Here is a 72,089-nt window from a genome sequence, read left to right as displayed (position 1 = left end):
AGGAAAAAAAGGTATTTTTGAGATAATAGGTGAGATTTAGATCAAATGGAGCATTAGCTGACATTACAGAATTACTGTTAATATTGAAAAGTGTGATGATGACATTCTGAATTGATATGATATCTCTGATATACTTCAAAATACTTTAGCAAAAAACAAACAAAAAAAACCCACAGATTACAAGAGTCGCTGGTGGGAACACAAGAGTGTTGGGAACCTGTTCCGTCTTTAGAGAGGAATGAAACACCTAGATTTGGACGTGGGAATTGGGCTCCCGTAGGAGATCCTGGAGGCTATGTCGCAGAGGCAGCTGGATGTATGTTCGGGGGCCGGGGGCCGGGTGGGGTCCTCCCCGCACAGGCTGCGCTTGTGCAGAGGGTCGTCCGGGAAGGCAGAGCCAAGCGCTCAGGCTCTGGAGCCTCTGACCTGGGCTCAAACCCTGCTGCTTCCTCTTCCTGCTTGTAGGATTTTAGGCAAGTTGCTCCTCTCTGAGCCTCAGTTTCCACCCGTGTGAAATGGGGCTAATCCCCACCACGCTGTGCAAGGATGAAATGTGATGCAAACGCCTCCGGCGCGGTCGTCTCCACACGGCGGCGAGTACTCCCTGGAAGGGAACTCTCAGAATTGAAGAAGTTGAAACTATGTAAGCGAACAGAAGCCCCAAGGGGCAGGCTGAGCGGGAAGGGTAGGGAGCCACGGACAAGCCCCGAGAAACACCACTGCTTAGGGTACAGGCAAAAAGCAGGAGAACCTGGAGTGACCAGGTCAGGAGAAGAGCAGTGTCCGGAGCCCGGGAGGAAGGCCTGTGCCAAGGGACCTGCACTCTCCTCAGCTGGAGTCTGAACACATCACAGACTTTGTTACAAACCCACCCTAGGACGGAATCTGGTTGTTCTCACCCAGTCCCCCGGCTTCTGACATCGCAAGGAAAGAGCTTCATTCAATTCATTCTGCCCAGGTCCTCCTCACTCCCTCGGTGAGGCAGGGGTCCCCACCCCAGCACTGAGGAGCTGCCAAACACTCAACACCTGGCTCCGACAGTCTGGGCACCGACCCTTACAGCCTCGGGGGAAGGACGCCGTGGGTCACACAGGCTGCACACAGAGTTGGCTGGATGAAGGGGCACTCTGGGAGGGGGCACCCCGAGTCCCCACACGGGGAGTGACTGGCAGCTGACGGGGAACTGTGGTGGCCTCCCCGGCACAGGCAGGCTCTGTGCCCATCCCCGTGCTGAGGTGGTGGCTGTCTCCACAGTGGCAGGGCTGGGAGAGCAGCTCCAGGCAGGCCCTTCGAGACTGCTCCAGTCTCACTGGGCGTCCAGGCAGCACACAAGCCTGGGGTTCAGTTTTAGGTGTTTACAACACAAAATGCTGTTTATATTCAAAGCAGGAGAAACTTGGCTGACCTCATCTCTCATCTAGTGCCCACGGGGTGCAGGTCCCCCATGGTTCCCACTGTGTCCCTGGGAGGGACATTTGACCGGACGGTGGCATCTGTCTATCTGAGAAAGGACACGTCAAGCTGGGGCCAGAGGAAACACTCCCGGCCGACCTCCCTGTAGTCCATCTACCTGGGCTCACATTGACTGCTTGACAGCTTCAGTCACACAAAGTGTGACGCAGGCTGCAGTACGCATGCCCTGCTTGGCCAGGAGCTACGTACGTGGAGTTCTGTCTCCACTGACATTTTCATCTTTGCATATGGCCCAAATCCAAGGGGCACAGGGCTCGATCACAGGTCCCCTGCCGACCCACTCTCAGCCTTCAGCACCCTCTTGCTGGGGCAGCCAGTGTTTATGCCGGGACATTTGCACAAACACATTTGCTTCAATGACATAAGTACCGTGACGCCCCCACATCATAACTTCTACTCAAGCCCTCCCACCAGCCCACAGCCACTGAAGTGCACGTGGGGTTTATTGAGACACAGCCTGCGTGTGGCCCAGCTCGTGGGTGACGCACCCACAAAAGACCAGCCTGTCCCCGCCTGAGCACGCTGACAAGGAATCTCTTTCCATTTACTCCACCGACTACTTTCCTAGACTACCTGTTACCCGTCCTGAGTGACTGGCTGTCTGCTGCTCTGATGGAGGCACATTTGCAGGAGCTGCTGGAATTTCCATCCGTTTCTACAGGTCACGCTGGGTGCACCACAGCTCTGTGTACTGAAAACTGCAGCATGCTCCCACTGTATACCGACAGTGCACACACCACCATCTGTATTTTTATCTACTCTTATAAAATAATTAAAGCCGTTCACTGCTTAGAGAATCAAGGCTGCAAGCTGAGAACAACATGTGAAAAGGAAACTCTCTTTTAACAAGTGTTGGTGGCACTTGTAGCCTCTCACCAACCTGGCAGAGCTCGCCGCTGAAGAAGGGTCCAGTTAGGCCTGGGGAATCTAGAATTAAAGGCCCCACAAACATCAGAACATTTTGCAAAGCGCTCCCCATTCTCTTCTCTGTGTTTTTCTTTTGAATGTCCGTCCCCTCTCCTGTCAGTGTCCCCTGCTTCCCTCACTAGCGCCGCCACCTCCAGGAATGACCGCAGGTTCTGTCTCTGACCCTGCTCACTGCAGAGAAGGTTTTGTTAATGGTCTGATGTGAGGGGCAAGTGTAATGACATCGCTGGGATTTCAAAGTGCAGAGTGGAGAGGAGACACATGGATGAGTCAGACCCCAAGGCTACATCATGCTCAGATTCAGCAGCACCAGCTACGACACAAATGTTCCATGTTATCATTACTCAGTTTAGATAAGTGTCAGAAAGGTCAGGTGGTTTTGGAACAATCCGTGATGTTCACCTTTTCTGCAAGAGAGGATGAAAGAAGAGAGAGGAAGTGTATCTCCTCACCATTAATCCCCTCACAGCCGACACGTGACTGTGGGTGCACGGCTGTCCGCGTGCCTTGCCTGCTCCTGCCCACGCAGCGGGGACTCAAGGCTGCTCCTTGGGAGCCGACTCCTGGACCCCAGCAGTCCCCTCCACGCAACATGCTCTGGCAGCGCGGGGGGGTGGGGGGGTGGGGGCGGGTTTCGGAGCCATTTCCCGCCACTGGCCACTGTCTAAGGCTTCCACCACTGCACGAAAGAGCCCCTCGGAAGGGGGTGAGCCCAGCACCCACCTCCCACCGGCCTCCCCACACCCCAGGGACCTGCAGGGCTGGGCTTCTCCATGTTTTGAGAGCAGAGAATCTGGAGAAGTGTAATAACAAAAACGAAATTACAATAATTGTAAGTCCTTATTTTGAAATAATTTGAAAAACTGTCATCTCTCGTAAACCTTTCATGGCAGCCCTTGGTGCCCTCACCCCAGTCCCTGCGATGTGACCTTGTGTGGAAACTGAGTCACAGATGACCGACACAGATGAGGTTATTGGGATCGCCTTACTCTGTGTGACTGCTGTCCTTACGGAATAGGGAACCGGGGCACAGACACACGGGGAGAGCGGCACGTGAAGGTGGAGGCAGAGACCGGGGTGCGTCTACAAGCCGGGGAGCACACGAAGATGTCCTCATTCTGTGCCAACTGCCTGGGCTTGATTCCGACAAAGGCGGGACGAGGGAAGACAAAGGAGGAGCCCTGCGTGTGTGTGCGGGACGTGTCGGGTCTGTGACAAGCGATGTGGGGGAGGCTGGCTGGGCCACGCCAGGAGCGTGTGCGTGGAAGACGACCCCACTGGGTGCCACAGTGGCGGGAGCTGAGAAATTGTGACGGAGAGAAATGCTAACCCTGTTTCTCAGGCTAGCCGTGCCGTGGTGAGCGTTCGTTCGGACTGAGGCATCATAAGGACAGACACTGTGGACAGTCCACAGCCACACGCTGCCTCGTTGTCCCGCGTCCTAGGCCCTGCCTTCCTGCTTCAACACCCACTTGGGCGTCTTCAGCAGTTCCCAAGGAGGAGGCAGGGCAGGGCTGTGCGGCCGGGCCCCCAGCTCAGGCGGGCGGTGGGGGGAGCAGGAGGGAGAGGCGCGAGAGCCTGCAAAGAACGGGCGTCCTGGCACCCCCAGGCTGCAGCAGGTCACTGCTAAGTGCCACTGGTTTCATGAAGCAAGGGCCCCTCGAGCCTCCCGGCTGCGTTCGCCCTCCTGGCGGTGTTCCCGGGGAGGGGCTGCGGGAGTCGTGCGTCTCTGCTTCTGGGAAAAATGACGAATATGAGCAGAACTGGAGCACTCGCTGGGCTGAGGAATTCAACCACCCCGATGGGTCTTCAGAGCTGAACACAGCCGGGCCAGGTTACAACAGACGCCAGGCACAGAGTCCTCCTACTTTGTTCGGCATCTTCATGGCCCCTCTGCTTAGAGCCTCTGCACGTTAGCACAGAACTAAGGATTCCTTCGGGAGCTGGGAAACCACGGAGCCTGAGACGGCGCTGAGGACCCTGACACAGACACCCAGCATTTCTGGCCAGGGCTGCCCCTGTGACAAAGCCCTTGGTGTGTACCTGAGCCTGCCACCTGGCTCCTGCAGGGCTCTGTCCGTGGGCTCCTTTCTGAACCAGCGGCTGGACCACGGAGGGCAGCAGAAAAGTCTGGTCCATCCGTGGACTCAGACGTCCCCTTTCAGTGGTCCTGACCCCAGTGGAGGCCCCTGCTGTTGCGAGGAGAAGCGGAGGGTCCCCCTGAGAGACAGTGGCACTCTCCACGTCTTCAGAAAGGACCTCGCCATTGCCTGGGGCCCGCTGGAGAGCTCAGAAAGACAAGAAGGTAAAACGTGGGCTGCATCTCCCAGGGGGCCTCCACGCATGGCAGCGTGTGCAGAAAATTGGCTGGCACCTCACAGACCAATCTTTCCTGTACAGGTGCCCATGATGAGGAAGGGCTAGCGACCCACCTGAGGAACGCTGGGTTAGGAAACCAGAAGGCTTCTCTTGTTTCTCTTATTTTGTCCGAGTTCATCTTTATGCACGTGATCTATGGGAAATGTTCTGGGTCATTTTCTTCATTTTACACATCTAGTGGCCGGCATTGATGCTGGTATTTTCTTTTTCCAGGAAGCAAAGAATGCTCTTCATAGAACATGCCAACATGCTTAGCTGTTTCACTTTTTTCATGGGTTCATCAGCGCGTCCCTCTCGATACTGAATTGCTGTCTTAGTGCTTCCTCAAGAAGGAGGTAGGACAGGTCCGTGGGAGACGTGGCCAGCCAGTGGCACCAGGGACTAGCTGAGATGCCTCTGACGGACAAGGGTCAGGTGTGGCTGGCGGGTCTGAGGACAGCGGGCAGGGCCGGCAGGAAGGAAGCCGAGGAAAGTAAGTGGGGGTGCTGCAAGTGTGGCCCTGGGGCCAGTTTGCTGCAGGCTGTGCCCCGTAGAGCTGGGGTTAAGCCAGTGGTCACAGGCAGCTGGTTAGCAGGTGCATGCGGCTGTCAGAGGCTGAACCAGAAACCACATTTTAGTTCTAGACTTTGTCAACACCGGCATCTTCTGAGGCTCTCATTCTTCTTTCCTACTTAGCTGTCAGAGATAAGTGAACATCCCCTGTGGTCTCGGAGCCAGGTTCCTTCCTGCAAGGCCTTGCTTCGCTTGCTCTGACACAGCTGGGTGCTGTGTGTCCCCTCCCCTGGACAGGAAGCTGCTCGAGAGAAGGGGCCTTCCCTGTGTCTGGTCAACGGCTGTGTCCCAGCACCTAGCAAGGTGCACCCAATAAATATGTGTCAATCAGTTCATCAATTACACTAATGTATTCACCAGACTCAGGGCATCCCTCTGAACGTCGGTGCTGCTGGAAAATACAGCAGGCAAGGATGTATAGACAGGCTGAATAGCATTGCACTCAGGGCATCCTTGGGCTGTTGCTAGTTTTGATTTGTTCACTTTTCAAATCCCTGATGCCATTGTGGGGAGTGTCCACCCCTTATGCGTTAATGGATACTGACAGAGCTCCACCGTCAGCACCTGGGAGCTGGAGGGAAACAGAAAACAAAACAGACGGCTCACCCTCCAGTGGGGAAGAGCTAAACACACAATAAACGCATACCAGGCAGGACAGGGTCTGCACCAAGAAGGAAACCAGAGCAGGGTGAGGGGACCAGGTGCCAGGGAGGGCAGGAGGGGACAGGGTGCATCATGGCAGGGGACAGGGCCTCCAGAAGACGCCTGCAGCCACTGCCGGGGGTTGTTAGCTCTTTGTGGTGCTTTTCTGTGTTTTTGGCTCTTTCTCCAAAAGTCAAGAGGGGAAAAAAATATTCACTTAATTATAGTTTCCAGGCACAGGAGCTCCAGCGTTGGGGGCTGATGTGTGTGTCTTGCATTCTCCCGGGGGTGAGGGGGCTGTCCTGGAGGTCTGGAAGCAGAGTCACAGCTGGGGAGTGAGACTTTGCAGCCCTGTGGCCACCCTGAGTGGCCAGTCACGGGTGTGGAAGGAAGTCACAAACGAAGGAGAAGACGGGCTTGGCCCACCCAGGTGAGCAGCACGCGGCCCCCGCCCCACGTGGCAGGCATCCGCCACCCTGTCCAGGTCAGCCAAGGGCCTGGAAGCATCTACAGCTTACCTGTGTCTGTGTCCAATTCTCTCCAAATAATACAAATGCTCTTACAGAAGCAATTAGAAAATAACTTGTTAACGGAACAGGTGACTAACATCCAGACAATTTGATGGTATTGCATCTGGCTCCATGAGGGTCAATGCAGGCACTAACTTTTGTCATCCTGCGTTAGCCGTGCGGGTTCTCTGGTTCTTTTTTCCTCTTTCCCACTAAGGTGGAAATGACTGATGGGCCCGTGTGCACACCCTCTTGGTTCTGCATATTCCTGGGGGTCCAAACCTCAGGAAGGAAGCTCCCGTGGCAGAACACTCCCTAGCCATCAGTGGATGGGGGGTTGGGAGGGAAGGTCCTGGAAGTCTGTGCCTATCCTGGATGTTGCCCAGTGTCTGTGGCTCACTAACATGGGGGGAGGCCCTGTCGTGGCATTAGGAGCAGACACCTGGGGTAGTTCTGCTTCCTTCACTTACCAGCTTTGAGCAAGTGCCCCGACCTCGGGGCCTTTGTACCTGCTCCCTCTGCCAATAATACTCCTCCCAAGCACCCACACAGCAGCTTCACCCCAGCCCAGCACCGTCTTCTCAGCGGGCCTCCCTGAGCGCCCTCTGTTAAACTGGGACCACCTTCATGCTTCCCTCCTCACCAGCTGACCAAACCACATCCTTATTTGCTCAACACTCTCCCTCCAGCAAAACATAAACCCTATGAGTGCCAGGACTTGCTTGTTTGTTCTGAGAGCATCCGAGGGCTGAGTTACAGGTGTTTGCCACCAGGGACAGCCAGGACCGAGCAGCCAGAGCAGATGCCACAGGGAGCATCCGTGCAGCCCTGCCCCGGGCTCCTGGCCTGTTGGCTTTCAGTACACACCTGGCGAGGACTGGGCCTGGGGGCCCTTGACGTGCAGAGCCAGCCGCAGCCTGCTCCTCCTCCAGGGCCCGCAGGGTGTGCATCGGCCCAGGCGTGCGGAACATCTGCAGGCTCGTCCTGGGCCAGCGGCCTACACACAGCCCCCAAGATGTCAAAACAAGCCCCACATCCCACAGTTTCCTTTAACAATGAACATATCAAGTATGGAAAAGTAGAATTTCAGATCCAAGCAATCCTACAACTCTGAGACTGCAAGGTCTGGCCCTTGTCTGTGGAGTGCTGGAGGCTTTTCTAAGAGAAAGTAGTAGAGAACTATTTTCCCTTCTCAAACATGCACTGCAGAAAGTTAAGAATCAGTTTCCTTCTTTTATTATGGTAAAATACACATAAAATTTCCCGTCTTACCCGGGTTCAAGTGCGCAGCTCAGTGGAGTAAGTACGTGCACACTGTCATGCGGCACCACCACCGTCCAACCCAGAACTCTTTCCATCTTGTAAACTGAAACTGTCCCCGCAAACACTGACTCCCCATCCCCTCCCCCAACCCCCGCCACCCACCATTCTACTCTCTGTCTCTGTCTCCATGAACTTGACACTCTCAGTCCCTCAGATGAGTGAATCACACAGCATTTGTCCTTGTGTGACTGGCCTGTTCCACTGAGTGTGACGTCCTCAAGGTGAGTCCCTGCCAGGGCAGATGTGACAGTCTCCTTCCTCTTCCAGGCTGAAGGTTATTCCATCCACCTGCAGGTGGACACTGGGTTGTCTCTGTCTTTTTTGTCTGCTGTGAACAGCACTTCTGTGAACCTGGTTTGCAAATATGCACCAATTCCCTTTGAAACTCATGCACTGGTGCAGCGGCGTGAGTTATTACACTTCTCACCATCATGATAGGGGTGTCTAACTCCCGAGCAAGCTGTCTCTCCAGCCCCAGTTGTTCACTGGTGTGTTGTTGCATGAAGTCCCGTTATTTTTATAAATAACAGAGAGGTCTGCGTGGGGGTGGGTGGAGGGAGAGTGGGCCCACGGCCACGTGTTTGCCGAGCCAGCCCCGCGGAAGACATGGTGGTTCCCGAGGCTGCCCTGGCTCAGGCAATGTCTTCTAGTTCTTGGTCTTAAACAGGCGGGGTGGGGCCCGAGACTTCAGCAGGTGCCAGCACACATGTGGGCCAAGGAGGTGGAAGCCCACCTGCTGCAGGGGAGAGAAGACCCCGTGGGCCGGGCAGGCAGAGCTGGGACAGGGGTAGGTGGGGGGTAGCTTTGTTTTCTTGGGGCTTCTACCTCTTCATTCCTCTTTGCCTGAAGCCATCAAGGTCAGACTGCCCCTCCTGTAAAGGCGGCCTCGCCTGTGCCTGTGGAATCCATAGTCCCCTGTCACACCCCAGGCTGCGCCCCACGGACGTTATTTTGTCTTCTCTCATCCTGGCTGGGCTGTGCTCTTAGGCTGGAAGCCGCATATTCAGCTTTCCGATGATGCTATCCATTACACTGTCAGCAAAGCAGGGTGCCGCGCACGGGCCAAGTGTCAACAGAAGGTGAGGGAGAAAATCAGCCACAATCTAAAGCTAATTACCCTGCCTGGAAGTTAATTAAATACTTGTTAGGAGCAGCAGGGTAGATCCTAATTAAACTTGTCTAATAACAGTGCCCTGACATTTCCTGACACTGGGAATTCCTACCGGGCTTAAATAATTCTACAGAGGGCAATAATACCTGTCATGTCGCCATGTGCGGGAGGACTCGGAGATGCACAGGCCACAGCACTTCCTGCACTGATTTGCCACACATTGAGCCTTCACATGTGTTTAATTTACACATGTGTTTATTTGGGGGAGCCTGGGTTGCTCCTAATGATTTTGTCGTTTTTCCCCTTTTCCAAGAGAAAAAGAAAAGGAACAAAAAATAACCAATGCTCTGCGGAAGCGGTCAGCAGCATTATTTTGTATGATTTGGTGTAATGATCATGATTAATGCTTGTTTATTGTTATATCTCTTGTGTTATGTAAATAAAGCTGTGGCCTTCTCCTTCCCATTTCTGGGTGGTGGGAGCCAGCAGAGGGAGGGCCGGGGGACCTGCCAGCCTGCCGCGTGCACTCTGGGAACACGGGCACGGCTGGCCTCACTGGGCAGTGCCCACCCCGGAGTCACAGGCCGAGGGCAACAGCCCTGCAGGTGGCAGGCACCCCCCTCTGCTCCCTTCTCATCTGCACCTGGGCCATGCAGAGGGGTGCAGGGAGCAGAAGCCCCACCCAGAGTACCCCTAAACACCAGCTGGTGGGAAGGTGGGGAGGCCGCTGCCCACAACGACTAGTCAAGGGGCTGCTTCTGCTCTTTAAGTGCGAGATGAAAGAAGTGGGGGTCGTGGAACAAGACGCTGGGGACCATGTGTGTCGGAGGTTTGGGAGCTGAGAATAGCAGGTGCACCTCATCGTGCCAGAGACAGGCCACGTGGCCACAAGGAGCTTCAGATAAACCCAGGAACCCAGGGCCTTCCTCTTGCTAGAAAGCACTGGGCTTCTTTTTGTCTTTTTGGAAAACATATTAATACCTACACAATTTCAATGCCTATTTTTTTAAAATCCTGACTTTCGAGCAGGTTCTACTGTTCAGCTGATGGGCTGTGGCACCATTTTGCGTGAGGGGTGACGCCCCCTTGTCCTGGCCGTGCCCCTGAAGAGAATGATGCCCGTGGCAGTTAGGTGATTGTCAGTAGCTGCCACTAGCCTGTGTCCACCGCAGAGGAGCGCCGGATGTCAGGCTGCGCTCAGAAGGGCATGAACGCCTGCCCCAGACTCCTATACTGGAGCACATGAGGATGAGGGACTAATTCATTTTGTTTCTGCACAAGTGGCTGCGTTTTGACCAGCACTGGTGAGCTGCAGATCTGTCTCCATCTGCCCTTAGGAGCTGGGACACGAAAGGGTTAAATCAAGCAGCACTTTCTTATTTTTCGCCTTCTCACCAAACAGTGTGAATTAATGAAAAGATGTAAGCACTCAGATCTTTTCTGGCAAGAATGCTTGTTGAAATAATCAATTAACCTTGGAAGATCAAATTGACAGGGCTTAAGTGCAAAGTTATTTAAGATGCCAGATTATCTAGCCAGATGATTGCATTTGTTGCAATGCAAGAAAGCAGCAAGAATGCTTTTGAGAAATTTCAAGGCTTCAGAAAGATTTAATGTTATTTCCCCACAGAATTAATCTGCCCATTAGAACATACTTTAACCTCTTACAAGTAATATCCTGGGATAACTTTAATTTACCTCTTTCCTTTATTCATACAGCGAAAATGATCCAAAGACAGCAAACATATAAATGAGTTTCAAGCTTTTGCTTACATTTATTGTTATTTTAAAAAAATTAAATCAACTTTCAATTTGAATCACATTTTTATTTTAATTCAGATATTCTAAATTCACCAAACTGCCACTTGGATATCCTTTATTTTGCAGTAGACTATACTTGCTGTTGTATAATCAAGATGAGAACATTTTATTCTGGCAATGCCTCTGTGATGAAAGCTATCATTTTAATAACTCCTGGGCCAGTCTGATCGTTTTTGCAGAAAATAACTGTACACTGCCCAGGGAAAAAACAACCCCTGAGAAATGCTGTCTGTGGGCACAGCCTGGGTCAAGCGATGCTACTCAGGAAACGAGAGGTGCCATGGGTGTTAGCTCTCGGTTAGACGCGAGGCAAACGCTGCTTTCTTTTGGATTCGTGCTTATAAAATGATGTTAGGAGCAGTCCGTTTTTACGTGGTGCTTTAGCTTACCCCCCTTTAAAAAGGCATTCACAAGAGGTAAGTATTGCTATAATTTGGAGCAGTAATTCTGTAGAAGAGAGTATAATTCAGACTCCACGTACTCCGACCCTGGCTAGCTCCATGACAGTTTTTGTTTCTTATGAAGGCAGCCTGCTTGTTGGTAATTCCTTTAAATAAAGGAATTATTTTCCTAAGCAATTTGTTTTGATTGTGTTACGTTCTAGCTCGTCCTCCTCCGCTGTGATGGAAGAAAAGCTAATCTGCTGGTTTACTATCTTGCCTCACATAAAAGACAAGTGGAAAATGAAATTTTCGAAAAGCTAAACTCCTAATTTTTGTGACAAAATGTGAATGAAAATGATGAACTTATTCATAAGAGATGAGAATTTTGAAATGAATGATTTATGGGTATAAGCATTAAAATATATTAATTTAGCACAGAGGCAGCAGATTTAAATGTTATTTGGTAGCTGAGCAAAAAGGACGTGCACAATTACGTTGAGGTATAAACAATGTGCTTAGCAGTCGTGCTGTTGGAGGGAGGGTGAATCTAGCAGCTTTAGGGTGAGTGAGCCAGTTGGCTGTGGGGACCAGTGGAATGTGGCCAGAGGCCCACGTCTCGATGGAGGCTGCAGTTGCCAATGCACCCCATAAACTCCGTTTTGAGTGGTACAGGTTGAGTTCGTTGGTCAGTGGTTTGGCATTCTGTACGAGCACATCTCCAGCTGTGACTCAGGGCTTCTCAATATCGGCACTCTTGACGTTGGGCTGGGTAATTCTTTGTTCTGGGGTCTGCTGTGTGCATTATAGAATGTTCGGCAGCATCCCTGGCTCCACCCACTCGATGCCAGTAGCACCCCTTTCGTCCCCCAGTTGGGACAATTGAAACTGTCTTCAGACACTTCCAAATGTCCCCTGGGGAACAAACAGCCTCTGAACTGAGAGACACTGCTGGAACCTACAGCAGCCTGGGCGTACACTGTGCTAAGGAAACATCGGGTCAGGTCTACTCCTAAGGCTCGCAGCATAACTTGTATTTATAGTTTAATTTCATAAGTTGTATTAAAGGGGACACCCAAAATTCTAAAATTTCAGGCCCCATAAAATCTGGTCCTACACCTAGATCTCAACACAGTTGCTATTAATCAAGTTATTTTTCAGAGCCAGAATCTGTCCAAAGTGCCTCCTACGCTTCCTTGTGTCAGTCCATTTGCTTTGCATTCAGCTAAAGTGTGTTGCACGGCTGTCCCTCTTGGAGCCCAGGAGGTTGTGAGAAGAATCCAGTCCGTCCCCGCCCCGCCCCCACACCCCCACCCCCACCCCGGCTACCGCCAACACCAACGTCACCTCCTGTGCTCAGAGAACTCCTTGGAAGGATAAACCCTTTGCAGTCCAGGAAATGGCAGGATCCTGTTTTCACACACTTTAGGATTTCACCAAATATAGGTTGCAAACAAAAAGTTCCACTTATTTTTTTTATAAAGCTACCTTTAGATTAAAAATTCTTTGAGAAATAATCAGTCCCTGCCAACATGTTCTTAACTCTTAAAACATAATGAGGAGAGTTAGGAGTATATACTCATACATTCTGCTGGATAGATGGATGGATGATGGATGGATGATGGATGGAGGGAGGGAGAGATAAACGGATAGATGGGTGGATGGATGGATGAATAGACAGATGGATGTGTGGATGGGTGGATGTAGAGATGGAAGGATGGGTGGGTAGATGGATGGATGAATGGACAGATGGATGGGTGGATGGGTGGATGTAGAGATGGAAGGATGAGTGGGTGGCATGATGGATGAATGGACAGATGGATGGGTGGGTGGGTAGATGGATGGAGAGATAGAAGGATGGGTGGATGGATGGATGAATGGACAGATGGATGTGTGGATGGGTGGATGAAGAGATGGAAGGATGGGTGGGTGGCATGATGGATGAATGGACAGATGGATGGTTTGGTGGGTGGACGGATGGATGACTGGACAGATGGGTGGGGAATAATGGATGGATATATGGATGAAAGGATGGATAGATAAAAAATAGGTAAAGATTTTGTCTTTTAATTTTTTCTTAAAAGAGAACACACACACAACCAAACTGTCATCGGTGGTTAGCTATTGTCAGAGGAACTGGGAATTTGTGGAGTATTAGCATGGCTTTGAGAGATTTTTCAGTTTTCATTCTGTACTTTTCTGTCATGTTTGCATTTCCTTTTATGAGTGTGAATTTTTTTTTAGAGTTGGAATTACCTGATTGACATGATAATGGGCTGTTTGTTTTCTTCTTTATGAGAAGAATATTTTTAATGACTAAACTTTGAGAAATGGGCCCCTTAGGAGCTTCCTGTTGTGTAATATGATTTATGCACTTGAGTCATTTTTGATGAACCTGATGAACACATCTCTGTCCTTATCTGGTGCTTACCTACGCCCCAGTCATGGGTTTCTCTGAGACATTGGGTTTTCCTCCTCGTCTCTGGCTGTGCCTTGTCACTCTCCCTGTGCTTGTCGTGCTGTGTCCAAGCCTGCCCTTCTCCTCGACCTCCGCCCTCTGCCCACCTTCTTCCTCCACGCCATGGTGTTAGCTACGTGGTCTGTGCCAGTGACCCCCAAGCCTCGCCCTCAGCCCTGATCTTCCTCCCGAGCTGGGAATCCCCGGACGCAGAACATATGGAGCTGTCATGAGAAATGCAAAGTGGAGCCACTGTCCAGCCACCTCGATGACTGCACATGCACCCCACCTTCACCTCAATTTCCTCATGCCCCAAATAGAAGTCACCATTGCCTGCACTGTTCCTGCCTCTCAGGACAGGCGCTTCCACACGTCCACTCACTCAAGCCAGAAAACACCAGCACTCACAGCTGAATATGCTTCAGCCTCGAAGGGCAGAGAACTGCGGACAGAACTTTGAGAAATTATCCTCTGCTCACCTAAATTTAGATTCAGATTTACTTACCCTTCCTTGGGTATTGAGGGCTAGGGTTAGAGGTAGGGTGACACATAAATATTATAGGACATAATTATTACCATCTCCCTTACATGGAGCTAGCACAAAGAAGGACCCTGGGTTTTTATGTTTTTAAACAAATGACAGCCCCCTGTGACATGCTTCACAAGGTTGGGTGGGAGCATGTCTATGTGCCAAGCCTACCCTGCCTCTCTGACTTCCCCTCACTCTGGCTCCTCAATCGCTGTTTAATCTTCTTGCATTTGGGGTCATTTAAAGCTGCCTCAGTCCTCTGGTGAGGGAAGCAATAAGGAAGTAGCGTCCACGTGGTGAAATCGGGTGCTGGCCCCCGCACAGCGCAGAAGGGAGCGTGTTCGTGCACCCCAGGTGCCTGAGCAGCACCAAGCCAGCTCCTGTCCCTGCACCAGGGGCTCCTCACGAGAACCCACCATGGACCAGCCATTCCCTGTTTCTCTGGGGCATCCCCACCTGTGAGCAGGAATCTCTGCCCCGTGTAGAACCCCGACTTCTGCCCTCTGACCTCCTGCCCTTCCCTGCCCTGGGCTTGCCCCTCAGGCGCGAGGCTCCACTCCTAGCAGTGGCTCCTTTGGGACATTCTGTCCTTCCACTAAGTTGTCCAGAGCCGCTTCCTGCCATGGCCGAGGCAGCTGCTGCCTCCTATCTGGAACACATGGCTTCTCAATTTGACAAGTCCCTTGGAAGAGCCATGCTACATTTCCTTTGCACATACATCTTTGTGACAAAATAGTGTGTGTGACAAAGCTGAGTGATCCACCTGCCTGTGCAATTAGCAACTATGGGCACATGTTGTTGACTTTAGCATCAATGTGCTGTGACTGCCTTGGTCCCCTCCAGCCCTCCCCAGGTATCCCCGGTTATTCCTGGGGGTCTCATGTGTGCCCAGGGCTCGCCCTCTGCAGCCTCTGGTCTGGCTCTCTGGTTGCTGTTCGCAGCCTGAGGAGCCACAGAAGGCGGCGCTGTCCGACCAACCCTCAGCACTACCAGTACTGGGCTGGGGGTCTAGCGGGTCCACACCTGGCAGCAGGCATAGTGGAGGGTCGGTGCTGGCCCTGGAGCCTGACCTTCTGGGGTCCAGCTGCCTCAGGCACTGCCATGGGCTCTCCCAGGTCATGCCTATAACCTCCAGGGGCTAGGAACCACGTGAGACCAGCGTACCCCAAGAACGCCATGCAGCCTGCAGGGGCAGCACCACATAATGGGCAGAGGCTGTCTTGGCACTCTGTGCTAGGATGGAACTCTCAGCACCTGCGGCCTGTGCTGTGTGACCTTGGCAAGTTGCATGGCCTCTCTGAGCCTCCGCGTCCACCTCTGTTTGGTGGGCACAGTATGTCCCCTTGGGTCATTCAGACAAGTAAGCAACATACCAAAGTAGAGCACCTGGCATCCCACTTGCACCTACACCGACTCTGTCGATGGTGGCTGTATTTCAACAAACACAGGTGAGCAACTGCCTTCTCAGCCGGTGGCTGCTTCTGCGTTTGTGCATGGATCCAAGCGATTGGAGACGGTGACCGTGCACCAGCTACCAACCCCAGGTCTGCTGTCCCAGGATCCTCCCTGGATAGAGCCCAGAATCTTCCACACTCTGCAAGGCCCCAGGCAGCTCCTGTACATGCTGCTAAGCTTGGGTGCACGTTCTTAGACTGGATACTTATTGATTTTGTTCATTATGTGTATCTCCTACCAAAACATCCACATTTACCAATTTGAAAGCACCACGGGTCAGTTAGTGCAATTCCCTGAATCAACCTTTTACCAAATAATTTCTCTCTCTTGTGGCTTTTTAAATTCTTTAACCCCACTCTCTAACCACAGGCACAAGCTTAAGGGTTGCTTAAGCCTAGGAATTTGAGGTTGCTGTGAGCTAGGCTGACGCCACGGCACTCACTCTAGCCCGGGCAACAAAGTGAGACTCTGTTTCAAAAAAAAAAAAAAAAACATCAGGCATATGTATAAGCCACTGCCAATAACAAAGTAAGGTACCTCAGGCCCCACTATCCCCTGGGGGTGTCCAGCAGCAAGTTGAGGACACAGCATTGCCGTGCCAAGGACAGGATCGCGTTGGCTTGTTGCTGGTCACGGAAAGTGTTTCTGAGTGGTAGGAACAGGCCTGAGTGTGGAGCCCCTGCCTGCCGAGCCTAACCAGACAGCAGCCACCACAGCTAGATCTTCCTTTCTGAATGCTGGGTCTGCACTGGCAGAGAGTTGCACACTCCACTCCTGGTAATTACACCAAAGACATCGTTTTTATGCTTTCAATGTACCCCTGAGCAGGAAGCCACAGAAGCGCACAGAGGAGCCAGGAAGTCACAGCCGCGGAACCAGACGTGACACGGGCTCCTGAGTCCCGACGTGGGTGATGATTTCAATCCTCGCCCACTACAGCCGCCCTGCATCAGCTCCGTCCAGCAGAGCAAATCACAGCTTCTCAGCTCCTTGTCACTTCGGCTGTGACTGCATGACCTTAAGTATCTGCCTGAAAAGCAAAAACTTCTGCTAATATTCACAGGCTTGGGCACACGATGCCAAATAAGGCCTTTCAACCGAAGAGGTGTGTTTTGTTGCTGTTTTGCACATATCATTCTGATCCCTGCAAGAGAGCTCAAAGAATGTCTTTTATACTCTGTTAGGAACACAGGCAACCATTGGAAATGGGAGACTCACAGAAAACCGTCACAGAAAAATGTCCCTGAAGATTGCAATGTGCCAGGCAGGCCACGCACACGGGCACGGCCTTGTTCGGGGGATGCTGGGAGAGGCTGTCTGCTCGCCAGCGCGGCCCACGTGGGCTCTGGGGGTCTCGGCCGCGGTGGGCCCTGGGCCCGGGTCCATCTGACTTGCTGAAGACAGCACGAATGGAGAGTTTCCCCAACACTTTGCCAGCACCATCCTCACGTCTTTACATGTCTTTATGTGGGTTGGTTCCGTGGGCTCTGGAGCACCCTGCACAGTAGGGTTCACCTCTGTGACCACACCTGGTACAGAGGAGGAAACTGAGGCAACAGATGTTGAGTGGCTTGGCCAGGGTCACGCAGCTGTTAAGGAGCAGAGCAAAGGTTTGAAACGAAGGAGTCTGGCTCCTGAGTCCACCCTGGGGACCAGGTCAGTAAATGTCTAATCCAACACAGTGTTTCCTAAACGGCTCGCCCAGATGCACCCACCGTCTACACGTGCGCACAGTGCACAGTGTGTTCCCCGTAGGAAGCTGGTGACGCCCTGGGACAGCCGGGCTGAAGACCCACCAAGTCCATCTGTGCAGGACCTGCCTGGATTCTGTTTTATTTGGCGGCTTCAGTGTGTCTCCTTTCTGAGCCTTGTTCACGATGACTGGCCATTAGCCACTTGGTCTGGTCCACTGGAAATAGCACAGCAGAAACGAAGTTGTACCAGGGGCAGAATTTGGCACTCAGCAGTGTCACCAGCCGGCGTTCTGGAGATCTGAGTCTTTGTCCCATGTGCTCCGGCAAAGGCCCCCGGGAGTCTGCGGATATGGCGAAACATTCCGGAGAATAGCAGGGACGGTGGCCTGCTCTGCTGCCTGTGGGTGAGGACAGCACTGTTCTTGACCACACCGAGCTCATGTGTCGTGGGGACTGTTCCTGAGTCACATGCTGCCACAGACATGTCCCCCTGAAGGAACAGCACAGAAAACCAGCTGTACGAAGAGGAGGAGGGAAAAATCTGACCTTAACACGTCCAGGCCTGGATGTATTAGAGAAGCAGCCTTCATCAGCAAGCTCAAATGTGCAAGATTTATCAAGGCCTTATTGTATTTTATCTAACTCATTGATTTCCAGCCCCCAACCTTGTTGCCCAGTTGAAGAAAACTTGAACCTGAGTCTTCTTGGGCGGTTCCAGAATGTGTACAGTTTTATAAGGTTTTCCTTTGTTTTTGTGGGGGGAGGTTGCGGGGGACAGGGGCTGTGAGTCTGGGGCTCTGTCCCAGGCACCTTCCTCAGGGGCCACCTGGGGCTGCCAGACCACAGCTATCAGGCAGAGATATGATGTGAGCCACATACGTGAGTTTGAATTTTCTAGTACCCACATCTTTAAAAAGTAAAAAGAAATAAGTAAAAGTGATTTTAATCATATATTTTGTTTAACACAATGTATTAAAAAATGCAGCCTTTTCAATCCAGCCATCACATACCTTGGTATTGCCCAAATGAGTTGAAAACTTATGTCCACACAAAAACCTGCACAAAATGTTTACAACAGCTTTATTCATAATTCTCCAAACTTGGAAGTAACCAAGGTGTCCTCGGGTAGGTGAATGGGTAGACAAACTGCTACATCCGGACAGCAGAAGCGGTTCGGCACTGTAAAGAAATGAGCTCTCCAGCCATGAGAGGATACGGAGAGGCGTGAACGTATGTTACTAAGTGAAATAAGCCATTTGAAGAGGCTTCGTGCTATACGGTTTTAAATGCAGTCAGCCCCCTGCATCTGTGGGTCCCCCAGCTGTGAATTTGAACAACCACAGATCAAAATTATTCTTTAAAAAGGAAATTTTGCCTGTACTAAACACGTACAGACCTTTTTTCTTTGTCATTATTCCCTAAACAAATACAGTATAAAAACTATTTACATAGCATTCATATTGTAGTTGGTATGATAAATGATGTAGAGATGATTTACAGTATAAGGGATGATATGCACAGGTTGTATGTGAATTCTAGGCCATTTTATATCAGGGACTTGAGTATCTACCAATCTTGGTATCTGAGGGGGGACCTGGAACCAATCCCCCGTGGATACCGAGGGATGACTGTGTGTGACATCCTGGAAAACACAAAACTATGAAAACAGTACAAAGACCAGAGGTTGCCAAGGGCTGGGGGAAGGGAGGTATATGTAGGCAGAGCACAGAGGATTTTTAGGAGACTGAAACTATTCTGTAAGATACTGTAACAGTAGATACATGTCATTTTTCATTTGTCAAAACCCACAGACTGTAGCACACCAGGAGTGAATCCTCATGTGGACTGTGGACTCAGTGACAATGACGTGCCAGTGTAGGTTTAACCACTGTAGCCACAGACCATCACGGGGGGGGGGGGCAAGGGGGGGCGGGATGTGGATAGTGGGGAACGCACCTGTGTGGGTGGAAAAGGGGCATATGAGATAGCTCTACATTGCTGACTAAGGAAAAAGAATCAACTTTTGAAGAATTAAAGTTAGTTTTATTCAGAAGCCTTGCTGAGGACTGTATACCTAGAGGTCCTGTCAGGCTGCTCTCAGTGTACACACCGGGGGCGGGTTCAGTGCGTGCAGGGATCTGGGCTTGGGTGTAAGAGCCCATCTGGTTGGAGATAACATAGGAGTAACCACGATCCCCATCAAACATTATCTATGTGTAGGAAAAAGCCAGGATAGGGTCATTTATCTCTTAAGGACCACGGTGACTCAGGCAAGACACGTGGGGCTGTGCGAATGTTCTGTTTTGTTTGTAAAACGTCTTTGGAGAACTGCAGGTCCTCACGGAGCCGGGGTTGGAGAAATTACGCTGGTGAGCAGAAATGAGCAAATGGGGCTTCTTTTTGCTGAGAACCTAAAACTGCTTTACAAAATAAAGTTTTTAAAATCACATTCTTTTTTAATAATAAATCTTCAAGATCCAGCGTGTACTTACACACACTCGACTCAGAGGAGCCCCAGGGTCGCTGCTGGCTCCCACCCTGCCCGGCTGCTCCAAGGCCACACCTGCACTGGCCCAGTTATCTATCAGCTGGAAAGGAAGCCACAGGGTAGGGACACTCAAGGGAAAGGGGAGAGAGCTTGAGGCCTAAAACACGGAGTCTTTGTCATGTAGCAACCTCCTGGCAGAGGGGAACCCCTCAGTTATTCCAGCGTCTTGTCTCTATACGCCAAATGCACAATGGCTATAAGATCACAGCCTCCGATGGATGAGCTGTGCATGTTTCAGCTCACTGCTGGGCACAAGCACTTCAGCAAAGCAAGGGCCTTTTCCTGACTTCACTTTGTCTTTTCTAAACACACCAGTGGGCAACGCTTTATGTTTGAGTGTTCGAAGTTTACGGTCTGCAACATCTAGAGTCTTTTCCTCAGTTTTATTTCACAATAGAGTCCCGCTAGAGGAGTGGTGCCTTGCAGATGTTTGGTGCATAGGCGCTGAATTGAGCGGATAACTATTACCTTAGAAAAGGCCTGTGTTTTAGGGCAATTAAATAAACAGGTAATAGAATTTCTCTTACTTTGCTATATACCGTGGGAAGTTAGTGTTAAAACAGAGCTTTAGAAAAAAACACAAATCATAAAACATAAATTATTTCATGTTAGAATAGGCTGCTTTACATCTAAAAGCCATTTATGGAGCATTTTAATGATCAACTGCTCCACTGAAAATGAAGGTTGTTACTAATGAATAAATCTGATGTGTATCAAAATAGTCGCTCTGTGGATGATGTGAGCCATAGCAATAATGACCCAAAGCTCACATTCCACAAGTCCTTTATGGGTGTGAGTTACTCCCTCCCCCTGCAGCCTGGTGAGCCCTCGTGCCCATCCCAGGTGGCAGGTGGAGCTGTCCATGCCCCAGAAGAGCCAGACCACCTCAGGTTCTGACCCCAGCTCGGTCGTTTGCTAGCACGGCCAAAGTCGCTTTTCCTCCTACATAGCATGTGGCGAGCAACCACCTTTCTTCATAGAGTTCTGGAGGCTTCTGGAAGAAAGTTCACAGAGACGAATGCAGCACCAGGCCCACAGTGAATGCTCAGTAAGTGCTAGAAACAGCTATTCCTACCTACTAATAAGAGCTCCTCCTCGGGGAAGGCACCAAAGAAGAAAGAGTTGATTTTTAGGAGGCTGAGAGAAAGAAAATGAAAATTAAATGGAGAATTGGAAAAAAAAAAAAAAGTGGAGAAAGGAAATGAGAAGGCCCAAGCATAAGAAGGAGGAGATGTCGAGGGAGAGGAGAAACCCTGGCTCCGAGGAGGCCAAGGACAGGGAGTGCTCGCTGGCGCGGGAGAGGGCGAGCCGCCAAGTTCTGTAATAAAGAAGTGATTAATTGAGGCAGCCCGGGAGAGGATTAGAACAGAGAGCTTTTGATATTGTGCAGCTAGGAAGGAAGACAGCAAAGAATTTTAAAGCATATAAAAAAAAAAAAGGAGAAAGATGAGCTGAAAAAAAAGACTGGAGAACTGATTTTTTTAATGGGTTTGCTGTTTAATTCAGTGAAGCAGGCAGTACTTTGCTAACAGTCTCCTGCTAACAGTACTCTGCTAACATGTCTCCTTCTGCTTTAGTTACTTTTCCTAGGGAAACATAAATCCTTGTTTGAAAATCTAAACATACCAGGACCCAATAATGTGAAATAAAATTCAAGAAATGCAGCTTGAAACAACCATGCTACTTAAGCTCTTGAAGGACTTTCAAAATCCAAATCTAAAAAAATAAAATCTAAATTTTATTTCCCAGGCATTCATTGTAGAAATTCAGATTCTTGTATGACATAGGTGCAAAATTCAGAGTGAAATGGTTAGACTCCTAACATTCTCTGCCTCTCTGGGCCTCTAAGGTGAAGTTGTTGAACAAGAGACTCTGAATGCTTACGACGATAGGGGTCAGGTGGGGTGGAAGGCTGAGCATAATGAAGCTTCCACCTTCAGATGTGGACTAGAATTACCTAGAATTGATGCAATACCTTTCTTCCTGAGAACCTGAAATGAGTATATACTTCTAATTGTCTTCATCAAGGTTTCTGTTGATTAAATGATTGTCGGAACATTTTTTATCTCTAGGAAATACATGGATTTGAGGGTGTGTAAGAGGATATTCATAAATCACCACCATTATTTCAAAGTTGGTGAATTGAGAGACCAAGAGGTAAAATAACTTCCTGAAGATCCCCAAAAACCTGAAGTGAAATCGAGACTCATTTCCTTCCCCGTCCAATGCTCCATCCTTGGAATCCTGGACTGACCATTTATCAAGTAATCAAAAAAAAATGAAACTATGCATTTTTCTGGATTATGGCAGTCTGGTATTTTTCCAATGGCTTAGAAAATAAATCTCTTTTTATGTTCTAAGAACCACTAAGGATTACTTTGGAGAAAGTTATTCAGTAGCTGAGCTCATCTTCCTGCCTGCAATTAGCCCAGAAGCCTACACCACCCACAGCCCAGGGAGGACTAACCAGGAGGACTTGGTGGGAGGAGGTGGAGACGTGTTGAGCACGTGACCAGGAGCACACGTCACTCAGCAAACGGTCCTTGTTACTTCATTATCAAGCAGAAAGGAATTCATGGAAGGGAGAGGTTCCCCACACTAGGCAGTCTCTGAGTCCTCACCGACTGGATAAAGCCATGTCCACCCAAGGTCCGAGAATCTCATGTACAAAAGGGAAAACTCATATGCACAATAATGGGTGCTTATTGGATGGTCTATGTACCCAAAGTAATTATGCTAATGTATTTAGCTACTGCTTTGCACAGACCACTACATTTAAAAATTTTTATAGTACCTGAGTAACTTAAGAGATCTGAGATCTAACTCCAGTTTATCTACTAACTAATCTTGAGCAAGTCAGATTTCTTTGGATCTCCGTTTTTCCCTCTATGAAATGGGAATATTAGATCAATTGATTTCTAAGACTCTTGCCAGGTTGTATTGTTGCCTAAGCTCCTGTGGTCTACACTCTCCTGGGCCTCAGTTTCCCTCCCTGTAAAGTGCTGGAGTTCAACCAGATGGCCCCTGAGGCCTTCAGCCCCCCAGATAAAGCCAATACTGTGGATTTAATCCACTAGGCATTCTAGTCATATAGACACCATTGCAGTAATTTTTACAAAAACTGAAAGTGTCCAAGCTTCAGTAAGTGCCAAGAATATGCATCCCCTTGGTGTTGTAGCCTGGGTCTGGTGTGCCTTGGGTCACCAGTGCTCAGAGGTGGCCAGGTGCAGGAGGTCTGAATAAATGCCAATTAAGTGAAGATGAGAGGGACGGTTTGTTTGTCTCCTTTACAAGTGAAAGACCTGGAATGGCTCACACAATGGGGAAGTGATGTGGCCCTGATCCGAGCTCTGGCTCAGCAACCCCACCTTCTCCCCTCTACCATGGTGTTTCCTTGTTCCAAATAAGGAAACAACTCTCATCATTTATAAAGGAGAAGAGACCAAAGCTCCGAGAGGCTGAACACGAGGTCCCAGCACAGCCAGGGCTGGGGTCGGGGCTCACCACGCCTGGTCTGGCCTTCGGCTGTATTTCATTGTCTACTTTCACTGCATCAACAAATTGTATGACTTTCTCACTTTTTCCGGAGTAGAAGTTTAGAGTATTTCACTAAAACTTCGGTCTCGTAACCTTTGTATACGGAGAATCTCCAGAATTTGTCAAAATATCAGCTTTCAAGCCTTTCAAAAAATCCTGATTTTAAAATCTGTGCATTGGTATCAGTTTCTATTTTTATCATGCGAGGTTAAAAAAATTTAAAGGAGACCTTTACAAATCCCCCATGGTGAAATCTAAATCACAGAAACTTGGCAGCAGGTGACTATGTCAGTCTTTTACAAAATTCACATGGTTTTTTGTTGCTACAGAGGGAAGGTCCTCGGGGATAAAGAGTGTGAGGAAAGGCCCAAGCTGGGGACACCCTGGGGGCGACACTCCTGACTCAGACAAGCAGGGAGGTGGGGCGCACAGACAGGGGCCAAGGGCCCACGGGTCCCTGAAGCATTCAAGCTGGGATGCGCCATGGCGTCAGCACAGCCAGAGGGGCACGCTGCTGGGCTTTTTCAGCCTAAGGGAAGGAACACCAATTGCTAGATTGGAATGGAAAGTTGAAACATGGTGCCAGCAACCTGGATAAATTAAACACAGATTGTCCTTGCCCCCTCCAGAGTCCTGGCTCCGTGGCCTTGGGAAGCCCATGCTTTGAAGCCATCGCTATTATTAGGTTCCTATCCCCCTTGGCACAGACACGGCCATGTACCGGTTGTGTTCTATTTCCCCATGACCAAAACCTCCATTCTGTGCAGTAAAACAGCAACGTACATCCCCCCAAAATGTATTCCTTCTTTGGTATATTTCCAAATATAGCCCAGTTCTAAGCAGGCAAACAGTTACATTTTAGGTGTGGTTCACCCCTCCACTGGGAACGGCTATTGTGGGGTAAGAGGGTGATGGCTCAGTCGGGAATATGGGAACTGTCTGAGATCTCCCTTCCAAATCCCAGGACCTGCCCCATTCAGGGTGAGACAATGGTCTCTGCTTTTTGCTATAGCAGGACGAGAAGCACAGTTAAAAGAACTAAACCATTTTCCCTGTTGGTATGAACTTCTAAAAATGTTCTACCAGAAGAAAACCAATATTCCAAATGGAGAAGTCTGCAGTTTATAAACAGCAGGGCCCTTTTTCCAGAAATGCAGTTGGAGTCATTTTATGGAAGCAATATTTTGCTGTTGAATATGACAGACTAAACAGAAAAGCACCTGCAGCCATAGGTGGCATGGCCACAGGGTGTCCACCGCAGGACTGGAGCGGCTCGGCCAGGCAGCCTGGCCCATGCCAGGCCATTGTTGTCAGCCCCAGAAGCAGCACAAGCAGTCTGCTCCCATGAGGGCCTGCCTGGGGGGCCGCAGAACCCACTCCCAGCCCCTGCACAGGGCACAGTGAGGCCGTCGTCGAGTTTGCTGAAGCTTGTGGAAACTTCTGAATGGAGGAGACTGGTGTCCTCTTTGTGGAAGATTCTGGAAATTGTTGGGTTAGGCCACACCTCCCCTGGGAGCACAGGAGGCAGGGTGCTTTCCTGGCCAGTGCTTCCAGAGAGAACCTTCTAGCAGTCCCTCCAGGCCCAAATCAGGTTTGAAGGGTGAAGAGGAGAAAGTGGGGGCACTCCTGGGCTGGGCCCCCCGCCAGTGGCCTCTGCCGGGGCCCTGGCTGGCTGACCTCGCGTCCGTCTCCAGAGCTAGGGACGGCCGGATCCCCACGGCCTTGCTGCCTGTCTGCCATTCAGCCCGTCTGCCTTTTTGTTTACACTGCGAGCACAATGGGAGCTCCAGTCCTCCCAATACATCATTTATAAGTGTATTCTACCTCTGAATGTACAGGCAGAACTGGCTGTGGGTGAATAAGCTCTGTGAATATTGCCAAGACACTGTGCTTTGTTCAGCATTATTCTTCACAATGGATACCACACTTTGGAAGTAATTTTAAAAAGGGAATCAAAATAGTGGTACTTTTAGCCTTTGTTTCTTTTATACCACACTGCATTCTCTGTCTCTCATTCAGCCGCTCCCATTATACTGACAAATTAAATAAACCACTCCATTGCAGAAAGGCTTGGGCAGGCAGGACTTCACTCCACTGCAGCCCCGGGAAGTCGAAATAAACATTGAGGTGGTTTCTGCTAGCAATTCGGCTAACTTTAGTCATGGAGAAAAAAAAAAAAATGGGGGGAGACTTCAGAACTTGAGTTGGTCAGTGGACCCGAGATCTGGCCTCTGCAGCGGGTCGCGGACCACCGCCTGGAGGGCCGCAGTCTCTAGCAGCGCTGAAAGTTCCTTCCTGCTGCGTGGCCCTGGAGCGTGAATGGTAAGTTCCAGGAGGCTCTGGGCACGAGGGGGCCGGCCAGCCGGGGGCAGGCGGTGGACACCCGCAAAGCCGAGCAGCAGGCTGCCCTGGACGCTCAGGGGTCCCCTCTTGCCAGCAGCACAGCCTTCCTGTCCTTTCAAGGTGGCCTTGCACTCATCGGGCTGCTTCCTAGGGAGGCAGTGATTCCAGGAGAAGGAGAATCTCTCCGTTTCTCTCTCTCCGTTTCTCTCTCTCTTAAACTCTACTTTGACTTTGAGAAGTTTTTGACTTGTGAATTTCAGAATCTACTTTTGAAATTCAGGCAAGAAGCAAATAAAAGAGGAAAAGGAAAAACAGACGGATAGAATTTTTGAGTGTGGTAGTGTTTTTGGTTTCTTTAAGGTCCAAAGATGCACTGGAACCATGAACAAAAACTTATGGGTGATGCCCCTCGAGCTTTTGGCCTTAAAGCATCTTTATTTGTTCAAATGAAATTACAAAAAGTTTATATTTGGGAAGGAAGTTCTTTTGAACTAATAAGTAATTATTTTAAAAAGACAAATTATTTTTTTTGAAATAGAATAGAGATGGAAATCATTTTGGTTAAAAATCTGGGTTTGTAATTGGTGAGGTACAAGGTGTGGTGAAGCCCTTTCTCTGGAAGTAGCTCTGTCTCGATTTGCAGAAATTGTTATGTATGTTGTAAAAGTGATTTCTCAGCATCTGTGCTGGAACCCCATTCTGTCTCGCTCCCGCTCTTAAAAAAGCAAGTGGAATTTGTGGAAAAGACAGAGTGGAGAGCGCTCGTTGTCAGGGATCTATCACAGAGGCAGCCTGATTTCCTTATGAAAACCGAGCCCTGGTAAATGCCAGCTCCGAGGACGCTTTGAAGACTGCAGTCCCCAGCTAGGATGGCCTCATCTAAAATGCAGGCGTCTGAGGCGCGGAGGGGGCTCTGTGTTCCAACAGAGGCGTCCCCTGGCTGCGGAGTCGGAGGGCACCACAGGCCAAGGGAAATATTGAGCCAAAGTGGTTTGAACAGCGCCATCAGGGTTCATCTTTTATTACCAAAGAAAGACTTGAAAAAGCCCAGGTGAAATTTCCCTCCATTGTCTAGGAAAATTCTCTGCAATTTGCCCCCAGGGAAGTCCAAGTGCCTGTGTCCTGGGCCCCCACCCCACCTCCCCTCCGTCCATCTCTCCCCTCCTCTCTCTGCTAAATGTCTCCGGGGTCCCTGGAGAACCGAGAGGCCGAGCAGGGGACGCTGAAGGTCAGGGTTGCCCACTGTGGCCTGACTTTTAAGCTAAAGAGGTTTTTCTTTCTCTTGTTGCCGTGTCAGGTCTAATTTGGCGGCATTATGCTAAGGGGGGTGGCCTGCTCCTGACAGGAGGGGGTTAAATGAGATTACACGCTTTGGAGGCTGTCAGCGGCTGCTACTGCCTGGGGATGTTAAATTGCGATTTAATGGTCAGCTTTATCTGTATAGTATCAGTGGAAATCTGCTGTTTTCAGCAACTTAATTGGCACTGTGTTTGCAGGAGTTTTTCGGGGAAGTAGGGGAGCTGACCAGATTTTAGAACTGAATTATTCAGAGATCAAACTGGCAGAGTGTCAGTGGGAATCTGTGGCCTGTTTTGTTTTCCTGAAGCACAGAAGCTTATGAATGGGAAAGATGCTGAATTCTGCTGTGATACCCGAAACTTTCTAAAAATATTCATAGGGTCTGATGTAGCTCCGAGTTTATTTATAGACGGAATAAACAAAGAGTAACAGTTGCTATCACAACATATGTGCGGTGTCTGATTTGTGAGGGGGCAGTGAGAACACACAGAGAGGCAGCAGCTCCAAACAAACCCGTGTGCTGGTCTTTTCACAATTTTAACAGATGGACTCCGACAGTGGAGCTGCGCCGTTCCTGGAGTGAATTTCAGGTGACTAAGGCGGTTACGCCCAGCACCTCACTGACGGCAGGTTCGAGGGTGCATGCGTGTGTGTGTGTGTGTGTGTGTGTGTATGTGTGTGTGTGTGTGTGTGTGTAGGGGAGCACTTGTGTGTTTGAGGCATGCACGTGTCCACACGTGTTTGTGCACTTTGTGGGTGTGAACTCATGCACCTGTGTACGTGTGTGTGCATGTGTGGATGTGAGTGTGCATGTGTGTGTACACGTGTGGGGTATGTGTGTGTGCCTATGCAGGTGCTTTGGGGGTGTGCACATGTGTGTATGCATATGGGGTGTGCGTGTGGCTGGGTGCACGTGTTTGCGTGTGTGTTTGTGGGGCGTGCACGTGTGGGTGCGATCGTGTGTGCAGGGTGGAGTGTGAGCTGTGACAAGCATGCTGGCTTGTCTGTGTGGCAGAGCTGTGTGAGTCAAGGTTGAACCACGTGAAACTGTCAACCTTCTGTCAAGTTCACCCTACAAGCCCCGAAGTTAGGAAGGCTCTCATCCAGCCTGCCGGAACCGGTGGGCCGAGCGCCTGGGACGTGGACAGTGCGGGCTTCCAAAGTCACCTCCGCAGAGGGGCTGCCCTGCGCCCCTACCCCGGGGAGCGGGTGTCAGCGGGGTTGCACAGGGGTGCGGGGTGGCGGGACACCGGGTCGGGTGGCTGTGTTCCCACGAGGTCGCCAGGGGGACCGCGCGGGGGCCTGACCGGGTCGTTGGAGAAAAAAAGGAAGAAGGCAGAAAGAAAAGAGAAAGTGTGTCCCCGGCAGACATCAGCATTGTCTGTTCCCAGTTAGGGGTCAGTCCGGAAAGTTCAGGATTAGTAAATTTAATATCCTGTCAAAATTCTCATGATAATGAATCCCGCTGGCCGGCGGGGAGATAGCGCGGCTGATTTATGAGCGAGTCGCGGCGGCGGCGGACGCGCGCGGGCGGCGCTGCCTGGGCTGGTCCTCTGCGCCTCGGGCTTTTTAGAAGAATCGTGGAAATGGCTTGCAAAATATTCTAAACCTGGCATGATCTTTTCCCAGCCTGTTGGGCCGCCTTCTTAGCAGTGTTTTCCACCTAAATAAGAGAGCAGAGGATGGACCCGGCGGCCCACGGCAGGAAGAGAGGGAGGGTGTTGAGAAGGGGCCAGGAACCCCAGGAAGGAGGGTCTCGGAGGCCACAGCCCCCGCCTGGGTGCGCAGCTCGGGTGGGTTTCAGGCTGCAAGGGCAATGCAAAATATTATGTTCCTCGGCGAGGAACATAAAAACGAGAAAGTTCCTGTGCAATTTGTTCAAGGCTCTGCACCTCTCTAAGCAGCTGTCAGATCTGTACATTATGGTACATTGAATCTGAATGAGGCTCTCAACATCAAAACCTTGCATCCATTATGATATCATCTCCCGCTCTAAGCTGTAATGCTTATTAATTCTGCACCCATACTCTCCCGGCTTCGGCAAATGTATTCCATCAGCCTAGCATTTAATTTAATTAGTACAGCTGGGCTCTCATTCTCCTTTCTGTGTCAGAGGTATTGTCAGCACGTTCTGCTGTAACACAATTACTGATTGCTTTTAGATAGGCAGAAATATGATTAGGGTATTGGGTGACTGTATCATAAGCCTTATTAGATTCATTTGAAATCTGGAGATAAATAGGAAACTTTTATTTGCAGTGTAATGAGATTATGCTTATTAGGCCAAGGCCTCACAACCTTTTGCAAAGAACACAGTGTATCAGCCGGATTATACTCTGGAACCTTTTTGCACACTTTTTGCTCACAGCATCCGAGCCATTTCTCAGCGCCTTCGAGACTTAACTGTTGTTGCACTGTATACGTTTTAGGATTATGGCCACCTGAGTGTCTCCCTTATAATAAGAACGGGGGTATCCCTTGTCCTTCTCCAAGTCTGATGGAATATTTACATCTTGAAATGGGATTTTATTTTAAAAGAAATATTTTGAAGAAATCAGTGTGTAGGCTAAAAGAAATTATTCTTTTAAATATATTTATTTGCTTTTAAATATGTTTGCATTTATTAGATGTCGCTTACAGAGACTGGCTTATAATGAATGTCTTAAGAATTCCTAGTGCTCAATCTGCTGCAATGTTTAGTGATAAAACATTTATCACTGCTGTTATTGTTTTGATAATAGCTAGCACAAATCCAGAAGCATTTATCTTTTTATTGGCATTTATGTGATACTCTCAAATTCCTAATAGTTGTGGAGGGTTCATGCACGAACTTTCTCCCACCCAGAAAAACATCGGTTCTGAATAATGTGGAGTTGGCCTGAAGAGCTTGCATGATTTTGGGAGAGATCTGCTGAAATAGAATTTAGGATGGCAATATATTTAACTGAGCTGAGATTGGTCAAATACACTTACTGTCTATGAAATACACAAGGAAAATAATAACAATTTCTCCTGGGTATAAAAGTTTTAGAATCATACATGAATCTTGCTTTAGGAAATATCCAAGATGTAAAACATAAATTTGCAAAATACATGCAATTGTTTTAAACCACAAATTATCTCCTATATCACTCCCACCCCATTTTATCAGATCATTTATAAAATTATTTGATTTCAATAAATCTAGGTAGATTATTTTCATAAATTCATCTTGTATAATGCAAGTCCCACATACAAAGGGAATGTGTTTTAGTGTTAACTCACACAAAACAAGGGGCATTTATTTCTTAGTTAAAAGATATGTAAAAAGGCAAACTTATGTTGGCTCACCAAAACCCAAAGCAAAAAAGCAGATGGGGGGAGCTCTAGAGGGGTATTGCTTAATGGGTACAGAGTTTCCCTTTGGTGTAATGAAAAAGTTTTGGAAACAAATAGTGGTGACGTTTGTACAACATATGAATGTAATTAATGCTGCTGAATTGTACACTTAAAAATTCTTAAAATGGCAAGTTTCATGTTGTATATATTTTACCGCAATAAAATAAAAAGAAAGGAAAAGAAAAAGTCCGGGTTAGCATGAAGGCCATCAGCATGAGTTGCAGGTTTTAGGATGCATGTGGTCGGTGACTTCACACTTCAGCCGGTGGATTTGCCAGTGACAGTGAGAGCTCCTTCTACTTTGTTTCAAGTCTCAGTTTAGTGAGTTATTCACTCATTCCTGCACGTTCAATTTGATCATTTCCTACCACATAAAATGTATGAAACTCGGATTAGGATATCTGTTCTTTCCCCAAAATGGTACATGACAAAGATCTTGCTTGACCTTGGTAAGAATTCTTGGTGGCACACATTGCATCTGGAATTGAAATCAGCTGGCTCTGGCTGAGTGCTACTATTTATTGAAGGACAGGATAAATAAGAAGGGAATAAAACCAAGAAACATCCAAAATGCTCCAGTGGCTTTTTGTTTCTTTGATGGCACCGAAGAGAAGATAACCAAGAGCCCTGCAATCCACTGCCACCTTTGGATGGGACATTTTGAAAGGGAGACAGGAACCTATGGCACAGTGTAGACATGGCAGGCAAGGAGCAGGGGGTGGCCCAGGGACAATAACGTTGACAGCCAGTGAGAGCCTTCTCCACCGCCCCGAGGCACCCAACCCGCCAGAAACACCATCTTCGCTCCTTCTGTAAAGTGCACAAGCACACTCCTGCTCCTGTGAGATGTATTTGTTTGCCCCAATGCCTTTTCTATGCCATTTTCAGTTGCTGTCATAATTTTGTAATTTAACTAAATATTATGTGAACCACTGAAATATGAGTGCAAAAATAAAAAAAAAAGAGAAAGAATTGGCTTTTTCTATTAATATGAAAACTAAATCGAGTATTTTAAAAAGATTAGATCAAATCCAATGCTTTTAAAATATAGGATTACTCCAGTGTAAATTATTGGGGAAAATCATTGAAATGTAAGACTCTATATACATTCAAATTGCTTCACAAGTGGTTTTAGTTAATTGTTCTACTTTAAGGAAACTCAGAAGATTCATCATGTATAGAAGCTGTTTGTGCAAGAAAGAGGCCTTTCTGTGAGCCAGTCACAGCCCTAAACCCATGGAAAGATGTTGGCCCTGCATCAAAATATGTACATGTTCTACGTCAAAATGCTTCCAGTATAGGGCTGTATTTTTTTAATTTCCTACTCTAACACCTAGACCAGTTCCCAGCCCAGCATCTGGAGGATTCTGTGGCAGGGCAGTCAGAGAGGAGATGAGAAGGGGCTGGCTGTCCCTTGCCCTATGGACCCACAGTTCCCTCTCTGAGTTCTCTGAGGAATTCTCCGTCCCGTGGAGGTTGACAGGGTTGCTATAAGGTAGAGTCAGCAGGTATGCATAAATACATGCCCCACAGCAGTGTAAGAGGAGGGGCGCTAGATCCTGCTGCTATGAGGCTGAGAATGGGGACAGAGCAGGGATCGGATGGAACGGAGTGGGACAGGAGGGAGCAGAGAGAGGTGGCCACTCTCTGAGGAAGGTTTAGCCAGTTGTCCAAAAACCCTCATCTAGTGTCATGTGGATCAATATGCATTCTCTGTCTTCCCATCCAGTCTCAAAAGTGCCCAGAGCAGCAGGGACTTCCTCAGTAGCTCAGTGGGAGCCTGGGCAAGGGGCTGGCCTGCATCCAGAGCCCTCCCCGCCCTGGCACCCTCAGCTCTGCAGCCTCACTGAACTCATGATGGGGAGAAGAAATGAGCAAGTTTCTTCCTTACCTGGATTTCTACCATCACTTGATTCTGGGTTAAGTTACTTAATGTCTCTGCGTGTGTTTTGCTCCTTGGTAAAACGAGGTCATAGCAAGAGCTTTGTTACAGGGGTATTGTCAGGGTGTGACATGTGTGGAGTGACGTGCCGACTTACGTGCTATGCAGGATGTGCCACGTGTGAGGCCCGTGTGTGCATGTGGGTGCACACAGATACACAGAGTGTGTCTGAAACCGTGCGTCCTCGCACAGCGTCTGAGTCAGTCGGCTTCTCCACGGGCCACGCCGCTAGCACATGGCGATATGTACATTTACTCACCATAAATAAGTGGAAAGAAAACACGTTTTAAAACTAGTTATTTCTCTTCATATCCATTCCAAAAATAATCTTATTGGGCTGTTTTACTTTTAACTTAATCCAGTTGTTATGGAGCAATGGACACACTCCCGACACACACAGGAGCCAACACTATGGCCCTGGCTTTTAAGAAAAGAGAAAGTTTTGTGGCAAGTCAACTGGCAAGGAGACGACAATGACCCTCACATCTGTCTCCCGATCTGGGGACGAGTCCAGCTCTCATGGCACTCCCAGCTATCCCAGGTGACAGCACAGCAGCTGGTCCACCAGGCTGGGGGTGGTAACACTGAGGAGGCCGGAGCTTCTCCCACCGCCCGTGCCTGGGCTGCAGGACTTTCGGTTTTGGCTCTGCGCCATCTGTGACAATTTCCGTGACGGTTGATCGGTTTGGGCTGGTCCCGTGGTTACACAGTCAGATGGTACATGTGCATAGCTACAGCATCAGTCTTCCCTACACTTTTGTTTTGGCCAAACGGGAAAGATTTGAAAAAAAGAAAAAAGAAATAAAGATAGGCAGTGGGTGAGAGTCTGTGTTAGTTTTCTAGGGCTGCCATAACAAAGCGCCATACACAGATTGCCTTAAACAGCAGCCCTGGAGGCCGGAAGTCTGGCACGAGGGTGTGGGCAGGGTGGGCTCTCTCCGAGGCTCTGAGGGAGCCCCTGTCCCTCTCTCCCAGCCCCCAGTGGGTTGCTGTGCTCTTCGCTGTTCCTAGGCTCGTGGGTGCATCATTCCAGTTCCGGCCTGTACATCCTCATGGCCTTCTCCCTGCACAGTGTCTGGGTCCTAATTGTCTCTTTTTATAAGAACATGGTCATGTTGGATTGGGGTCCACTCTACTCCAGTGTGACTCATCTTAACTAATTAAATCTTTGAAGACCTATTCCCAAATAAGTTCACATTCTAAGGTGCCTGGGGTTAGGACTTCAACATACGGATTTTGGGGGACACAATTCAACCCATGAAACAATAGAAAATATTTTGCAAAGAAATGATGAATTTCTTAAGGAAACGTAACAGGGGAAATCACCTACATTACGATTTTTTGTAGCCTTCTAAACAATTCTACCAAAACTGGATGACAGTGAATGCTGTTCCAGCCTTCTGTTTGATCACAAAAATATTTGGGGGTTTGTCATCACTTTTTCGTAAAATAAGTTGGCAAACTCACTGTTTTTGACTAAGGAAATCAGCTTAGTGGGTGGGCTTGAAAGAAAAGGATGATTGGACAGAGTTCGGAAGGAGACATCAGTAGCCATATGGAACCCAGATCGCTCTGAGAACAGGGCAGAACTTGAGCACTTGGTCAGCAACTTTGAAGTTTGCATTTAGTATAGATGCCAGGGCTGGGGTTCTCCACCCGATGGAATCCCTGAGACAGCTTTCAAGCAATGTCAGATGCAGACCCGGAGCAGGCCCGTGAAGCCAGGCCCTTCCAGGTGGAGGCCAGGCCCAGGCGATGCTGACCCCCAGCCCGAGTGGATCACAGCTCAGGATATGTGAGGCATAAAGGCTCTGGGTGGTGATTGAGGTTTGTCCACAGCACTTCCTTTACTGGTAACCCCATTATCTGAAATTTTCCCAGCAAGTTTCCTTCACCAAAAGTTAGCCCAACCGAAGCATACCAAAACTTATGGGTGCAGCAAAAGCAGTGCTAAGATGGAAGTCTATGGCAATAAATGCCTACATCAACAAAGAAGAAAAATCACAAATAAACGATCTAACATTATGCCACAAGAAACCAGAAAAAGAACAAACTAAGACCAAAGTTAGCAGAAGGAAGGAAATAATAGAGATTAGAGCAAAAATAAATGAAATGGAAAATAGAAAAGCAGTAGAAAAAATTGACAAAACTAAGTTTCCTGTAATGATTATTTTACAACATACATGGATAGCAAAATGTCATGTTGTTCATTTTAAATGTATACAATTTTTATTTTTAAAAAATGTAATGAGATATCACCTCATGCTTGTTAGGTTGGCCAATATCAAAAAGCCGAAAGAGAAGTGTTGGTGAGGATGTGGAGAAAAGGGAACGCTTATACACCGTTGGAGGGCATGTCAGTTAGTAGAGCCATTATGGAAAACAGCATGGAAGTTCCTCAAAACATTAAAAATAGAACTATGGGTGTATACCTACATAATGAGTGCGATGCACACTGTCTGGGGAATGGACACGCTTGAAGCTGTGACTCGGGGCGGGGGGCATGGGCAATATACCTAGCCTAAACTTTTGTACCCCCATAATAAGCTGAAATAAAAAAATAGAACTATGATTCAGGAATTCCACTTCTGGGTTTATATTAAAAGGAATTGAAATGAGGATCTCAAAGAGATATCTGCACCGCCATGTTTATAACAGCATTATTCACAATAGCAAAGCCTACATGTCCATTGACAGGTGAATGGACAAAGAAAATGTGGTATACGCAATGGAATACTTACTAGTCGGTCTTAAAAAAGAAGTAAATCGTCATTTGCAAGAACCTAGATGAACCCGGAGGACATTATGCTAAATGAAATAAGCTAGACACAGAAGTAAAAATACTACACAATACCACTTATATGATAAATCTAAAATAGTCAAACTCATCAAAGCAAAGAGTAGCATGGTGGTTGCCAGGGGTTTCGGGTTGGGAGAAATGGGGAGAAATTAAAGGGTACAAAGTTTCAGTTATGCATGAAATATAAATCCTAGTGATCTACCATACAGCTTAGTGCTTATTGTTAACAGTGCTATACTGTATACTTCAAATTTTACCAAGAGAGTAGAATAGATCTTATGTCAAGTGTTTTTATCATCATCATAATAGTAATGATAAGAGCAGGGGGAAACTTTTGTGGGTGATGGAGAGGTTTATGGCATAAATGGTGATGATTTTTCAGGTCTATAACTTGTCTCCAAATTCATCAAGTTGTATGCATTAATTATGTAAAGCTTTTAATGTTAAAAAATTAAATAAAGACTACTGAAGCATTTCCCCTATGTTTTCTTCTTGTGATTTTATAATTTCGGGTCTTACATTTAAGTCTTTAATCCATTTTGAGTAGACTCTTACAGATATTGAGAGTTAAGAATGTAAAAAAAAAATACTGAAAAAAAATTTAGCCTAGCTTGCATTCACTCCTTCAGGGACATATCCCCCCAAGTAGATGAATAGAGGAATGCTTAGATTACCTACTTCCCACTCTGCAGTTAATGGGTGGGTACTAGTGGGCCAAGTGTATATTCATTTTAGTAGACTCCTGACTCTGTTAAGACCTTACTGTGGTGAGAACACTACTTCTCTTTTATAAGCTGGATCTAGAACTATTCTGTATTGCTTATTAAATATACAGGTTCTCACCCTTCCTACACTGTCTAAGACCTTCTAAATTAACATCCCTAGGGGAAGGACTAGAAAATGTTTATTTATGAAAAGCACCTTTGTTATTTGTAGCAATTTAGCAAGTTTGGTAAATACCACATTCCCTCCCTTAATTCTCACCCTGACTCTTTGAAGGAGGCATTATTATTATTACTCTTGGATACTGATGAAGGAACCTGGTTTAGGGAGTAACTTGCACAGAGTCATATAGATCATAAGCATTTTAGACACAGTTGCAGGATGAATGGAAGCAATATTTTGGGAGCAGAAGGAGGTTCAGGGTTTCTGATATTTTTTGGCTCACATTCATACACACATACATCCATCATTTTTTAGCCCTGGTGAAGAATAATAACCTTAAGCTATTTTCTAGAAGAAATCTCTGAAAGTCTGCCAGACCACAAGGCAGCTGTCATGACCTCATGGGTGGGGCAAAGGAGTATGAATTATGAGGCATTTCCCATCACTGTTACCTATGGGATCCAGGAGTTATATTATAAATGTCAAGGCAGATAGCATTATTATGGCTTTCAGAATATCAGAGCACAAAAATTATGTGTAAAAAGAAATTGCATTATTAAGGGCTAAATACATGTTTACCACTAAATAAAACAATTTATATCTCTGGCCTTGTTTTACAGGCAAAAATATACAAGAAGGAAATAATGATGATCAATTTTTCAAGAACTAGTGGATTACATTAAAGTGTAATAATCGCTATATGTTTGATGTAGATTCAAAGGTAGAATCACAACAGAAGTAATTAGAGTACTTATTAAAGTCTGTATTTAGTCCAAAAGCCTCAGGGAATATTATGTGTTCATTCATCTGAACCTGATGTGCTTCCCATTAAAAATATGTGTTGCCCCTGGAATCTTCTGCTTGTCTCTTCTTCAGTGAGCCCCAGTTTGGGATGACATCTTTGCCTCAGGTCATGTCTCACTGTGATGCTCTCTGTGAAGCTACTTGAGGGTACCATCCAAGGAAGCTAGAAATAATAAGAGAAAGCACTAATGCTTCTAGGATTATCTTCTCTGGTGTTAATGACAGCCATGCATTTTCTTGAATTTTGCACCAAGGTTAGAATCTGGAGGCTAAGCATTCTCAGTGAAAGAGTAGCCTGCTGACTGTTTCTATTTCAGATCTAGCAAAGCCGAATGTCCTTCAGGACGGAGTAATAAGTTTAGCCTATGGCTGACTTTTATAATTATCTCCTGGAACCCAGCTTACTTCTGGGTGATCCCACCTGAAAATAAGTGATAGAAAATAATACCCAAACCATGGAGGCCTCAATTTACTCTTAGCTTGTTGACTTTTAATTATTTTATATGCACCTACAGGCTCCAGTAAAAAGAGTAATTGTTTTCTCCATTGTGAATTGAAAAGCATGATGGAATTCACTCTCAATGGTCTGTAGATACTGAAGTATGCTGTGCAAAGTCATATGATCTCACATTCCTATGTTTATTCACACTACTACTCTGTGATGAAACTATATTTATGATCTTTAATTATATCTTTATGTACATAGGAAAGAAATGAATTCAGCAGCAGGTCAGATGGGGTCATTTGGGAGTTCATATAATTTGTTCATTAATTACAACACCCATGAAGTTTTTGAGGCCCAGATGGCAGAGTAGAGGCAGCCCGCACATGCTGCTCAAACAGAGAGGATCAAGAGTGGTGAGTGGATATTCACCTTCAGATTAACTGTCTAAGAGAGAGCACTGGGAGTCAATGGAGAGGCAACAGGAGGCACTCAGAGTGAAGGTGAGGGATGTGGGGCAACAGTCTGGGTAGTGCTGCCACTGATTGACCTGGACAGGGCGAGTGCCCATGCTGCTGCCTGGGCAGGTGAAGACTCATGTTGCATGCACCAACTGCCCACTGCACTCCCACAACTCTGAGCACCCATGACAACCACAAAGGAATGGGGAGATGCAGCAGAGCAGCAGTGTTAAAGGCTCTCAGTGCACCTGCCCCTCTCCTGCCTGGTCAGTCTTCCAGAGTAGGACTCAAGTGTGCCATTCATGGACCTCTACCTCTCTTCACTGAGCAAGAGTTCCCAGCAGAAGAAAACAGGTGCATCATAAAGCTGTCTATCTTGAGCTAAGAGAATAGACTCCAGATGAGAAGGAATCAGCATAAGAAATCTGGCAACATGAAAAAACAAGCTGTTTTGACACCCCCAAAGGATCACACTAGCTCTCAAGCGATAGTCTCCAACCAAAAGGAAATTGTTGAAATGTCAGATATGGAATTCAGCATATGGATAGCAAGTAAGATCAAGGAATTGATGAGAAAGTTGAAAACTAACACAAACCAAAAAAAAAAAAAAAAATTCAGGACATGAATGAGAAATTCACTAAACAAATAGGTAATATAAGAAAAAATATAACAAAACTTCTAGAAATGAAAGAGACATTTAGCTAATTTTAAAATACAGTGAAAAATTTTAACAACAGACTAGACCAAGCAGAAAAAAGAATTTCAGAGTTTGAAGACAAGACTTTTAAATTAATGCAGTTCAGTCAAAAACTAAGAAAAAAGAATCAAGAAGAATGAATAATCTCTCTGAGAAATATGGGAGTATGTAAGGCAAATGAATATAAGAATCATAGGTATCCCTGAGGGAGAAGAAAAAAAGCAAAAAGCATAGAAAACCTACGTGAGGAAATAACTAAGGAAAACATCCCTGGTATTGCTGGAGATTTAGACATCCAGATACAAGAAGGTCACTGAACACCTGGAAGACTCATGGCAAACAGGAGTTCACCAAGGCACATAGTTGAAATGAAGGAGTAAGTCCTACAGGCTACAAGATAAAAGCATCAAGTAACTTACAAAGAAAAACCCATCAGACTAACAGCCATCTTTTCAGCAGAAACCTTACAAACCAGAAGGAATTGGGGTCCCATTGTTAGTCTTCTTAAACAGAATAACTGCCTGCTAAGAATTTTGTCTCCTGCAAAACTAAGTTCTTTAAATTAAGAAAAAATAAAGTTTTTCCCAGACAAGCAAACACTAAGGGAATTTGTCATCATTAGACCTGTCCTACAAGAAATGCTGAAAAGTGAACCATACATGGAACAGAATAATAGATAGCCACCAGTGTAAAAACATCTGAACGTAAAAGCTCACAGTTCTTGTAAAACAGGAACACAAGGAAGAAAACAAAGCAACTAGGTAACAATTAATATGAAGAACAGAAGAGTATCTCACTTATCAATACTAACATTTAATGTAAACAGTCTTAATGCTGCCCTTAAAAGATATAGATTGGCTGAATGGATTAAAAAAATACAACCCAAATATATGGTGCCTCCAAGAAACCCATTTAACTCTCAAAGATTCTCATAGACTCAAGGTAAAGGAGTGGAAAAAATATTCCATGCTAATGGAAACCAAAAGTGGGCAGGAATAGCTATTATCGTATGAGATAAAATACACCTCAAATCAACAATGGTTAAAAAAAAAAGATGGTCATTATATAATGATAAAGGGATCAATTCATCAAGAAGATATAATAATTTTAAATATTTGGGCACCTAACACAGGAACTCTCAGATTCACAAAACAAATTCTATTAGATCTAAGGAAACAAATAAACAATGACATTATAATAGCTGGGGACTTCAATGCTCCACTGACAGAGCTAGACACATCATTAAGGCAGAAGATCAACAACAGCAACAACAAAAAATGTACCTAAACAAGCCTCCAGAACAAATGTACCTAATAGACATTTACAGAATATTCTACCCTAAAACTGCAGAATATACATTCTTCTCATCAGCACATGGGACATCTTCCAAGATAGATCATATGTTGGGCCACAAAATAGTCTCAGCAAATTCAGAAAAATCAGAATCATTCCATGTATCTTCTCAGACCACAGTGGAATAAAACTAAAAATCAAAACCATAAGGAACTCTCAAAGCTACACAAATAAATGGGAATTAAACAACCTGCCACTGGACAACCCTTGGGTCAATGATGAAATCAACATGGAAATAAAAAAAAAATTTGAATTGAATGACAAAGGCAACTCAAGCTTCCAAAAAAAAGCAGAAAAGCAGTGCTAAGAGGGAAGTTCATAGCCTTAAAAGCCTATATCAAAAAGACAGAAATATCACAAGTCAACAACTGAATATCACACCTCAAGGAACTAGAAAAAGAAGAACAAATGAAACCCAAAGCTAGCAGAAGAAAAAAGACATAAGGTAGATCAGAGCAGAACTAAACAAAATGTAAACAACATCAAAAAATGCAGAGTATCAATGAAACAAAAAGTTGGTTCTTTGAAAAGATAAACAAAATCAGTAGACCACTAGCTAGATTAACCAGAAATAGAAGAGAAAGGATTCAAATAATGTCAATCAGAAATGGAAAAGGAGACATTGATAAAACAGAAATATAAAATATCATCTGTGACTACTGTGAAAATCTCTACACACACAAACTAGAAAATCTAGAGGAAATGGATAAATTTTTGGAAACACATAACCTCCCAAGTTTCGATCAGGAAGAAATGGAAATCCTGAATAGACCCCAATAATGAGTAGCAAGGTAGAAACAGTAATAAAAAAAATCACCCAACAGAAAAAAAGCCCCAAACCAGACAGATTCACACCCAAATTCTACCAGACTTACAAAGAAGAACTGGCACATATCCTACTGAAACTGTTCCATAACATTGAGAAGGAGGGACTCCTCTCTAACTCATTCTACGAAGCCAGTATTACCCTGATACCAAAGCCAGGAAAGGATACAACAACAACAACAACAACAAAAACTATAGGCCAATATCCCTTATGAACATAGAAGCAAAAATCCTCAAAATACTAGCAAGCCAGATCCAATAGCACATCAGAAAGATAATTCATCATGATCAAGTAGGTTTCACCTCAGGGATGCAAGGATGGTTCAACATATGTAAGTCAACAAATGTGACTTGCCACATAAACAAAATTAAAAACAAAAGTCATATGACTGTTTCAATAGATGCAGAAAAAGCATTTGTTAAACTTCAACACGTCTTCATGATAAAAAAAAAACTCAACAAACTATGCATAGAAGGAACACACCTCAAAATAATAAAAGCCATACATGACAAATCCATAGCCAACATAATATTGAATGGGGAAATTTTGAAAGCATTCCCCCTGAGAACTGGAACAAGACAAAGATGCCTACTGTCACCAATTCTGTTCAACATAGTACTGGAATTCCTAGCCAGAACAATCAGGCAAGAAAAAGAAATAAAGGGCATCCAAATCAGTAAAGAGGAGATCAAAGTATCCCTGTGTGCCAACAATATGGTTTTTTATCTAGAAAACCCTAAATACTCCACCGAAAGACTCCTAGACTTGATAAATTTAGTAAAGTCTCGTGTTACAAAATTAATGTACACAAATCAGTGCTATTTCTATACTCTAATAACAGTCAAGCTGAGAGTCAAATTAATATCGTTTGCAATAGCTGCAAAGAAAATAAAATACTGGGAATATGCTTCACCAAGAAGGTGAAAGATTTCTACAGGGAGAACTATAAAACACTGATAAAAGATATCATTGATAACACAAATGGAAAAACATCCATTCTCATAGATTGGAAGAATCAGCACTGTTAAAACATCCATATTGCCCAAAGTGATTTATAGATCCAAAGCAATCCGCATTAAATACCAATGTCATTTCTCACAGATGTAGAAAAATAATCTTAAACTTCATATGGAACCAAAAAAGAGTCCAAATAGCCAAAGCAGTCCCGAGCAAAAAGAACAAATATGGAGGTATCATATGACCTGGCTTCAAATTATACTTCAAAGCTGTAGTACCCAAAACAGAATGGTACTGGTGTAAAGGTAGACACATAGACCAATGGAACAGAATAGAGAACCCAGCATAGAGTTATATAGCTACAACCAACTGATTTTCAACAAAGCAGGCAAAACACACTGGGGAAAGGATGCCCTCTTCAATAAATGGTGCTGGGAAAATTGGACAGCCATATGAAGAAGAATGAAACTGAATCCTTATCTCTCACCATACACAAAAATTAACTAAAGATGGATTAAAGACTTAAATATAAGACCTAAAACCATAAAAATTCTAAAAGAAAATGTAGATAAAACTCTCTGGACCTTGGCCTAGGCAGAGAATTTATGGCTAAGACCCCAAAAGCAAATATAGCAACAACAAACATAAATAAATGAGACTTCGTTAAACTAAACAGTTTCTGCACAGGGAAGGAAGTAATCAATGGAGTAAATAGACAGCCTACAGAATGGGAGAAAATATTTGCAGACTATATGTCTAACAAGGGGCTATCATTCAGAATCTACAAAAAACTCAAACAAATCAGCAAGACAAAAACAAATAACCCCATCAAAAATGGGTGAAAGACATGAACAGTTTTTTAAAAAAGAAAATAGACAAATGACCAACAAACATATGTTCAACTTCACTAATCCTCAGGGAAATGCAAATTAAAACCACAATAAGATACGACCTTTTCCCCTGTCAGAATGGCCATTATTAAAAAGTTAAAAAACAATGGATGTTGGCACAGAAGTGGTGAAAAGGGAACACTTACACACTGTTGATGGGAATGTAAACTAGTACAACCTCTATGGAAAACAGTATAGAGATTCCTCAAGGAACTAAAAGTAGACCTACCATTGGATCCAGCAGTCCCACTACTGTGTATCTACCCAAAGGAAAAGAAGTCATTTCATAAGAAAGACAAAAGACACCAGCACCCAAATGTTTATCGCAGCACAATTCACAATTGCAAAGATAAGGAATCAACCTAAGTGCCCATCAATTGATGAGTGGATAAAGAAAATGTGAGAAGATTACATACACACACACACACACACACACATACACACACACACACACACACCATGGAGTACTACTTGTCCATAAAAAGGAATGAAATAATGTCTTTTGCAGCAACTTGGATGGAACTGGAGACCATTATCCTAAGTGAAGTGTTTCAGGGATGGAAAAACAGATATCACATGTTCTCACTTACAAGTGGGAGCTAAACAAAGGGTATATGAGATCATAAAGCAGTGTAATAGACACTGAAAACCAAGAAGGTAGGAGGATGGGAGGGGACAAGGGATAAAAATCTACCCATCGAGTACAACATATACTATTCTGGTGATGGGTACATTAAACGCCCTGACTTAGCATTATACAATTCATCCATGTAACAAAAACACTTTTACTCCCTAAATCTATTGAAATAAAAAAAAACAATCTATATAATATGTATGTGAAGACTACATAATTTATAACCAAATTCAAGATAAAACAATGTAAGTATATAAGTGCCAGTACAAAACAAAAGAATCAATGTTATCTTCCACCACATAGCCTGGAATTCCAGTTCTGCCATTTCCTGGTCCTGTAACCTTAGGCAAGTTACTTAACCTTCTACATCCCATTTTTCTCATCTGTAAATTGAGGATAAAACTGTACCTGTGTTACAGGCTTGTGGAGCTGAATCAATGACATGCATATGATGAACTTAACACAAGGCCTTGCACGTAGCAAGTACTCAGTAAACGTGAGCCGTGGCTGTTAGTGTAGCACATCAATGTAGCATATCAATGATCAACTAGTTCCTGCTCTACATGAAAGTTAAGTATACTGATTGTCAGAAGAGAGACATTCTCTTTTTCTCTTAAAAAGAAGGCAAGCCTCCAGGGATCGCATTAAGAAAATGGTTTGAAGGAATCCACTCATTTCTTTCCTCCTGTGGACTGCACAGTGTCATTACTATTCAAGGAGCACTTCAGCCCTAGCTTCCTGACCCAGTTTCCTTAACAGTTGTTTCAGACTAGCTGGCCAGGCACACCTGGAGAGAAAACTACCGTATGCCCTGGTATATACCCTGGAACTTCCTTGTGCTGGCCTCTCTGTGATTTTTTGTCCCCAAAAGGAGGCACAGGGATAGGAACCGTAAGCTGGGACCAAAGTCAGTGGTCACCAAAAGCAGTTGACACCTGATGGTCGGTGAGACTTATGTTGAAGAGTTTCTTAAAAACTAGTAATTGTCATCAAAGCAAGTTTCAAAGAATAAGGCTCAGGCTTTCCAGCTATTCCCCATACAGAAGTTCGAGAATGATGACAGCTTATGCACTTGTTCTAGACATTTCCGGTGTGAATCTTTTACATAAAAGGAAAGATCAGGTTGTATAACTTGATGAGCACTGATCTTGTCTCATAGGCAAACAAACTTGGCAATTCAGGTTTACATAGAAGCTATAAGATATTAGTATTTTCTTTCCTTCACGTCCAAACTGCAAAAAAATTAAATATATATCTTTATCCAACACACTGAATTGGCTGAACCTACGAAAGCATTTAAAATCATTAGCAAGCATAGATTCTAGAGGTACTAAAAGCAAAGTTGGCTGTCCCATGTCAATAAACTCCAGGATTTGACAGTTGGCTGCATTCAAGTTAATGGCTTCCTAGATAATGGATGCTGGTATCAAGTGCCAAGCAAAAGATTCACAGGACAGTCACCTCTGCAGCTGAGATGTGCCCACAGCATGCATCAAGTCCAGCTCCTGAAGCACCTTCTATCTTCATCACGTCTAAAAGCTTCTGAATACTAGTAAATGGCAAAGGAAAAATATCACCCAAAAGACCCTGGAAAGTAACATCAGCTTTGGAATCACATTTGTCACTTCACCAGCACATGCAAAGGAGCAATGAAGAGGGAAGGACCCCAGAGGAATATAACTGTGCTGTGCAATTTTTTAATGTGGCAATACTGGAGAATCCTGAGGAACAGAAGTACAGTGTTCCAGCCTGGAGTGCAGTGGTTGGGAAGATGGAGATGGGATTCCTTGGAGGAGAAATTCGTGGTCGGTCATGAGTCTGAGGGGCAGAATCTCCTAAAAGACCAACTGTCCAGATGTGGCTTCAGATGCTGTGTGTCTGAAGGTTTGTGTGGGCACAGCGTGGAAGGACAACCTGGGGTGTCCATGTGCTTACAGCATTGTCTTTCAATACAGAAGGATGAGCCAAGTGGCAAAGGTTTACTGAGCACCTATGGCTTGGAGAGGTCAAGAAAATGAAAAAGCACGAAATAAGCTGCTGCCCTGAAGAAAATAATAAGCAAGTGTGTGGGGGGCGGGGAGGGATACACATATGAGAAACAAAACCAAGTGTATAAGGCAGAGGCTCAGGAGGACATCATGGCTGTGAACCAACACTCAAGGACTGAAGAAAACGTCACCAATGTATTCTTCATTCCCTCGTTTGGGCCACTAGAGATTCCCTGAATCTGCAGAGATAATTGTTTTTGTTTGTGTGAGAAGATCAACAGTCACACAGGTGTGGGACCTCAGTGAAGAGGTGAGGTCTCCCGGACTGTGAGCCCAGGGCATTCTTCTCAAATTCTTCCCAGCAGCCTTTCAGTAAGCACCATCGTAAGTCATTGCTAGCATGGTCTGAGCTCTGGCTTTGACCTCAGAATTAAATGCCATGCATGACACCTCTCTGGAAAGAGCATGAAAAAGCCTACAGAAGTAGATTGATGGTCAGTAAATCTTATTCTCTTTGCCAGTACGATGTTGTCTTAATAAGTTCAGACACCACTCCAAAAACAAAGATGTTGTGCTATTACAAATGTATAAAATGAAAGAGCACAGTAACCTGTTCAGTTAAGCAAAGCTGTGGACTTAAGGAGGCTTTGAAATGAAAGGTGGCTGATGCTGGTTACATTTCCTATTTCACCCCAAATCTGCTACGCATTGAATGCAGAGGTGAAATTTCACTTCCTCCAGCTGTGGGCTGCCTTTCAGATGTGGTACCACTAGTTTATACCGTGTTCTTCTGGAGCTGATGAGCAGCTAAAGAACACTTAGAATAAACCCTTCAACATATTCCATCCACACAGGGACTTTTTTGTTAAAATGCAAATATCTAAATTTATCAGTCATTTAGGCCCCGGCAAAATCTGCAATAGTGAGAATGGGGTAAAACCTGACTGGCTCCTGTTTCCTGCCCAGCTGCCACCCCCACAGTGAGACGGGAGGGCATGTGCAGGGCAGCAGAAGGTTAGGCAGCCCTGCTTCCTAAGCAGGGATGGCGAGGGCCGATTCCTCACCCCTGCCACAGCAATCTGGTCCAATCTCCCCATGACAGGCTGAAAGACAGGCGCATTTACCCAGAGCTTCCTGGAAATGCCTCTGTTTCAAAAGTCCTCACCAGAATTGTCCCCACATATACAGCTGCCACCTGGCTCCAGCCATTCCTTTAACCTCACAATGATTGGGTCTCTCATTCCAATATCTTTTCTGACTCAAAAATTAGTTGTTTTCCACCTGGCAGAGACTGGCCAACTGAGAAGATAAAAATTTCTAGGGGTGAGCAAGGTGGATCTGAGGTGGTACACACCCCAGAGCCCACCTTGGTACATGGTGCTGGACAACCAGCATAGGATGAAGGTCCTAGGTACTGAAGGAGATGAGCCAATCAGAGGACAGACATGTGAATGGGCCAAAGGGAGGTCAGAAACATGAATGGGCCAGTAGGCTATCAGAACAGTGAGTGGCTCAATGGGGGTCAGAAACATGAACGGGCCAAGTGGAGATCAGAAATGTGAATAGACCAATAGGTGATCAGAACGTGAATGGGCCAATAGGAGATCAGAAACATGAATAGGCCAATGGGAAGTTGGAAATGTGAATAGACCAGTGGGTGGTCAGACACATGAATGGGCCAATGGGTGGTCAGAATGTGAATGGGTCAATGAAAGGTCAGAAACATGAATAGACCAATGGATGGTCAGAAATATAAATAAGCCAAGGTGAGATCAGAAAGGTGAATAGGCCAATGGTTGGTCAGAAATGTGAATGGGCCAGAGGTCAGAAGCATGGCAGAAAGAATGTCACAGGATCATGGAGTCCAGGAGAAGCTCATTTCTCTTGCTTAGGAACCTGGAGGGAGGTGGGGTGGAGGATGATAAACTGTGAGGAGTGCCAGGCCAAGAGAGGAGAGAGAGGGCCTTTCCTAGAGCTGCCCTGCTCCGTCCTTCCCAGTGCCACCTGCATGTCCACAGTGGCCACACCCCAACCTTCTCCTAGAGCTCAGAGGGCCCTCCAGGGTCACTGCTTTTCACCAGCAACCTGGCTTTTCTTTAAACTGCTTTTGTTTGTTACCTTCATGAGAATCTTTTTATAATATAAACAGATATCATCATGTCCTAATTTGGGCACTTTTCAAACTCTTTTTCAAGCCACAGACCCCTCTGATCAAAAAAGATCTTACTAAGTCTAAAATGCAGGGGCCACTCCTTTGTTGGAGCACAGTGAGGCTCAGAGCCCAGCTCAGTCACTTCCTTGCCCACCTGGTCCCCAGCCCACAGGAAGCTCAGAGAAACCTCTATTCAGGTTTCCAGATTTAAAGAATCTGGGATTCTTGCCTGTGAGGGTGGAGACCAGGTATGCCCAGGTAAGGCAGAAATTCTGTGATGTGCCAAAGACTGGAAACGCCCAAGATGGGTGCTATGGTTTGAATGTGTCCCCCAGAGATCATGTGTTAGGCACTTAATCCCCGATGCACAGTGCTGGAAAGTGGGACCTAATAAGAGATAATTAGGTCATGAGAGCTCTGCCCTCATGAATGGATTAATGTTGTTTTTACAGGATTTGGGTTAATTACCTTGAGAATGGGCTTTTTATAAACACAAGTTCCCTCTTCTCTCTTTCTCTGACTCTCTCCTGCTCTCCCCACTTCTGCCATTGGGGATGGCAGCAAGAAGGCCCTCACCGAATACCGGCACCATGCTCTTGGACTTCCCAGCCTCAAGAACTGTAAAATAACACATTTCTTTTCTTTATTTTCTTTTAGCCAGTCTCAGGTATTCTGTGACAGCAATACGAAACAGATTAAAAGGGAAATTTTATGCCAAGAAGTGGGGCTATTACTATAACAAATATCTGAAGTTTGGAAGCAGCTTTGGAACTGGGTGATGGGTAGAGGCTAAAAGAATTTAGAAAAGAAGGCCAGAAAAAACTGTAAATGGGGTATTAAGGGTGAGTCTGGTAAGGGCTCAGAGGGGAGAGCCATAGGGAAAATCTGAATCATGATCAGAATGTGGGTAGAAATAGGGACGGTGAAAGCACTTATGATGAGATCTCAAATGGAAAAGAAGAATATCTTATCAGAAACTGGAGTAAAGGACATTCTTGTTATGAAGGGCAAAGAAGTTGGCTGGATTGTGTCCATGCCAGAGGGCTTTATGAAAGGCAAAATGTAAGAGCAATAAACTAGGGTATCTGGCTGGAGAAATTTCTAAGCAAAATATTGAAGGAGCTATATGGCTACCTTTAACCACATACAGTGAGATGCAAGATGGAAAAATGACTTAAAGATGAAATTTATCATTTAAAGAGAAGCAAAATGGGAAGATTTTGACTATTTGCAGACTGGCCATATAAAGAATGAGAAAGCATGGGAGAGCAAACCAAGGGCTTGGCCAAGCAGCGGTTTGCTAAGGAGGTTGGTACGGGGTCATCAGGACAATGGGAGAACAACCCCAAAAGCATTTCAAAGATTTTCAAGGCTGCACCTCTCATCATAGGCCTAGAGCTCTAGGAGGGCAGAATGGTTTCAGGGAACAGGTCCAGGCCACTCTCCAGGGCTCACTGCCCGGAGCTGCCTTGGATCTCTACTCCCCACATCCCAGTGCAGCGCTCCTCGGCCACCCAAGCCTTGGCTCAAGCAGGCTCAGGTGTGGCTCTGCCTGCCACTCTGGAAGGTTCTATCTGTGAACCTTGGCAGTATCCATGTGGTGCTAATTCTGCAGGCATACCAAATGTAAGAACTGTGGGGCCATGGCTTCCTACACCTAGATTTCAAAGGATATTGCAGACACCTGGGGGCCCAAGAAGAGACTGGTTGCAGGGGCAATGCCAAACAGAAATGTGGGGCCAGAGCTACCACAGAGTCCCCTCTAGGACAATGCCTAGTGGAGCCGTGGGAATGGGGCTGCCCGGACAGCCCCAGAATTGTAGAGCTATCGGCCTGGGAGAACAGCAGGCACGAGACTCAAACACATAAGAGCTGTTGGGCACCTGAGTGCAGCAAAGCCACAGGGGCAGGAGTGCCTAAGGCCTTGGGGTCCGAACCTGCCCTGGTGTGTGCTCAGGATGTGAGATATGGAGTCAAAGAAGATTATCCTGGAGCTTTAAGGCCTACTATTGTTTTCCATGTTGGGTTTTGGACTTACCTGGAACCAGTTAACCTTGTCTTCATGCCTGTTTCTCCACTTTCAAATGAGAATGTCCCCACCACTGTATTTTGGAAGCACAGAACTTGCTAATTTCACAGGCTCATAGCTGGAGAGAAATTTGCCTCAGGACAAATCATGCCTTGAGTCCTGTCTATATCTAATTCAGATGAGGCTCTGGGCTTTGGACTTTGGAGTTGATTTTGGAATGAGTTAAGACACATTTGGGACTGTTGGGATGCAATCAATGTACTTTGCATATGAGAAGCACATAAATTTTGTGGACCACAGTTGGGCAGGTGGGCACGTGGGCAGGCAGGTGGAATGCCCTGTTTGAATGTGTGTGCTGGAAACTTAATCCCCAGTGCAACAGTGTCAGGAGGTGGAGCCTGATGAGATGTCATTAGGTCATGAGGACCCTGCCCTCATGACTGGATTATGCTTTTTTCTTGAGAGTGGGTTAGTTATCATGCGAGTGGCTTGTTACAAACTTGACTGTGGCTCCTCCTGCTCTCTTGCTCTGGTTCTTCCTCGCCCATCTGCTTTCTGGGGACGACATGGCAAGAAGGCCCTCGCCAGATGCTGGCACCGTGCTCTTGGACTTCCCAGCCTCCAGAACTGTGAGAAATCAATTCCTTTCTTTATACATTACCAGGTGAAGGGACTCTGTCATAGCAACACAAAATACACTGCGACAGTTGAAGAAAACTTTGGGGCTGGGAAATCGACAAACTTCTGAGAGTACTGTGAAAACTCCTTCAGATATGCCTGGCTGATTTTATTATGAACTGAACAGATCCTGTGGTCTTTCATTGTTAGAAATTCAGGGTTCAGTGGGGCTTTTTGCCCCCAGAAAATATATTTCTTACTTTATGTCTGTCAACAAGGAAACACAATACACTCTCCAGAAAGTCACATTACATTTGAAAACAGCATTCCACACTACTGAGTCCACCTTTAGCTCCTCATAATCAATATTCCCATTTATCCAGATGATGCACATTGAAAACGGCCCCATGTTACCTAAGGTAGAAGAAACACGCCCTACATAGGGCACAGCTCTTGTCTGATCCCACTGCTGTGTCGTGCTATTCCTACACAAGGGATCCAGGTTCACTGTTCTCTGCCAGGGCAGCCCCATTCTCCCGACCGTCCAGGTTGTAACCAGGTACATCTCAGCTGCATCCATCACCTTCCAGGCTCCCCCAGCTCTGTCTGCTCTGGTCCGTCCTGCACAACCCTGGCACAGCCGTCTTCCTAAATCACTGCTTTTGTTGTGTCAGCTCCTTCTTTACAAAACTTCAAAAAGTCTCCACATTGCTTATGGAATAAAGTCCAAATTTCTTTCACACCCCTGCACAGCCTAGGTCATTTTTTAGGAAGTATCTCTTGGGCCTAACTAAACTTTGATGCTGCCAACATCCCTCCCTCGCTCGGCTTTCTCTTAAGTGGGCTTATGTGGTGCCTTGAGAACCTTCCTCTTCTAACTGGCTACTGTCTGCTGTTAGCTCTCCTTCCACCCACTCTTTAAACGTGGGGAGAAGGGGCTCCTTAACGTTTAGCGTTGCCCCACTTCCCACCAGTAGGAGTTTGCAAGGGCTGCTGTAAAGTACCACCGACCTGGTGTCCTGAGCAACAGAAATGTATTGTCTTATAATTCTGTAGGTCCAATTCTATAGTCCAAGGTCAAGGTGTCTGCAGAGCCAGCTCCCTCTGAGGACCCTGAGGAAAGGACCTGTTCCTTGTTGGGGTCATCTTCTCCCTGTGTCTCTTCACATTATCCTGCCTCTATGTGTGTCTGTCTCTGTGTCCAAATTTCCCTTTTAATGAGGACAGAAATCACAGTGGATTAGGGCCCACCCTTCTCCAGTACGACCTCCTCTTAACCAATGACATCTGCAGTGACCCCAAGTAAGGTCACATCCTGGGGCCCTGAGGGTTAGGACTTGAACATGGGGCTTTGGGGTGGACACAATCCAACCTGTAACACTCCCTACATCCCAAACTCAGGAATTCCATTCCCAGTGATTTGCAGGGCTTTACCTCAGAAACGTAAAACCTTTCTTAAAAGGTAAAGCCATCACCAAAGATGTATATAGCTCAAAAAAAGTCACAACCTCCTTATGAGCAACGTCTTACTTCAACCATTCCCACTGCTGTTAATGGCCTCACATTCTATTGTCATCCCTGGTTGAAACTTCAAAGATGACGCTTACTTCTCCCCATGCGTCGCGCATTTTCCTCTTCTTCATTCTCTAACCCTCAAACCTCTGAGCTCTCCTCTGCTCAAAGACCAGTTACTAACCTACTGGATATATACTTGCTTTTTATTTTTTCTCATCTTCTAAACTCATCCCTTTCCTACCCCCTGATTGAAAGTATGTCTTTCCATTCTCTGTCTTTTGAAATCAATTTCTGCTTCTTCCAGGAAGTCCTCAGGGCCTGCCCCATGGAAGAGCTTCTCTCTGCCTGGAATCTCTGAAAGGTTTTTTTGTCTGCCTCTCATAGCTAGTTCTTGTCCTACTGCCTTGATGTATACTTTTTCCTGTAGCTGTGTCTTCTCTCCCAGCTCTTTTAGAAGCTCTTGAGAGGAGGGATATTATCTATCATGGCTTTGTACATCTCAGATCACCGTGACTTGTGCTCAGGAGGTACGCAGTCATTGTTAGATGAGGCAGTGATGGAGACATCGACGGCATCAGATGAAGTATCAGTGGGAGGAGGGAAGTTTGACCCACTGTGTTCCATCAGAGCAGGTGATGGCTGTCCCGGGCTCTCTCTTCTTTGCTAACTTTCCTTCCCAACCCCCTCTAGCCCCCATTAAATGCAGGTCTTTTAAGATTTCATCTTGGGCTTTCTGATCTTTTCCCCAGACTCAGAAACCCATATTTCAAATGGTTAGTGGATTATTTTCGTATTAATATTTCACCTAAATATGACATGTTGGAACTCGGCTCTCCCTCTTGGGCTTACCTGTGGGAGCTCGTCCAAGTCTTTCTTCCCTCTTCCCTGTCCCAGGGCCCACAGTCTCCAGCCCTGCACCCCAGGACTCAGAGATGGATAAGGAACCCACTGCTATAACAGGATAATGATGTCTTTCCAAATTTGGCAGGGGAGAAGTGGCTTTTCTTCTGTATATTTCCTTAATCTTTCATATCAGCAAGCAATAGCAGAAAATCAAGTGATTGAACAAAAAACACATACAAATTCAGTGGAACACTCAGGCTTAGTAGACTAGCTTGTTCGTGTTTTCATGGACTCCTGATCTCTAAGTTTTGCTCTTACATTGACTACAAATAGGCCGGGCGCGGTGGCTCACGCCTGTAATCCTAGCTCTGGGAGGCCGAGGCGGGTGGATTGCTCGAGCTCAGGAGTTCGAGACCAGCCTGAGCAAGAGTGAGACCCCGTCTCTACTAAAAATAGAAAGAAATTATCTGGCCAACTAAAAATATATATACAAAAAATTAGCCGGGCATGGTGGCTCATGCCTGTAGTCCCAGCTACTCGGGAGGCTGAGGCAGTAGGATCGCTTAAGCCCAGGAGTCTGAGGTTGCTGTGAGCCAGGCTGATGCCACGGCACTCACTCTAGCCCGGGCAACAGAGCGAGACTCTGTGTCAAAAAAAAAAAATAAATAAATAAAAAAAAAAAAAAAAAAAAACATTGACTACAAATAATCAGATCAGATTTGATGGAGACTCTGTAACCTTGAAGTTGGAGGCATGGATTCCAGTCCTGACTCTGCCACTTTCCAGCTGGGAAACCGAGACAAGTCTGTGAAAGGTTCTAATCCTAAACATTTGCTTTCCATCGTGAGGGTACCTGCTCTGCCTCCCAGATTTTCTGTGAGGAGCCAAGGAGGTGTTCAGACAGGCACAAAAAGCACTGTTCAGGAATAGCAGCACCCGGTGCACAGAGTGAATTAGTGAAGTCAGTTTTCTGGTCACACTGGTTTTGAACACACGGCAATTGACAGATTAGGCATAAGGTAAATTTGGTGTTTGCATCGGTGAGATTTCCTCCGCAGGAAACATTAGACGGACGCAAAAAAAGAAAATGCAAACAGCTGAAAAGTACCACATAGGAACACACTAAACACCCCACACATGCACACAGCTCCAAGCCCACCAGGTCCATCCTTCACCACGTGCTGTTGTGAGCTACACCCACACCCTTGTGGCCTCACAACCAGCAGATCAATTTCAGGTGCTTCCACATGTGGCAATAACGCATGAGCTGTGCCACTCCCCTGCCCACTCCCACACACAAATGCCAGGGCTTTCTTAGGTGCAGTCCCATGTAAGTTGTAGCATTTTTGTTATTTCCTGACCATTTGACATGGGAAAAGCTGTGTTAATGTTTTGTCAAGTTCTTAAGTTTTTGTTAATGTGTTGCTAATGAAGTTTTGAGTGTTGACCTCTGTTCCTCCATAAAGCACTGTGGCTTTCATTGCATGACTCCACGGAGTGCCGTGGCTTGCAGACATCCTCACGCCACAGTCCAGCATTTGGGGCAAGCTAAACCCAGTTCAAATCATCATTTTACACAGCTGGAAAACGAGAATGGTATGCTTGTCTCATAGGAATATTGTGAAGGTGAAATCACATGGCATGAAAGTCTCTAACCCAGGATGAAATATACTGTACTGTAGGCATTTGAAAGGTTTTACAGGTGTGCATGATGGAATTCATCATGGGCTGGAAAAGTAGCCAGCCTTCCCGGGGCACTGTGTCTTGAATGAAGTTTGGAAACATCTGTGCTGGAGTCTGTCTGGAGTTGGAAAAGAGGAAGGAAAGCTAAGCCTATAACCCCTCAGAGGGTGACAGCTGCAAAAGAAAATTTGTTTCTTCAGTTGTATGTACTTTTAGTTTGACCAGATACCTTTGAGGTGGGCTCAAAAGTCCAGTTATAAAATAAATGAGTTGCTCTAGCATGAATTCAGTAAATTTCTACTGGTCAACATTTAAGTTTTAGGAAATACCCTATAAAAAGTATAGATAAATCCCAAATCCATTGCTTCAGGGGACAAATTGGTGCAAGATTGTGCTACAGTTACAAAAAGATTTATCTTTTTCTGAATTTATCCAATGACTGATTCGCATATTCATTCAGCATATACTTCTGTTGTGCCTATTCCTGTGAAAACTGCAAGCTAAGCACTAAGGATACACACATTACTAATTTACACAACTTATTTTCAAGGAAATCGTAGTCAGAAGAAAAGACAAATATACAATGACAGTAATAAAGATTGCAAAGGGAAAATGCCATAACAGGCTGTGAGGGGCGCTGAGGAAACAGACAGGAGACTTGGCGCTGGGCTGAGGAGGAAACAGAGAGCCGCCCTGCTGAGAGACTCACTCCCCCTGGTAGGGCTGCGCCTCCCAGGAAACAGCACAGGTTGCTATGTTGCTATATGACAACTACAACCAAAGAGTTTTAAACACAAGTATTATATATAGAAAAAATGTTCATTGGCCTGATTCTGTTTGATTCAAAAATGTATGTAAAAATACTAGGAAAAAAATCACAAAAAATTAAAAATAGTCTAGTTTTATTGTTGACATTCCTGTTACCACATGTCTATCCAGATTCCCCACTCTCCACGAGACAGTCCCATTCCCCACAGTCCACATGACTCTGTCATTCTCTACATTCCACATGACACTCAGCAGTATTTCAAGAATCTTTTCATTTTCACCCATTTTTTTCAAATGTCTCATCTTTATTAATTAACAGTAGATCCTAGCTGTAGATGAGGGAAGTTTGTTCTTATTAATGTTGGTTTCACTGGTGTAACATCCAAGTTTTAGTGTTATTTTGTTGCAAGAGCAACAGAGCAATTTAAATTCACAAAATTTCTTCCATAGGTGCCACATTTACATTTCACGAGTACGTCAGTGAATAGAGCTTAGGCCCTCCCTTTTGATTGAAAGCAGCAGTAGCACAGGTAGCATTAAATTCGTTAGTGCGACGCCCATGCCACCACATAGCAACCGCCAGGCTTCCAAGGGCAAATAGCTCCTTCCGACCCTAAGCAATTGGATGAGAACATCAAAACATGCCTTGTACAACATCTCTAATAGCCATTAGTGTTCAGGCCTCTTACCTCAATCATGAGTGACAGAGCCCTAATTATTAAGGTAATTAGAAGTTATAACACTGGCAATATTAAAGAGAGAACTTCTAGAGCCCATTAACAATGTTACTTTAAGTGATCTGGCTGTGAACTGTTCAAATCTCTAATTACATTATACGTCTATCTTAAAGGGTGATGTAATTAACTGATGGGAGAGGGGATTAATGTATAGTGACTACTGTGTAACAGTTGTAAGTACTATTTTCACAGGAATGGGCTTCAGTAATGTCACTTATTTTCCTTTCACTTTACTGTATACAGTATGTAGCTAAACAATTCCTGACTTTGATACATTTATGTGCATTATATGCACAAATATATTTGTTGTTTCTTTTCCCTATTTAATTCCCTTCTGTATATTTATAGTATATTCACCTAAATCTGGTTAAAATTAAACAGAAACACCCTTAGTTTACATATAAAGTTAGATTCTTTTTTTAGTACATGTAAACATTTAAGCATTATATCTTTTTATGTACTGTAGGATCAATATATTCTGATAATACAGAATTATAAAGGAAATCTTAGAATAATTAATATACCATTGAATTTTTTTCTTTTGCAAAAAAAACTTTCACAAAAGAAAAAATTTTGTGACCCAAGTAATAAATTTTATATTGTACATATCATTATATCTTGTAAAGCAATTTATTATGAAATCCATATTGCTTTTTATTTAAGACTCAATAAGACTTATTTATTATAAGCCATATCTGATTACAATGTCTAAATGTGGTGGTTTTTAAAAAATTGTACTTCCAGAAAGGACAATATTTTAAGTTGCCTTTATTGAGAGCTTTGCTTTTTATTTTATGAATCATCTTTCATTTGAAAATCATCTACTAATTCATTATACCACATGTAATTTATGAAAATTGAAAATGACATTTCCTTCATTTAAAATCAGTTATCTCCCTATGCCATTCCCACTGGATTAAGGTTAATGTTACAATTTCTATTTCTTCTTGAAATCAATAATGCCCTTTCATCCTCCTCTACTATCTGCCTCTGGCTTTTTGTTTATTCCCTCCTGCAGCCAGTGTTGAGGAGCAAAGGAACCACCCAGAGGGAGCAGCCTTCACCTTGCCCTCGGCTCACACCCGCAGCTGAGCACACCGGCTCGGGCGCCCCTCCTCTTGTAGGGTCCCCTTCTCACATCTGCTTACACAATAACAGATTCTCTATGAATGCAGGGGAGTTGATGCTGGATCCTGAAGTCAGCCCTTAGAAGTGCTCCAGTTGGCAACGTCAGCTCTGTAGTGATCTATGAAGAGAAAGAAGGAAAAGGAACGTGGAACCTACTTTTTGGCATCTTGTTGTATTAATAGCTCATGAGGAAGGCTCACGTGGAACCCTGTGCCTGCTTACTAACGTCTGCCTTTACTAACACCTGGGGTGCAAAGCACCAATGGAGCGCCTGAAATAATGATTTGCCCGTGAGGAAACAGAACAGAGACTTGTTTTAGGGGCCTGGGAGGCACTGGTGTTCCAGGGTCCAGTGATATACACAAGATGATTCTGTACATACCCAATATTTCTAGCAGAGGAACTCTCGCAGATGGCCTTTGATCCCCTCCCCAAATTTGAAAAAGCAGAAAAGGTGACACAGGACCTCTCTGTTTTCTCTCTGTAGCAGACACTGTTAGTCACTTACCCAGCAACCATTCACACACATTTTTTCCTTTCTAGTGAAATCCAGTTTTCCTAAGTTATCCATCCTCCTCCCTGCGATCATGAGCTTCAAGGAAAACGGCCCATCCCACCTCCAAAGAGAGGTCTAAATTGCCACGTGGGCATTGTTCCCCGACAGGCACAGGTGCCGACATCCACGTGTGAGCCAACTCCAGCTGGCGGGAGCTGAGGGGAAGTCTGCTGAGGGGTTTCTATTTGTGACATCTTTGCTCATAATATGGGACACATAGAAAAATATTTCCTACTCTTCCCTTGGACATTGTCATGGGAGAAGCTGGTTGTGTTTGAATGTGGCACCCGGGCTGGGTGCGCCAGTGAGAGCGACTAGGCTGAGGTCAAGGCATCACCCTGAGGATGGCAGGAGGAAGGAGGAAAAGTATCTGGGTCCATGGTCACTGAATTAAAAGCCTTGGAACCAAACTTCTTTGGGGCTTCTTTGTATTTGATTGAGATTAAAACAAATAAGTTCCCTTTTTGTTGAAGATAGTTAAATTGGAGTATTCTGTTGCTTGCAGCCCACACCATCACATTGCAACTTGTTTATTTGTCCGTTCTTGTTACAGATTGTCATAAATGGAGAGAAGAGCAAAAAAGGCAAAACTGGGTTATTTGTTCAAGAATACAGAGCAGAGTAGAGCTGCTAATTCTGAAAAACAAGTAGTCAATTTGCTTGGCCAAGTCCCATCCTCATGTCCCTAGACTCTAACAGAGTGTCAGACACCTAATAATGATAAACAAGTGAAGAACGAATAGACGAATGAAGAATGCTTTAGAGATATTGGAGAAATGAGGGGTTCTTACAATGGTGTAAACTATCTTGGAAGAGCTTGTCCGGGAACAAAATACTTATGTCTTGAGATTATCATATGCCAGCCACCCAAGTGGTGGCAACTTCATAGGTTCCCCTTGACTTTCAGATAAGATCTTTTTTTCATGGGCAACTGAGCTACACATCTTGCCCCATTAAGAACCAGAACCAATTTTCAAGCAAAAATATTTTAATGATTCAGGTCTCTTCTTCCCACACTTATTTAGAGAAAATGGATTTATACAATTCCACAAGTGACATTATCAGCATGTAGTTACAGCATCCAGAAAACCATTGTGTCACAGTGATGGGTTATGGAAGAAAATGAACACAGAAAGGATTAGCATCTAGCCCTAGCAACTAATAAGATTCCCAACATACCATAGACATTTGTTCAATATTGAATGTGTAAATGGCTGAATGCCATTTACTATGGTCGACTTTTTATTACATTATTTCATTTAATCATCACATCAACCCTAAAAGTAGCTATTCTTGATCCCAACCTACAGATGCCCAAAGTGAGTGAGAGTTCTTTGGTAAGTTGCCCAAGGTTACACAGTGAGCAATTCCAGATTTCAAATTCATGTCTTTCTGACTTTATGGCCAATGCTTTGTCATGGCCTTTGGAAATGCACGACAAGGAATTTCAGGATTCATTTACTTTTTAGATGTTATCTTCCATTATGCATTTGCTGGGTTTTCTTTTTATAGCACAAGTTGCAATTTTGTAAAATATAAATGCCAGCTAATTTTGGATTTTGAAATTAGCTGTCACCAAAATATACAGAACTGAATAAACAAAAATGAAAATTTCTCCAAGTCTTCCCCATGTGGTACATAGGCTATGTGCATCCGTTCCAGATACTGTTGCAAGAATGGCATTTGTCTCTGTGAGGAAGCATGGACATGCAGGCGCGCGCGCACACACACACACACACACACACACACACACACACACGTTGGACACAGAAACCAGGAGCCTTGTGCCGGTCACAGCCCCTGCGTGGGTGAGTTGTGGAATCAGTTCTTTACTTTGCATCCTTTGCCTGCAGCTGGTGGAAACCTTTCGTTCCCTCCTGGGCATCTGGATGATTTTAAATGTGAAAGAAAGGAACCTAATAGTTAGTAGTTCTTTACTATCAAAGACACAACTCTACAAACACATTCAAGAAAGCCTAGTAGGAACTCCCTTCTTTCTTTGCGGGCATAGGACTGAGCATGTGCTGACCTGGTAGAGTCACCAGGTCTTGTGCTTGTCGTGGCTGTGCCTGGGTTTGAAAAAGCAGGGCAGCTTCCTCAATGCTTTTGACTTAATCAAGGCCATTGCTCTTTAGACCTAAAAACTTAGACTTTGCCTAGCCTGGGGTGAGAAGTCTATTGGCAATATTCTTCCTGATAAATCTTAACCTCTGTTTGCTTTAGATGTCTCAGGATAAAATTATTGAGTCATTTCTTAATCACTATAAAACATCAGAGAATTAACTTGGAACACGTGGGAAGACCTTGGTGAAAAAGGAAATCCTATGAAGTGTAAAGAATTTTTGAGCTAAAATTAGTGAGATTATTAACATTTGAAAATTATGAACTCGGCAGGAGCAGTAAAACATTTTCATTTTTCAGAGCATTCTATCAGAAACACACTCTGAAAACATGCGCAGAGCTGGGGCCTGCACAGTGAACAGAACTGAAATTGAATGAAGGCATTTATGCCCTCAGGAGTTTTTTTTCATCTTTCTCAATTGTTTTTTTACTTCTTGCTAATAAGTATTGAGTTCAAATTTTATTTCCACTAAACTAACTCATGCAGAATTGTACACTTCTATAATAATTTAAACTTACCTATGTGATAGCAAGTGTGTGGTATACACAAGTGCATGTTGTGTATGCTTCTAGGCACAATTGAATAATAATTTAATTCAAGATGTGACTTCAACTCCAGCAAACAGTTTTTAGTTGTTGTAGATTGTTTTGCTTTGTTTTGTTCCTTAAGATTTGAGAGTCCAAATCATCACTGTTTCGAGGAGCCAATGTTAATAGATGCAACTTTTAGCTTTTTCAGTAAATGAAGTCAAGGCAAGGGTGTGAATTACTCAAAGTCATGAATAAACTGCTTGGCTAATATTATCAGGAAATAGGAACTGCAGGCCCGCTCTAGAAATCCAGTGCCAGCAGGAAGAAAGAGTAAGAAAGACACTCTTTCCCCTGCGTCATTTCCTTCTCACCCCCTTCCCCACCTGCCCCAGCAGGGTCCACCCTCAACAGTTGACTTTGAAATCTGGTTGCTAAAATGTCAGTAGCTTCCACTCTCCCAGCTAATTTTACTGAATTATTAACGTGATCTTTCACTAAAATTCAATTTAATTTTACATAGGCAAATTGTTGGTAGCTGATCTAAGATTAAAGTTGAGCTGCCATGGTCCTGATGATTATTTTATGACATAACAAAATACAGTGTATTTTGAACACATTTTTTTCTGATTTGGAAATAAGGGGAATTGGAGTCAGTTCCCTATTAATTTAATTTCTTCATCATCCTCAATATCAAAAAAAATAATGTTTTTATCTTTTGGCCACAATATACTCTAAAAAAACATTGAGGTCCCAAAGAACTTTTGTCTATGTGAGTTATATCTATAAATATTTACCATATCAAAAATTAAAACTGATAAAGTTTTAGAATATTTGTTAATTCATTTAAAAATAACAATGACAAATCATTACTTTTTATCATTTTTATGAGAAGTAACTTTTTCTAGGAAAAAAGGCATTTTAATGAGAAGAGTGGTGTTACTTTAAATCTGGCTTGTTAGAAGACAGCTAGATTCTCATGCTGCTTCTGTGTAAAATCTGTTATTGTATCTTGTGTCAGTTCAAGCATATGAAGAAATTAGGGCCTTACACAGCCACATAGTTGGAAAAGGAAAGAGCATATCAATAGCACTTTTAGATAACTGTATATATCCTTCTTTGGTACTGCACCAAAACATGACAAGTGTTAGTGTCTGAAAGGTTACTTGCAGCGTGGAATCCGAAAACACGTCAATGAGTATTTTGTAGTCCACTGGTGTCTTGCACTGTGAATGAATCTCTTACCCATTCATGATTTTGTGACATCATGCATTGGTCATCTGGAAAACACTGCTTCACTGAGTCCTGCAGTTGACACATTTCATTATACAATATTCAAAAGTTACATTCACCACCAATTTCATCACAAAGGCCCTTAAGAATTGGAAAGCTGTCAAGGTCATTGTGGCAGATGCAAATTTTCAAAAATTCAAATTTTTACTTGAAAAATCAAATGTTGTCATTGGCAAAAAATCTGCCAGTTGTTTTCCTTGAAGTGACAGCCCATGTCTTTCACTTTCAAGAAAGTTTTGCCAAATACCCTCATCTCAACAGCCACAGTTTGTCTGTCAGGTGAACGAGTAGACATGGCATTCCATCAAAAGGAGAGCGGCTACTTGAGTTTGCAACTCAGACACTCTCACGAGGGTTCTCAAGAGACACCCTGCCCTCTCACTACGCAGGCGTCCTGTGTCGTCACAAAGAATATTGCAAAAACACATGCACAAGGGGGAAGTCATAAAATTAATAATCCTTACTGCATTGTTGACTCTAAAGTCTGCCTGCCACTCTTACAATCTCTGCTGTGGGCACGCCATCATTCTCACACAAGTGGGTGTCTCAGCCTTGCTTTGGGCCCAGCTGTGCACAGTTTACCCACCACTGATTCTGCACCATTGGTGCAAATGGCAACACAGTAAAAAGGACAAATAACATCCTCATATTATTATGAAAAAAGATTATTATTTGATCTTGGGACTCCCGCATAAATGTTTTGGGCCCACCCCAGTTTCTTATGCACTAAATTTTGAGAATTGCTAATCATGGGTGAAGGTTAAAAAAAAAAGCAGTTGCATTACTGAAATCTTTCAGAACTTCAAGAAAAATGCAAATAATTCAGGCATAGGCCCTACTGGTGATGCGGAGATCTCCAGCTATGAAGTGGCTAAAATGTGTGATGTACTTTGAGAGTTTTGCCTTGAAAGAACTGGTGTATTAACTTATAAAGGGATAAATAACATCTGCAATTTGAGAGACTGTGTCTACCAAATTTCAAGTGAAGACAGACTAAGAGTTGGATGTCTAAGCTGACACAGCTATGCTTGCGGTTAGCTCAAAGAAATGTGTTTGCTTAACTGAAAGGGCTGAACTTGCACCTCTGACTTTCAATGCCTCAGGCCCTGGGGTGGGGTAGGAAAGATCAAATACATCACAGTGAATTTGGAATTATAATTTTAATAAAAGCAATTATTCCATATAAGGAAAAGGTAGGAATATAACTTACATCCTATAGGAAACAAAACAGTTTAATAAAAAAATCTTAGAGAGTAAGAAAAATGTCATATGGGTTAAATGAGTAAAATTTATACAATGTTAACATGCAGGCAATACACAGTTCAGGCCATAAATCCATTTTTTTAAGCAAACAAGGACAATAAAAGCTAACAATGGCTAGAGCTGCAGTTAATCTTTAGAATTCAATTTATGCCTTGGCAGTTTATGCTGTTTTTGGTGAATGTAGGTTTTTGAAAGCTTTTTGGCTTCAATTCAGGCAAAAGCAAAACAAGGCTGAAAATGTACAGTACCATGAGACTCTCAGATTCATGCCAAAGACGGCAACTCTGAGCTCATTTGTTTTAAAGGTTGTGCATCTGATTATATGTCTTTAACAAGCTTTTGGGGGAACAGAATGGCGTGGGTATAAAAACAGAAAGTAAATGTGTTGCTAATATGTATTGATATTTCAAGAATATTAATATTTCATAACTAGTTTATCCAGAAAATATCCAAATTATTTGCAAGGTATTTTAAGTCCTGTTAGGCCAGTTTTTATTGCTTTATTACTGTTTAATACGCCCTTACGGAGACTACACAACTGTGATATAATTACTTATTAAAACTCCTACAATGAAATGAGCACTTAGAGAGAACTGTCTTGGCTTTATCTTAACCAATAATTATAATGTATTTACCATGTTTTTTTATGTCATTGAGGCATGGTAAATTGTGTGTATGGTGGTTTCACATTTTATCCATCAGGGTGGTTATTTTATAAATGTGCTAAATCTAATTAAAATATACATAGCCAAGAAAACCAGCCTCCAACACAGTCCCACCACCAGCCATTGGTTGCCTTATTTCATTCCCTTGCTCCAGAGTAGACTCAGCGCCCTGTCAGGCTAGCAGATTGGGTAGCAGGTCCAGGACAAAGAAAGACTCTTTTTCCTGGGAAGTTGCTGGTGAGAAAAATCCAGGCATCTGCTGCCATAGGAGCCCACCCCCCGGGGAGCCAGGATCCTGCTGCATCTACACACTCTCACGCGGCAGCCAACACGTGCCTGGACCAACGATCTGACCGGGTGCCCACGTCTGCAGTCCTCGGGGTGCAGGGGTCTTTCCTAGGGCCATATGTCTAGGGAGGCTGGTCTAACTACTCATGTATGTATTCCATGGTGTGTGTGATAGGAATCAGCAAGATAGAAGAAAATGAATAGAATAGGTAGATAAAACGAGGAAGACCCCCCAAAAGTCTTTACAGAGTGCTTATTTTATATCTAAATACTTAAAGTTCCCTTCAATACTAAGTAAATGCAAGTGGAGGATTCATTACATAAATCTATAGTCAAAGAGAGACAAAGCAACCTGGATGTTAATCTCAGCTCTGCCACTTACGAGCTGTGCAATTTTGGGGAAATTATTTAATCTCTCTGAGCCTTTGCTTCTCATTTACGAAGTGAGGATAAGGATACACCTACCTCGCAGGGTTCTTGTGAGGATAAATGGAATGCTGTGGTCCACGAAGAGCGCTTAGCACTACACCTGATAAATTAAGTGCTCGGTGAATGGTGGAGTTGTCCTTGTTGCTGCCTTTGGCAAACATCATGTGTGAACCCTGACCTTCCCCTTGGTCACCACTATGCTACCAAGCAGGGTGAGCTGACCGCATGGTTCCCAGTGGGAACAGGGAGCGGAGAGGTCTCATGGGCCCTGCTCACCCGACAGGGCACTGCCACCCTCCTGCTCCACCCACCCAGTGGCCTGGGGACAAGCACTGTCAGAGAGCAGGGTCCAAGCCCTTCCTCATGGCGACAGGGCCAGCCCAGAGGAAAAGGACCCGGTGAGCACATCACTTCCTAACGATCAACATATTTTCCTCTCTCCTTTGGGTCTTATAAAGAGCTGATAAATACAGTATTTTATTTAGAAGATCAGTAATCTGGGCTGCTACGGAAAGGGTGCAACTGGTCCTTTTGTTCGTGTTCTTGAGGCCTGGCCTCAGTCACTAAGGAGGGAGCCAGTGCTCTGTGATCATGGCCACCTTTGTGAAGCTGTATTAACCTCTGGGCAGAACCCGCATCTGCTCTACAGAGAAGAATATGTGCTTGTGATCTTTTTTTTAAAATGTCTTTATTGTGGAAAAATTGAAACATACCCTAAAGTAGAGAGACTGTATAATGAGCCTCCCCAAGCCCCTCACCAGAGACAATTAGCAACATGGGCCCGTCTCACTTCACGCATGGCCCCTCCCACTCTCTGCCCCACTGGGTTATAAAACTGATCCCTGACATCACTACTCATCAGTAATAATATTTTAGGATGTGTCTCTCTCTAAAAGATAAGGACTTTTAGAAAACATAAGCAAGATCGTTATTACACCTAAAAATTAACAGAATTCGTTAGTGATTTCTTGGATATGACACCAAAAACACAGACAATAAAAGAAAAAATAGATAAATTAGACTACACCAAAATTAGAAACCTGTGTGCATCAAAGGACACTGTCTGCAGAGTGAAAACGTCACCTATGGAATGGGGGGAAATATTTATAAGTCATGTAACTGCTAAGTGGCTAATAGCCAGAATATATAAGGAATTCCTACAGCTTAACAACAACCAAAAACAAAGAGCTGATTAAAAAACTGGCAAAGGACTTGAGTAGACATTTCTCCAAAAAAAGATATACAAATTGCCAATAAGTTGATGAAAAAAATGCTCAGCATCACTAATCATTAGGGAAGTGCAAATGAAAACCACAATAAGATATCCCTTCACACCCATTAGGATGACTCTTATCAAGAAAAAAATAACAGAAAACAAGTGTTGGTGAGAATGTAGAGAAGTCGGAACACTTGAATATTCTTGTGGGAATGTAAAATGGTGTAGTAGCTACAGAACACAGTGTGGCAATTCCTCAAAAAATTAAAACTAGAATTACCATATGATCCAGCGATTTCACTTTTAGGTCTATATCTAAAAGACTAAAAGTAGGGTCTTGAAGAGATATCTGAACACCCATTTTTGTAGCAGCTAAAAGATTCACAGTAGCCAAAAGATAGAAGTTACCCAGTGTCCACAAGTGGATGATTGGGGTCTATTCACACAATAGAATATTATTCAGTCTTAAAAAGGAAGAAAATTCTGACACGTGCTGTAACGTGGGTGAACCTGGAAGACATTACACTAAGTGAAATATGCCAGACACAAGCAGACAGATACTGTATGATTCTACTTATGTGAGGTCCCTACAGTAGTCAAATGCACAGAGACAGAAAGCAGAAAGGCAAGTGCCAGGGGCCGAGGAGGGGAACGGGGAGCTAGTGTTTAATGTGGACAGAGTTTTAGTGTGGTGAGCTGAAGCCCTGGAGATGGACGGTAGTGATTACAGAGCAACACGAATGTACTTAATACCACCAAACTGTACACTTTACATGGTTACATGGTAAATTTATGTTCCATATATTACCACAATTATTAAAAAGAAAGAAAAATTGACAAAATTCAATAATATTATCAAATATCCAGTCAATGTTCACAATCTCCCAACTTCCTTAAAAAATGCCTTTTTTTTTTTTTGCTATTAATTCAAATTGAGATGCAGTCAGGTTTGCACATTGCGTACAGCTGAAATGCGTCTCCTGTCTCCTTGGTTTCTGACGGTTCTCACCTTTTATACTCTCGCTACCTATTTGTTGAAGAAATGAAGTCATTTGTGCCTAGTCCACAGTTGCATACTGTGCATTTCACTGACTGCATCCCCGTTCCCTGACACATTCTCTGTCCCCTGTGCTTTCTGTCAGTGGATGGTTATTTCCAGAGCAGTGCTGCCCGGCAGGGCTTTCTGCGGAGGTGGGAATGTTCCACAGCCCTGTCTAGCGGCAGCAGCCACCAGCCACAGGTGGCTTCTGAGCCCTCAAAATGTGGCCAGTGCAGCTAAGCAACTGAGTTCTAATTTAATCTAATTCTAAGTAATTTAAATACCTTTAAAAAGCCAGTTCTAGGGCAATGCAGACTGAGAGATGTGATCAGATTCTGGCTGGTTTTTTCCATCCGAGAAACAGTTGCTGGGTTATGGCCTCAGGTGAAAGTGGGCCTGTCCCCGGGATGACCTGACGCTGCCGCGGGAGAGGCACTGCTGCTAGCCGTTCACGCGGTCCGTCGGTGCTCTCGGCGCTCTCGGGCACCCGGTAGTAAAGTCTCCATTTCCCGGGTTGAGATGCGGAGGAGCTAGAGGTTTTGGAGACGGCGCCACGCCCAGCCTGTCTGCTCAAAGCCCCGCCCTCCTGGCCACTGCCATCCTGACCGGTTTAATCTGGTCTCTTCCCACAGTGTTTATCTTCTGTGGTGTGCCGACAAAACCGTTATCTTCTTGTCTCATCCTCATTTATATCCGGCTCCTGAGGGACCTGAAGTTGAAGAATACATGAATTTCTTAAAATCTCTCTTGCGTGTTTCTCCGTGCACCCACCCAGCCCTCCCTGCACGCTGTCGGACTGCAGTTCTGAAATATGTTAATATCGGCGCCATTGTTACCAGCCATCTGTTCTGTTAAAAAGAAAATCAACTCCTCAAGGTTTCTTTTTAGGCATAAATAGATTGAATTATTTTCTCTTCTAGTCATTTTGCTTTGTTTTAAATGAGTGAGCTTAGAATAACGAAAAACGCTAGCTAAAGCTATGTGCCACTGGGGTTGGCCACTAGACCTTTGTCACCAGTCTGCTGTCCTTGGGCAGCATGCTGCTTTGCAACCCCAGCTGAGCATGTGCACAGATGTGCACAACATCAGTAAACAGACGGGGCTTACGTGTGAAGCCTTGCAAACTTTTCCTCCGTGAATTGACATTTGGTGCGAAAATCGAAGTGGTTTAGCGTGAACTTGCAGTTCTCACTTGTGCATGTTCAGAAAGCCAAAAGCAGGCACCTGTTTTCATGGGCAGTGGCAATGTGGTGCAACGGAAGGGGAGCTGGCTTCACAGTTCCTCACAAACCCAGCACCAGGCTGTCCTAACCGTGTGACCTCGGGCAAGTCATTTACACTACCTGAGCCTCGGTTTTCTCATCTGTGAAATGGAGATAATGTACCACATTGTGATATCTATAATGGCTGCATCACAGGAAGGACGTGGGCTGTCTCTGTAGGTGGAGGAGACGATTGGGTTGGTTTAGTGCAAGAAGAATGTCACTGAAGCAAATAGAAAAGCCTTGTCCAGAAAGGACTAGCTCAAGTGGCCTCATCAAAGAAAAATATCCCCCTGTCTGGCAGGTCCGACAGGGTCAATGGCACAGCAGGGACACAACTCAGGGAGTTACTGCCTTGACCTCAGGGATGGGGACCTGGTCCACATAGAAGAATCTGGGCCTGACAGCCAGATGGCCAGCAGGTGTCCTTGCTGGGGTATAATGGGGACTGTGCTCCCCAGTACCTCAGAGTGTGACCTCATGTGGAGACAGGCTCTTTACAGAGGTAATAGTGGGAAAGTGAGATCATTCCTGAGTAGACATTCCTCAAAAGAAGACATACAAATGGCCAACAGGTATATGAAAAAAATGCCCAGCATCACCAATCATCCGGGAAATGCAAATCAAAACCACAATGAGATACCACCTCGTGCGTGCTGGGTGGCTGTCATCAAAAAGACAAGGGGTAACGAGTGTTGGCAAGGATGTGGAGAGAAGGGAACCCTTGCGTACTGTTGCAGGGAGCGTAAATTAGTACAGCCATTACAGAAAACAGTATGGAGGTTCCTTAAAACATTACAAATGGAACTGATACGATCCAGCAATCCCACTGCTGGGTGTGCATCCAAAGAATCTGAAATCAGCAGCTCAAAGAGGTATCTGCACCCTCATGTTTATTGCAGCGCTGTTCACGATGGCTAAGATATGTGCTATGGTCTGAATGTGTCTCTGCAAGTCTGTATATTGGAACCTAATATCTAATTAAATAGTATTAAAAGGTCAGCCTTTTGGGAAGCGATTAAGTCATGGGATTAGTGCCTCGTAAAAGAGGTTGAAGGAAGCTGCCCGGCCCTTTCTGCACGTGAGGACGTGGCAACAAGGTGCCATCTACGGAGCACTGAGCCCTCACCACACAGCAAACCTGCCAGGGCCTTGGTCTTGGACTTCTCGGCTTTCAGAACTGTGAGAAATAAATTTCTATTATTTATAAATTACCCAGTCTAAGGTATTTTGCTATAGCAGCCTGAATGGACTCAGACAATATGGAAACAAACTGTCTGTGGATGGATAGCTGGATAAAGAAAATGTGGTGTGTACACACAATGGAAGGTTATTCGGCTTTAAAATAGGAGATCCTGCCACTTGCAACAACATGGATGAACTTAGCATCATGCTAAGTGCCATAAGCCAAGCACAGAAGGACAAATACCACATGATACCACGTATGTGATAAATCTAAAATAGTCCAACTCACAGAAGCAGAGAGCAGCGTGTGGTCGCCACAGCCTGGAAGGGGGAAACGGCAGGTGTTGGTCCTAGGGGACAGTGTCTCAGTTATACCAGATGACTGAACTCTGGAGAACTAAGGCACAGCAATACCAACACTCGTATTGTTGCACTTGAAATTTGCTAAGACAGTATCATAAGTGTTCTCACCACCAAAAGAAAAGAAAGTGGTAACTGTGTAAGGTATGGATGTGTTAATTAGCTTGATTGTGGAGAGATATATGTGCATTAAAACACCAAATTATACACTGTGAATATATACAATTTTTGTTAACTATCCTTTAAGAAAGATGGGAGAAATTAAATAAAAAAACAAAAAATGAAGTGGTTCAGGTGGGTTCTGATCCAACACGATTGATGTCCATCCCCGAGAGAGGGGATGTGGACAGACAGGCACAGGGGAGGCGTGTGAAGGAGAAGGCGCCTTCTGGAGCCCAGGAGAGAGGCGGGAGCAGACCCTTCCCTGGGGGCCTCAGGAGGAACCAGCCCTGCCAGCACCTCGGCGTGGGACCTCCAGCCTCCAGACCTATGAGGACAGACAATTCTCTTGTGCGAGCCACTCAGCCTGTGGTGTTTTGTCACAGTAGCCCCAGGGAACTAACAGTGGTCTAGTCGGAGGGGACTGGCTCAAGCACAGATCAGACCTCAAAGAGCAGAGCCTGAAGAAAACCCTGCGGGCTGGGGGTGCTGCCGTCCTCCCCAACCCTGCCTGGCCGGCAGCCTCAGCCTCTGCAAAGCTGCTTGTCTGGCATCACCCGGTCCTGGAGCCCGCGGCTCAGCCCTGGGCACTTCCTCCCCATGCCGCATGGCTACAGCTGGCATCGGTCCTTCTGCCAAGGGTCTGGTATTGGCACGGCCAGGGTGGTCCCAGGGGACCAGCTGCCTGCAGCCCCCCAGGCCTGGGGGCTTCCAGGGAGAGCCTGGTTTATACTCCAGGTCCCCTGTGGGCACTGGGCCAGACCCCTGAACACTGCCTTGCCTTTCTTAGCCTCTCAGCCCAGGCACCAGGCCCTGTCCTAAGCCCCAGCTGCAAGCAAAGCCCTCAGCCAAGGGGCAGACCACCTAGAGACACAGCCCTGCCTGCCGCTGCCCTGGAAGAGACTTCTGCAGACAGATCCCTGGCGGCCCAGCCTGGCCAAGTCTTGGGCCTGGCTCTGTAGGCCCTGGGGCCCATGCCAGTCCCCCAGCTGGAGCAGCCCCTCAGCCCACCTCTCCCTCCTCCCCACCCCTCACTCGGATTCTCCATGTACAAGCATGGTCTCTCCCTCTGTCTTGTTTCTCTTTCATTTTTTCTTCCCTCCTCCTCCTGCTTCTCCTTCTTCTTCTTTAAACACACTTTGCCGTTAAGGCTACTGTAAACTCCCAGACAACAAGACCGTGTCTTATACGTATTTTCCGTCACAACCTGTAACACAGGTGCTTACTCAAGACTTCCTGTTGATGTTTACCTTCCTGGTCAGGCAAAGGCCTGGCACTTCTGGGCAGAGCTGGCCATGCCTCATGGCCAGTGAGGTTTGGCTTGAAGGCAGCTGGCCCAGGGCATCGTCCTCCCTGCAAAAGCCTGGCACATACCGTGTCTTCCTGGGAGACAGGCAGGCCCTGCCCCGTCCACTGCTCACACTCCACCTCAGCTCGTGCTAACGTGCAACTCGCCTGCTGCCCCCACCCCCCCGTGCTCTCTGGAGCCCCACAGAGCAGACCAAGCTGCTCTCTGCGCAGATCTGGAGTCTGAGGTTGAGGAGGTCGCATTGGTGTTGACTCAAGTGACACTCGGCAACAAGAGTCTTTGGGCAGGAGAACTTTACCCACTTGTGCAGAAGCATGAGTTTCTTGAGCCTGGGGCACGTGACCTTGGCTTTGGGGCCAATTTGGGGGCACAGGAGGATGGGTGCAGCGTCTCCACTCAACAGGGGAAAATGCCACGCCTGAGCCTGTAAAGAAACGTGTCCACTGACATTTGTTCTCTGACCACACAAGACTGACATGCAGAGCTTTGCAGGAGGAGAATTCCAGTGCTTTCAATTTGTCTTCTGACAGGAGTATTTCGACATAAATTAACTTAGGTTTTAACCATTTTTGTATGGGGATTGTAGCAGTGATTCCAGAAGTACAACCCCTCTTTCGGTCTGTGCCTGCCCAGTATAATTTCCTTGGGCTTAGACTCAGGCAATTCCTCTGCGGAGCTCTGCTGGGACCTGGCCCAGACCCGAAGGTCTGCTCCCCTCCCGCTGTGTGGGGACCCTCACACCTCCCCTTTGCCTGCACTAAGGGAGTCCCACTCACCCAAGTGGCCACAGACAGCCGGGCATTGAGGAGGTAGCAGGTCAGAATCTTTCTTCTCCCTCCTCCGGTGCAGACTGTGAGTCCTGGCAGGATTGCCCAGACATTTCAGACTGCACGGTTACCCTATGGAGACGCTGCCTCTCACAGGGCTCACTACTGTACACCAAAATGTCCTCTAGAAGGTTCTGGAAGATCCACCTATGCAAACAGGTGAGGGCTTGGAGAACACATCCATTTTCTCACAATGGCAGACGCAGTGACTTAACCAAAAGCTTCTTAAAAGAAAGGCATCATGATGCTTTATGTGGGATCTGTGTTACAGAGCAAAGGCGCATTCCAGAAAAAGTGTGACTCAGCTTCCCAGCCTCCCTGTGAAGCGAATGTGAAACCTTCTCCATTTCCAAGATTCATGAACAAAGATCATTAGACATCCCTGGGGTACACTGATTTTTCCTGTACATACACCCCTGTGATGAAGTTTAATTTATAAATTAGGCAGAGTAAGATATTAACAGTAAGTAATAATAAAACAGAACAATTATAACAATATGCTGTTCACAGTTTCACAGAAGATGCGTGCCAGAGATCTTAGCAAGTTCAGCATGTGATTTTTTTCATTTCCTTGATAGTCCAGAACTTCCACCCTTCCACTTAAAGAAAGCAGTTTATGGCTTCTCTTTGACATATTCAAATTGCCGGTATCAGTACCCTTGCACTTTGGGACCATTATTAAGTCAAGTAAGAGTTACATGAACACAAGCACTTCAGTGTCATGACAGTCAACCTGACAGTCAACGGCGACTGAATGACTCACCAGCAGGTAGCGCAGGCGACAGCGACACTGGAGAAAGGAGGAGATGTGTGGACAGAGTGGTCTGGCACAAGATTTCATCATGCTCCTCAGGATGGTGCTCAATTGAAAACTTGTGATGGCTTATTTCTGGAATTTTCCATTTAATATTTTTGAATGAAGGTTGATGATCGTGGGTAACTGAAACTGCAGAAAGCAAAATCAGGGAGAAGGGGGACTGCTGTAATTCATTCCCCAGAAACAGGGTTGCTGCCACTTCCTGAACCTCCCAGCCAGTTCCTCTGCTTTCCACGGTATCTCACTCACTTGCATGCAGCTC

This window comes from Lemur catta, chromosome 13, assembly GCF_020740605.2.
Source record: "Lemur catta isolate mLemCat1 chromosome 13, mLemCat1.pri, whole genome shotgun sequence".
Taxonomy (NCBI): domain Eukaryota; kingdom Metazoa; phylum Chordata; class Mammalia; order Primates; family Lemuridae; genus Lemur; species Lemur catta.
This window is presented reverse-complemented; position numbering follows the sequence as displayed.